The 66,543-nt window shown below is 34.1% G+C and overlaps 2 protein-coding genes and 1 non-coding gene across 9 annotated transcripts; 2 read left to right on the forward strand and 1 right to left on the reverse strand.

Annotated features, from left to right (window-relative positions):
- Nucleotides 1–11,125: 11,125 nt before the first annotated feature.
- Nucleotides 11,126–12,023, reverse strand: LOC122295142. The gene has a single exon (XM_043104207.1). The coding sequence runs from the start codon at nt 11,977–11,979 to the stop codon at nt 11,338–11,340; it is 642 nt and encodes a 213-aa protein (XP_042960141.1). The 5' UTR covers nt 11,980–12,023; the 3' UTR covers nt 11,126–11,337.
- A 20,079-nt stretch (nt 12,024–32,102) lies between these two features.
- LOC122294495 (homeobox-DDT domain protein RLT1-like) lies at nt 32,103–40,365 on the forward strand. 7 transcript variants are annotated; one of them, XR_006237656.1, is made up of 9 exons: nt 32,104–32,363; nt 33,478–33,585; nt 33,678–34,337; nt 35,737–35,825; nt 36,636–37,094; nt 37,206–37,292; nt 37,455–37,549; nt 38,675–38,832; nt 40,028–40,365. XR_006237656.1 is itself a non-coding variant. In XM_043103273.1 (9 exons), the coding sequence occupies exons 2-9, from the start codon at nt 32,357–32,359 to the stop codon at nt 38,739–38,741; spliced, it is 1,572 nt and encodes a 523-aa protein (XP_042959207.1). In that variant the 5' UTR covers nt 32,124–32,234; nt 32,307–32,356; the 3' UTR covers nt 38,742–39,106. The 7 variants fall into 7 exon arrangements, 4 of the variants coding, with proteins under 4 accessions (XP_042959209.1, XP_042959210.1, XP_042959208.1 ...); XM_043103273.1 differs by lacking the exon at nt 40,028–40,365 and having other exon boundaries at nt 32,124–32,234; nt 32,307–32,363; nt 38,675–39,106; XM_043103275.1 differs by lacking the exon at nt 40,028–40,365 and having other exon boundaries at nt 32,103–32,363; nt 37,455–37,553; nt 38,675–39,106.
- A 16,325-nt stretch (nt 40,366–56,690) lies between these two features.
- Nucleotides 56,691–56,829, forward strand: LOC122295268. The gene has a single exon (XR_006237929.1). It is a non-coding gene; the product is annotated as a small nucleolar RNA Z247 (small nucleolar RNA).
- The last annotated feature ends 9,714 nt before the right edge of the window (nt 56,830–66,543 follow it).

Genomic DNA, 66,543 nt, shown 5'->3' on the forward strand with positions numbered 1-66,543 from the left:
CAACTCCATACTCAATTTTGACCATTAGACAAATTGAAAAAAAATAAATGGGTATTACATATGAGTTGATCAATCGATATTGATCGGCTACGAGCTTGTAATTAGTTCTAGGACAATGCTAGGGTCATCGATACACTGTATTGAAATATTGTATCGATCAATTAGTGTTTTTTTTTTTTTTTAAATCAATTGTTTGTGTATGTTTTTTTAGTATTAAAAAAAACACACGGTTTATAAGAAAAAAATACACATACGATTTCTTTTTTCGGTGGGACTATCATTTTCCTTGGACCTTAGTTCTAATACACATCGTCGAAAGCTGAAAAAAATGCATTAATTAGTTTCCTCCATTTCTATAATCTGCCAATGCATTGGTCATTTCTATATATGATCGGATCGAGTTGGATGTTCTGAAAATTTGCTTATCTTTACTCATATATTTCAACCAAACAAGTATATAAGTATAATATATATATATATATATATATATATTTATATGCTTGACCTGCCAGGAACCAAACAGTACGTACGTGCTTATACCCAGCTCCCAATTCCCAAAACTCTGATCCAGCAATATCGCCAGAAAATTATGATGCCAACAAAAGAAAGGATACAAATTACTGGGATTCACTTCATGATTTCATGCATGAAAGAGACATGATCCCAAAAAAAAAAAAAAATTACAGACAGTAGAAAGTTTTCCCTAATCTAAGATCATGAGCTTAATTGTTTGCCAATTATAAATATCTAATAATATCTTTGAGTTTGGATTTGAGTATCAATCATGGGAGCAGCTTCAATTCTACTCTCTCAACTTGACCTAATTTCCAAATAAATTAATATAATTAAGCATATATATATATACGAATCAATTATTTTCTGAACTACTTATCCGAATTATTTACAAATCATTTTGTTAATTTGTTCACAACTCTTAACAATTACCAAAATTATATTACTAATAATATTACCAAAATTATTTATGACAAAAATAATTATTTACGATTTTATTTTCATTAAAAAACATTCATTTTTATTATCAATGATTCAATAGTCAAATTTTCTGTGCTAAATACTCTCGATGTTAAATCTAGCTGGAGGTCGAATATTGATGATCAGAGTACTTCTGTTTTAGTACGTACGTATATGATTCAGTACTAGTACTGAACCCGTAGCAGGAAAATGATCCTCACGTTGGATTCATTGGGCACTGAAATGAGCAAAATGGCTCATATCTTTCCCTTCTTTTCATTCCACTGACAGCCTTCTTTGACTAATTGGATATTGTGTTATATTAACATGTCTGTATATAGCAGTAAGTACGTACGTACTAGATCAGAGGGAATATATATGATCATTCTAATTATGACTGATCATCTATTTTTTTTATTTGATTTCTTTACTGAATTAATTAACTATTAATGTTCTTACTGTTATTATTACTGATCGATCTACTCCTGCATGCATGCATGCATGCACGCAATCAGCTGATCGATTTAAAAAACAGGTTTGGAATATATTGCAGTCGACAGATCAGTTCATGAAAAACAAGCTGCTAAAAACAAGACCTAGTTATATGACTAGGCTTCAATATGTCCAAGCTGCGATTATAGGTAAACATGATCATCATTACTTACTTTATTTTGATGTCTGAAATTTGAATAATATTAAATACAATCGTGAAGTATATACATACTATATAATTTTTAAAAAAATTACATAATGTTGATACATTTTACTATTTTAAATATCATTTTTCTTAAAAATTAAGTTATATATATAATTTTACAACAATATTATGCATCATTCTTTGAACTGAACTGAGTAATTTATTAGAGATTTTAGATTCACAAGACGACAATAATTACTTGATTTGAAATCAATACATAACATCAACAAGTTTTCTGGGTTAATTAGGTTACTCCTGATTCCTTTATAAGGTTAGCTCTATCGGCCGGGTGCATGTATTGTTTCAGTTTGCATTGCTCCACGTTTAGAATATAATATAAATAATTAAATATAAAAATTCTCATTAATTTGAGCTTTTGGAGTAATATTATAGTAAAATCATGAGTTTAAATTCTGACTTTATATTCAGTGTTATTTAATTAAATACTTCACATATTAGACCACCAATTGAGAAAGAGTCTGATCCATATGTGAGTGGAAGTGTTTAGAATATAATATAAATAATTAAATCTATATTTTTTTTATCAGTTTAAACTTTTAAGATAAATGGTAATTTCATAATAAATGACCAAATATATAAAAAAATTATAATACTATAGTTATATATAAAAAGATTTCATAAAAATAAATTAACGTAATTTTATGTGATATATTATATCTATTTTATAATTTATAATAAAAATATATTTTTAATATAATATATCACATAAAATTACCTTTGGTAATTTATAAATTTATTTTGCTAGAGTTTATATATTTACTTACGCGTTCTCTAGCTTCTTTCTCTAGGTTCTACGTACCTGTCAAGAAAAGTAAAAAAGCAAGCAAGCTAGTTCTCTCAGCTAGCTTTCATCCTCCATAAAGCTGGGACTTGAGTCTACGTATACCTCTATATATATAAATATCCAATCTGATCTTAGGATTCGGTTGGTAGATATATCGATCCTTACGTATGGCTTTCAAAAGTCACATAGTCGATCTCTCTTCTTCCAACAACTGATTAAAGGTTTGGTGGCCAGTTATCGAGAGGTGCATGCAGTCAGGAAGTCCATATTGCCAATATACATATTCATCAGCACTTCATTTCGGGTTGATTTGGCATTTAAAAAAATAGAAATGCTTTACGTAATTAATCTTATAATTTGATTTAATTTGCCTAAAATTATTTGTATTAAAAAATAAATATGACGAATTATATTAAGACATGTTAGTTTATAAAATTATTTCTGTATAATTACTTATACTCAATATTAATATTAACATTTCGTTAGTTGTTTATTTCATGCATATTTTAGCTTGTAATTAGCATGCTTCATTCCCTTTCCTGGCCCCCCATCTAGGGCATTAGGGGCAGGCAAGAGCTCGACCACTCTCGAGTAGTAGTACTGGTTTATACGTACTACATATATAATTTGTTGCATGCAATTAATCGATCAAGACTTGAAAAATGAGATCCCTAGAGCTAGCTGTCTGTAATTCATTGTCATCAGTGAGCTTTCAGAAGTCAAACTTGTACAATCTACAGTATTCTACCATGATTTCCTGGATTTTACAGCTGCAAATGCGTGATACAGGATTTCTTCGAGAATTATTGGACACAGAACTGCAAGATTTGGGTCTCCATGATTCGCTACCTTATTGCTTGGGTCACAAAATCGCAATAACTTTTCAAATTTTTTGAAACTCTTATACGAGAGTGAGGTACTGTTTGACTATTCGAATTTTTTATTTTAAATATAAAATTTTTATATTATTATTATAATTTTTTTAAATTTTTATATAAAATATAATAAACAATTTAATTTTTTTTTAATTTTTTTAAATCTTAAAATAATAATAATCTTAAAATATAATATTTTAATATTTAATCTTAAAACTCAAAATTTTTATCTGAAAATTCTCAATGATCAAGCAGAACCTTAAGAGTTTTTTATGAAGCATCCTCCTAAGTTCCTTTTTGGCCCCTCAAAGTTAATCTTGATGATCATGATCATTATTTTTCAATATAACTTCCAAATTGATCTCAAAATTTGTATACATGTGTGTATACATGACATACGAGAAATTAATGTTATACACCATCTTTTTTGCCATGATCTTCCTTTTATCAGTATTTAATGTGACATTAAATAATTACAAAACTATTTCTCATTCGTTACATATCAACCAATTATTGGTTGCCAAATAAAAGTATTCAGAGGGATGATAATTAAGAGAAAGGTAGATAGAGTTTTATATATATATATTAGAATATTATCATGAATATGTTCTATATATTTTATTTTTATTTTTCTATATGATATATGAGTCATTGGCTAACGTTAAACTCGATTTTGTTGACTATTTCTTTTAAAAGTCATCTGCTAGTTTTATCTCTCACAAAATTTTTTCAATTATATATTTTTATCAATATAGTTTTTCTCATATTAGACCACCAATCTATAAGAGTTGTGGTGAGCATTTTGGCATAAGATCCATCAATTTCCTATTGTTTCTTGCAACGTTTTTTTTATTCGTCATAAATCTCATATTCAACGTGTTATTTGGTACTCTGTCCTATTTATCACATCACATGTTCTCCAAATGCTTTATATGCACTTAATAGATCGCCATTCATAATAAATCTCATATTAAATGTGTTATTCTACGTTATTTTATATTCACCACATATTTTTTAGAAATTTTCTACGCACTTAACGAATCTTTGCTCGCGAGTCTCTTATTAAATGTGTTATTTGATATTTTTTTCATTCACCATTCAAAGACTTTTTATGTACTTAATGAATCGATGCTCTACTTTTCATCATCAATATTGTAAATCAGTTTGTTTCTGCCCACCATCCACCTGCACCAGGCACCACGTAGACACCTTTTGTTAGATTTTCATTTAGGTCCTCAAATCTCATCCACCTGGTCAGCAAAGTGATCTTATTAATTTACAAACTCAAAATGAGATCTTCATAATCATAATATTTTCAAGGGATGTTAGAATAAAGAAATGATATATATAAGCCATAAATACACAAGTCTCATGAAAGCCCTTTATAAAAAAAGTAGACTCCACCATAAAAATGTTTAAAAAATTCACTTTTCAAAATAGAAACCACATTTTTACACAAAGTTAATGCAAATACTATATACGTACAAATTAGTTAACCCCCTCTACCCCATGCACCGACTCTCTCTAATTTAAGAAATGATATTTACAGTCGTAGTTGTGTAAGCGTTGTGCAGCCTATTTGAAAAAAAAAAATTAATACAAAAATTACATAAAAAAAACTTTTTAATCATTGATCTCATTCTTTTTCAAAATGATTACGCGACGTCTACTATCTATATATATATATATATATAGTATTACTTCTCTAATTTAACTCTTTGTTTAATTAGGGTCTGTCGGTGTTATACAAGCATAAAAGTTTAAAACCGAAAGCTTGTGTGCAAGTAAAGGGCTTTTCCCCATAATTATTTAAAGCAATAAAGAAAATTATGGTGGAAAAAAGGTGGAGGATTGATTGGGGCATTAGTGTGGGGAAAATTATTGGAGGACCCTACTCTTAATAGTCTTATGTACCCACTCTTTCAGACAACACGCCACCTCCGTTAATTTAGCTTTGCTTGTCGTCCTCCCCCTCTTCTACCCCCCCTCCCCATCATTTATTCTTCCTATTTATTTAACTTATTATTTTTATTATACTCTTTCCTATACTTACTTTATTATCATTGCCGTACATGGTCCTTCCACACTTTCTCAACCTTTTTAATTTTTTTTTAGTTTTTAATTAATGTGTTTATTTGTTTCTGGAACGCAGAAAGTTCATGAATCAGTACTACTCTCTCGGCGTCACGTGCAAAGAGGTTCTTTGTATGTTTTTTCCCATTAAATTATCGCCGACCAACGGCGATGTTGTCGACATGTCGCTCTCATGGCAAATCGTGTGATCATTTCCAATTTCTTTTATATTTCTCTGTATTTTAAAATATATATATATATATATATATATATTATGTTTAGGTCTCGTTTGATTAAATAAAAGAGATGACATCATTAGATAAGATGTTTTAAATAGTAATTAATAAAATATTATTATAATATAATTTTTTAATATTAATTTTATATTAAAATTTGAAAAAGTTAAATTATTTATTATATTTTGTATGGAGATTTAAAAAAATTATAATGATAAGTTGAAATGAAATGAGATAAGATTTTTTGTTTTGATTAACTATGCAAGACTATGACTCATGCGTTTTTGGTAGCTGTTGCTAGGCCTATGTACATTGAATTCTTAATTTCTTGCTCTATATATAGAGATCGATCGATATTCTTCCTTTCAATAGAAATTTTAATTAATTTGTGGAAAAAAATGAGTATTTGGTAAAAGAAGAAAAAACATTGGGCTTGATTCATGTTTTAAATTCTCAAATATAATTAATAAAAAATTTTATGTGCAGTCACTTTTACGTATTCCTATTAATATAATTAACTATATTAATTTTTTTGATATAAAATAACTATTTTGACTAATCATATCAGTGAAGCACGTAAAATATACGTCAAAATTACTATACGTAATAAAACTCTTAATTAATTAAAAAAAATAGGCATATATACTTTCTTATTCACTCATGCGAGACTGGTGGATCGGATTCTCTCCCACGATGCCTGCAGACTATATTATCTTTTGGTTTAGAGGGGAATTAAGTAGAAGTGGGAGAATATATTATAATGTTACAGGGAAAAAAGGGTCAATTTATAAAGTTGATCAACAATCTATTTTTTATTCTTCGTAAAATATTATGCTAAAAATAATATTTTATATTTTTTTTTGTAACACCAGCGAGAATATTTCCAAAATGAACGAATATAATATATAATAAACATTGAATGCATCGACGTGGCTGATCTCCCAACTCAAAGAGAAGCATTGCCATTAGTCCATGCATACATTTATATTATCTGATATTCTGATGATCACCCGTACGTAGATTGTTGGAAAACCCATGCATGCATGATTAATTCATCTACGAATGCATTCACGAATCATGTACATATATATATATATATATATATGCATGTCGATCTGATCATTCAGTACTACATCATTGTTGTATATACTGATGATCACTACGATGGAGAATCTGATCTGTGCATGCATGACATGAACTAAACCAAGAATCAAACCCTAGCTGTGGCTTATGTTGTCAGTTCAAACATTAATTATATGATCAAGACCCTACTTGAGTACAAACTTGATCTTCTTCGAGTTCTAGATCGATCTCAGATGATCTCTCTGCATGCTAATCATGTTGTCTCGATCTGTAACATAGTAATCAATAAATTATTTTCTGAAATCTAAACGAACAAGGTCAGTGGAATCTGTATAAGAAAAATATTATCTGTGACGAATTATTTTCTATAAAAGTAACTATTTGGGGTGAGAAAAGACTCGTTTTAATAAAAACTGGCAACGAAGAAATAATTTTTTTGTAATGATTATTATTTATAAAAAGAGTGAAATACTGTGAGAGAGTCATGAATGCACGCAACATAGAAACGATAGACTCACTTTGCTTGATGTAGTAGATTAGATTGTAAAACTGTTCTTATTATGAGGTAAATCTAGCATATTATAGAATTTATGTCAGTTTTTGAGTTTTACTTTTATAAGATTACGTTATGACTATAACAATTCTCTTTCTATAATTTTGTGGGATTTTATAAGAGGAATAATTGCTCATGTTCCATATATAAGAATATTAAAGATTCCTCAAAATCAAGAATATATGAGAATAATAACTATTCATGAGGTGGAGGAATAAATCTTTTTTTATTATTAATATCACATATTTAGTTAGATATATTATATATATAGTGTGTTTTATATAGAGTTAATTAAATATATTTTTAAAACTTAATTAAAAAAATTAAAAAATCATATCCTAATATTTTACTGAGTTCAAGGCTGATTTATCTTTCTGCTAACTTTTTTTTATCCCAGATTTGAAAATTTAGATTTGTTATAAAAGTTTAATTTAATAGAAATATAGATTTTATTTTATTTATTTTTATTAATAAAAAATGAATCTACTTATAAAAATCGAATAGAAATAGATTAGTTAAACTGAATTAAAAAATTAGAAAAATAAATAAATTGATGATTTAAGGATCGAAGGCCACCGACTCAATGAGAGAAAAATAAAAATCTAGATTTTAAGGGAGGTCACCCTTAAGCAAGAGTTATGTCCCTTTTTGTACAAGACTCTGGATCTCTTTCTGTGGATACTTCAAATCTTTAGGCTTTGCCTCTACCATTAGGCTCTAGCCTTCCTTTAGTGCTGATAAGAGAGGCAGGACAAGGCCACATGAGCAGTTTGATATTTGTGTTTGTGGTAGAGTTATATATTGATCAATTAGCCAAGAAGAAATTAAAGCGTTGACCAGATTAGGTGTTTTTTTAAAATTTGATTTTCACATCAACTGAAATTTTAAGAATATAATTATAAAAATGTTACAACTATAAAAAAGTAAAAAATAAATAAATTTATAAATTAATATAGATTTATGTGATTAAAAATAATTTTATAATTTAATACATTATATCAAATTATATTTAGATTAAAAATTTATTTTTATAGAATTTTTTTATTATAATAATTCTCTCTAAATTAATTTTAGATGAAAATAATTAAAGAGTTTTCAACTTGAACATTCATTAATTAATTTCCATTAAAAATAGAAGGAAAGTTGCAGCATCAATAGCAGTAATTAGTTAAGACCTGCAAGCACTGATGTGAATAGATATAGGGATTTGGGGACAGATAAATGTTCCTTATAGGGATGGAGGTACTGGAGGGCCTGAGGCAGGCAGCTGGCCTAGCTGTACGTACTTAAAATCGTGTCAACACAGACAAAGACTGCCCCTTTGCTTTGCTTGCTTGCTTTGTTCGATGTGATCAGAGGCCAAAGTCGAAAAACAAAGCAATAAAAACAATTCAGAAGTAAAAACCAGCAAGTAATTACATTTAGAGCAGGAGAAGAGGAACTGAGGTCCCCTTCTATAAAGCAACGTGTATAGATATAGATACATAGGCCGGCCTCCCTAAGTACTTAAAAGCTTAAGCTTTTTGTCTATCTCTATGCAATCTAAGAGCAGGAGCTAGACAGCTACATCCAGCTTTTATAGCTGAAAGCTATTGTGTTTGTGGGTGACGTTCTCTAGGAAGCTGGAAGAAAGCCCATGCTCATGAGTCATGCAAGCTGCCTTCTCCTCCTTGCCTTCGTCTCCTCCCCGATAGCTCTCTAGCATTTAAAGACCTCATAAACTTCTTTATCTTTTTCTTTGAAATTTTTTTATATATATAATAAAGGCAAGCCGTACGATCATAAAGCTCTAAATTATTGACACAACGAACGTGTGTAGCCGCCTGTTTGTTTCCAAAAATCCCAACAGTCCAACACCCATTATCATTTACCAGCTGAATCCCATAAAACAAATTTAAACACCTTTTCCTTTTGATCAGAACAAAGCTATTTTACTATTCTCTGTAATATTGTTGTACAGTACATGGCATGTTTGTACTGTACTCAAGTTTATTAAATACGTTACAGCTTTGCTTTTATTTAATGCATTGCTCTTAATTAGGGTGGAAAAAAAAATACAATTAAATGCCTAGCTCCTTTACTTTTTGTTGGAAAAGTCTATGCTTGAATTTGTACAACTTCTTGGACATTATTGCTTACAACAAGCCCAGAAGTAGAAACATAAATTTTTAGTCTAGGCTAAGCCATGAAAGATGTGAGTGTGCTTTGTACTTCAAGCCCAAGCCATGGCATGCATGGACTCCAAATCTTGTGGCCCATAATCTCATGACCTTAATCAAGTGAAAGATACGTATATGCGCATTGGCAACTTCAGACTATAACTAGCATATATATATATATGTATGGCTGATCCTTGATTTGGAGCTTGAGGTTGGTGAAGACAAAGGTTCGCGCATGGCTTCTTTAGGTTTTGGATTGATGTCCATGTGACGAAATTAATTTCCCTTCTTAGGCATTAATTATAGATATTTTTCATGGACTAATCTCTAATATATAAATTCTTGATCATCTTATGTTGAAAGGAGCTATTAATACGGGTAAGAGTACTCGAGAGTATTGAGACCATTGATATAAAGAGAGAAATACTTTAACCACGAAAGGATTAAACAAAATTAAACCCATAAAATGATGTGGCTTGATATATATATTGTTAGATATATAAGTATATTGGTCCAATTAAGAATTGGTTTCCTTGGCTATATATGTTATAATTAAGAGTGTATAATTAATATATATATATATATATATATATTAAAATGAGAGAGGGGATTTAGTACTATAATCTGCATGCTCATCTAATTAATGTCTTGCAAATTAAACTACAAAATGATCTTATTTGTGGCCTGGGAGGGAGAAAAAGAGTAAATATTTATGTGTTGATTATCATATATATATATATATATATAGATACATTATATATGATTCCAAATTCCAAGTATGGCTCTGTATAGCATCAGAAATATTAGGGTGAAGAATTAATTGAGGATACCATATATATAAAGATTTTATTGTACATAAGAATCCAGTACGTACTTATAAATATATATTTCCAATGAAAACATATATGCATGCGAGATATGAATATTAAATCTACACATTGAGATCTAGAAAACGTGATTTCATAGAAAACAATTAAGCACATTAAAACCGGGATTAATTAGCATTAATTCGCTGACGAGCTGCTATATCAAGGCAAATCTCTTTATTTGATTTGTCCATATGATCATCATTTCCATGAGTCATGAATTATTGGCCGGAAGTAATGCTATGTACAATCATAGAATACGCAAATGTTATGTAGTCGCTTTAAAAAAGAATAGAATTTACTATTAAAAATTAATTTTTTTTAAAGTAAATCGTGTATTTATTCACTTTTTTCAAAATCATGATATTTTTACGGCGCTTATACAATCATGACTGTAACTCTCATTTATATTTCTGTGTAGGAATTAGTATGCATCATCCTGTATGCAGCTAGCTAGCTAGTGCGTACTTGTCGACTGATTAATTTGTTAATTAAGACATTATCAAAATAAAAATGAAGGGAATTTGGTGCATGCAGCATGCCTTTGCCTTGTCATTTCCATATATTTAATACTCTACCCACTGAATCTAGCTGAAAGGTTCAAGTTTGGATGAAACCGCAACTTTTATGGAAAATTTTCGTGCAGATGTCAATAATTGTCGTCCTTGCCGATATGATAAAGAATGAAATTTATGTATTAATCCAATCCCAAGTGAAATTCATAGCTATACTCGCGAGAAATGATTCAGGCTTCACGTTGTAAAGATGAAGCAATGAAAACATACAACAATTGACTGAATGAATGAATGTATCTGTATGAAACCATTTGCATGCTGCAACCATGATCAGGGGAATCTTTCGACAATGAACCTGATATCACTATTACAACAAAGAGTACTTAGAAAATTAATCGTAAAATAAAAAAATCTATGATCATTATATATGTTTTACACATGCTTGCTAGCTGTATCTTCTTCCACCATTGACACAAACTCTAGATATATAGAAATTACTTTTACTAGTTTTCATTGATCTCTTTCTGTTTCCACTCCAACCCTATAAATCTGCAAGGTGAGAACCTAATATTCTTGTGCTCTGCAATGGTTTCAAGCTTTGGTGACCATACTTGTTCCTTGGACGTCCCAACAAGCTGTTCATAGTGCTTCTGCAACTCTGGCGTGCTACAAAGAATATAATTATTACTAGGACTAGTACTAATATTCGATGATCCAACATCCTTACCTCTTGTTATAAGCCTTGTTATGAACTCCGGTACGACCTTAATCAAAACTCTTCCATCCGCACCCTTTAAGTACTCGAAAGGCCGCTGGCAGTCCCCAAAATTGATGGGAGAATTTTTAGGGCTTGACCCTAAGGCTGCAAGAGAAGAAGCTGAGATGACATGATCGCATGCAAAGGTATCAATGGGAAGTACCAAATAGGTTTGGCCACTCTGAAGCTCATCGTCTATGGCTAAGGCAGGGACCCGGTGTCCGATAAAGAATGAGTCCGAATGACAGACCATTTTGTCTGGGAACTCGAACATGATCTCCCCTGCTATATGTTTTCCCCTGAGGATTCTTGTTGTTCCCTCCCAGAAGATTAGCTTCACGGGGGAGCTAGGGTTTCCTCTGAAACATTGAGACACTGCATTTCCCATTATAGATCAGAGAGAGAGAGAGAGAGAGAGAGGAGTTAGGATGATTGTCGTTGGCTGTTGGGTAGGGAAGATGGAAGAAAGGTTGGTTTTATATATATCTATAGATGTACAACAGGCCGGCAAGTTACGTATTGACTTGGAAAAAGTCTTGTTGTTAGTCGAGTTTAAGCATCGGTGGGTCTGGTCAGCCATACCGGCTTCATGATTAGGTTGCCCTTTCTACATGCGCATTGCCGATATGTACTGATCAGCAAGTACAGCTAGCTCAGAGACAAAATCATGTTCATTTTGACTTAATTTTTTCTTTTTTTTGATCTGTCATTGGCCTTAAAATTGAATTGCTTCAGTTAGCTAGTATTTCATTATCAATGGTTTCGTGGAAAATATGAAAACGTTTTAAGGTTAAAATTAAGATATATAGAGCCAATATTTCTAAGAGTCAACACGTATATGACTTGTTTATTCACGCAGCGAATTATTGCATCCGTTATATCTATTTTACAATCTGAGATTTCATATCAAACTATATTAATTTATGAATTTATTTTTATATAATTCTTTAAGAACTAAAATATTCTTGACCATTTGATATTTACAGTTCTAATTATTCGTAATTATCAAGAGATTATGATAACTTAGTTTTTGTACACGCGTATTTTTGTAAATTATATATATAAGAACATTATCCAATTATTGACCTCAAATAATATATATGTACATACACACACGTATGTGATTGCGGACACGTGATGAAAATAGAAGGATTATCGATCGGTACTGCGATCATGTCATGTTTGTACAATGTTAAACAATTAATTATAACTTGAAAACGAAACTCATGTTCTTTTTGACAACTTATAAATTAAGTGACAACCTTTCTTTTCATAATAAATGTAAAACTATCAAATCAATTAATCATATATATGCGATTTTCATTTCCATATGTAACGTATAAGAAATGTGCGGCCGCCTTCATAATTAATTAAATACTATTTTAATTAGTTCCATTAAAATTAAGTGTATATATATAAATTTTTGCAGCCATTGATCTCCAATTAGGTTTTGTTTGGTCATTCAGTTCAGATGAGATGAGATATTTTATAAAAAGTAAAATAAAATATTATGATAATATAATTTTTTAATATAATTTTTATTTTAAAATCTAAAAAAATTAAATTATTTATTATATTTTATATAAGAGTTTAAAAAAATTTTAATAATAAAATGAGATGACAAAATTTAATTTTATATAACAAAACCAGACTGATTAGTCACCGTACTCATCTTTCTTAGCATTAATTTCGATCCCACGTTAGTGTAACAAAGATTTGTCACCACTACTACTACTCAAAATGATATGGTTATAATTTTGATCCCCATTTTACGATCATTGTGATTAACAATATTATAACGAAAACTCATTCTACATTAATAAAAAAGTAAAAGAAAGAAAGAAAAGAAGTTAGAAAGTATCAACAAAATGTGAAAATTATAAAGTTTAGGGGAATCGGTTTTGACCAGTTGTTTAAAATAACTGGAAAAAAAAAAGCTCACTTTTTGATCCTGCATGTCTCACATGCATGCATCACGAGCTTAATCAAACGATCGAGAACGTCTGAGATTTTGAATTTGTCAAAGACCGATACGCGTTTAAATAATCACTTCAAGTGTCTCATATGAATGCATATTATATATATGCCTATAAAAAAAAAGTGTCTCACATGCATGAATATATATCAACGTACAGCACCAACAATTTGAAATAGTCATGCATGCATGCCGCACTGTACATATCGCCACCACGACAATTAACTTAGTTCACATGAATTATTTTGCAGCTTGACGATATAGACCAATATTATAATGAGAAATAATCCAGTTCCTTAATTTTAAGGTACTAGAGATCATGTTTTGAGAAATAATCCAGTTCATGTTTTGTGTTATAAGGTTTTACTATTTATATTATATGAAGTTGTTTGAGAAATTAGCTTTCGAGCTTAAGATCATATGTTGTTTGAGAAGTTGTTCTACAATGATGGCAGTATATATATAGTATCGGAAATATTTTACATATTATGCATCCCTTATACCATATATCAACATGTGATTTATTATTTTATCATTCTATTTAAACACACATATATTAATGTGTAAATATTTATATTTGGATTGAAAACAATTTTAAGTTATGTATGTTTTTATATCAATGGTGTTTATGAGATGTTTTCATATACATGTTGGAATCAATCTGCTTCATCAATCACATAATGAAGATACTATACTAGGCGGCTTATACACAGGAAGCCAAAGGCTATACACAGTAGAGTACTCAAAACCAACTTGAGTTTGTTAACGCGATCAAGAAGTGTTAGTATTAGAATCTCATATTACTTGAGAATGTATTTTAGTCTTTGGTCTCCTATATATAGGTCACGCCTTGAGAATGTTATACAAGCTGGTGACCTATATAAGCTATTCTATTATCAAGTCAGTATAAAACATACTATTCACATAATTTAAATGGTAAAATTTGATTTATAAAGTTTAAATTTTAAAATTTATCTTTTAAATTAAATTATGATTCGCAAACAATATATGGTGTAAAGATCTTAGAAGAACAGTACTCGGCCCATATATAGCTAGCAAACACAAAAGGATAGAGTGAATCTAGAACTTCAGTTTTTTTCTTTTTATATTTTCGAACCCCATCCCTAGGGATAAAGGCTTTTTGGTTTTTATTTTTTATTTTTATATATATATGTATACAGTTTTCTTAAAAAGCTACGTGGTGGTGTCGTAGGTGTCAAGAAAGTCATCTGAGATATAAGTTTAAGATGACCCAATAACAGTATTAGTCTTTTTAAAATATTTGATCAAAAGGTGGTACATATGGTAATGATAAATTAAAGTAGTGATGCATGATCAAAATATATGCAGTACTGCATGCATACATATGCCGGCCTGCGCGCAAGTATTAATTAATTTGCTGATCATCTAATTTATTAATATCATGATCGATCAATTTGCTGCATGCATGCTCATAAGTGATCTCAATGACTACTTTTGAAAGCCAAGCCAAGCCAAGCCTGACATCAATTTGCTGATGAAGGTGATGACGAAAAACTTGCTAGCATGCAATTACTGATTGACTGCACCTCCTAATTAAACCCATTCAAATACGAAGAGACGTGTGCTGTGTGCACATGATCACCACTTCGTTCTCTGCGGCCATATCATGATCACATTGCTCTCTTCTGCATCCTCCCATATATATATATATATATAATAGATGATGGATGTTGTTAAAGAATCTGATCAATTAATTAGAAGCAATGTGAATGAACCGGCCGGCCGCCGGTGGAATCGACAACTAATTTCTTCCATACGCGTGATTTACCTTTATTATATATATTCTTTGGTGTTTTTCACGTGTTCTTAAGTTCATTATAATCAGTTCAACTTATCCTCTTAATATTCACACACACACACATCTTTTGTATATATCTATATATATATATATGCAGGTTTCACACCTTGTCTTTTTAATTATATATAATTCTTACTTTGTTATTTTATGAGTAGTACTGAGAGATTGCCTACATCATTGATACTGAAATGAGCTAATCTGTGGTACTTATTTTGGCTTTAATTTATTCTTCAAAATGTTGATTGATCAGAAAACAAGGATTATAAGAAAAACTGCATGTACGTATACGTAGCCAGTTATTTGCAATAAAAATAACTATTTAATTTTTTTTATGAAGATAAATCCATTTTCGTCCCAAATAAGATTTTTTAACGTATAATTTTATATAGAGAAATGTTTTAGCCATAAATAAGTTCTACAAAAATAAACTGGCCTACAAAATAATTTGACTTGATATGATATGTTAGATTATAAAATTACTTTTATCATAAAGTAGATTTAAGGTATCATATAAAACTATGCCAATTAATTTATGATTTATTTTTGTGGAGTTTCTTTATTACTGTAGCAGTACTTCTTTTTTATACATCCATATGTGTGTGTACATGTAGTAATTAATTATATATGACAAATTAAGACAATATATAAACATGTTATATGCTATATTCATCAAGTTAAATTAGGCATTTGGTAATCAAGAATATTTAGACATTAATTTGTGTATTAATAGTCAAAGTTGATTCTCAACTCGATCGGCCTACAAAGGCGCGCGCTACGTACTCTTCATGTCTTGGCATCCTTTTTCTTCCTTAAATATTATAGTCCCTTGCTTGATGGAAGCTCAATGCAGGCATATTCCCAATTCCATGCATGGTTTATGATGGCCTAATTTGTGCGAAATTGTTCAAAATCTTTGTGTTACCTGAGAACATCAACATATATATATACTAATAGAATGAAAACGTTCAAGGGACGTTTGCCTAGTGGAGGCAAACTATAAATTTAAAACTTTTCTATGAAAACAAATAATAGTATAAAAGAAAAATACAACAATTGTATTAAAACAACTGTATATCTGAGAAATTTGGAAATAACAAGTTGTCTCCTACAACAATAATAAATTGTGGCACCCAAAGACGTGGACTATGATCGAAAGCCTGATGTACAACCTTCACTGCTAAATCAATACAAAATGATAAAAAAAAATGTATTCATTACAATGCAACATAAAGGTTTTGGTATTAAAGTTGTAATAACTTAAAACATAGGAAATTACTTTATTTTATGCAGATCTCCATGCATGCTATGCAAACAGTTATCAATCATAGTCAATTATGTTTTTACTTATTACTTTAAAAATACAATCATGGGAAGTTCTATTTTGTTGGTGATTTTGTGCCTGGATATATGGAAGATCTGCAAAACCTAGTTACAAATGTGGGAGGTATTGTTTTGAAAAATAAAGAAGAGCTATCTCAATTGATTCAAGAGGTCAGAGCAACATGCAAAACTTGTTTGTCTAGTTGGGTGAGACAAGATTTTTAATAAAAAATAATATGATTTTTCAAAAAATTAATTAATACACCAAGTTAAATCACCTCTTTGTGAAGTTTGTGTTGCAATATTTTTCAAATATGGCAAATGCTCCAACATGATATGAATTTAATGCTTGTATATGATCAATAGAAAAGTAAATAATATAAATGTAAAAAATTCAAAATATGGTAAATTAATACAAGTTATGAATAGTGTGGGATTTATTTCTCTTACTTACCAGACCATTTCAATTATTCCAAGCTAATATATTTTTAAGAGATCACAATTGTACACCATATTACGGACATAAAAAATGTGATTAATTCTTTAATAAGTTTTTTATTCAAATTAATTCTTTAATTAGTGGAAGTGTTTGCTTAATTATGAGATAACTTGTTTTAAATTTATCATATTTCTTGTTGAATTTATTTTATGATTTTTAAGTTGTGAAATTTATTTTTATGTGCTTTCTTGGTATTAATTATTGTTTAGCATTTAAATTTCTATTTACTTTAAATTATTTTAATGTTGGACTTTAATTATTTTATTTTAGAAAAATGTTGTTTGCACACGTCGAAGGGGACACGCCGCGTACACGGGTCCAGGTGGCATTAATGAAACGGTGCGCAGCACCAGTTCTCTGAAATCGATCAATAGACCTTCGTTGCCTTTTCCCCCTTTAGAATTGCTTCTTCATTCTTTCCCCCTTCAGATGAGATTAGGGCACAGCTGCGGATTGAACACAACAGGTAATCCATTTCATCTCCTCTTCTCTCTTCTAAAACCAGCTTCATGTTCTTCTAATATTTCTGGGTCAAACCTGCAGCACTCACTTTCGGTAGCCACGGAACAGATTAGGGTTCGGCATCAAGCTTCCCCATAGACGACCACGAAGACAGGTTACTCTTCCCTTGAGTTTTTCTCATATTCGAACTCTTGGAAAATAGTTCTCTTATTTTTGTAATGAATCAATTACAATAGATTTGGAAATATCGAATGCCCAAAAATTGTAACCGATTTTGAAAATTGGAAACCCTAACCCGAAATCTCTTATATTAGAGATGTTTCTTGAACAATAGATTTGGAAATGCCCAAATTGTTGATAATATACAAGCATACAAATCGGAAGCGATTTTGAAATTTGAAAACCCTAACCCTAAATGTCTTATATTTGTAGTGTTTGTAGAACAAAAGGGGACACAGGTAGCACTTATGCCGTAGAACCCTTTCTCAACTTTCACTGTCTATTTTTAACCCCATCATCCATTTTATGATCTCAATCTTCATCCCCCATATCTATTTGAATTCTGCAATTAAGTAAGTTTTAATTTAGATTTTATAGACCACACATGAAGTTTTAATTTAGATTTTATAGACTACATGAAGTTTCAAAACCGAGATGTGCATCTACCAATAATTTATCTCCCAAGTAAATCACCATTCTGGCAATTCCATTTATGCTCGTGTACACATCTGTTTGATACCTGCAATGACTTGACTTCTTAGCCATCAACTAAACAGCTTCCCTTCTTCTCTGCCTGAAAAATCAAGAGCCACCTTCAATAGAACAAAATGTGTTCACTGTGTAAATAATTGAACATCAATAAACATATGACATCATTTACTTTATATACATTATTTTAAATGCTTGACTGAACTACCTCATTGATTTTGGGTTCATCCAATCACTTATTGCCAACAGAATGCTTATTTGCAAAATTGGATTTGCTTGGCTTTTACAATACCAGAGTGCTTTTTCGAGATGGTTTGGGTTGGGTATTAGGCAGTATTCCCTTGTGTAGGAAATGACATCAGGAGTTAACCCCCTTTCGACAAGAATATTGAAAAACCACCGGGCCCTTTTCATATCTCCAACCCGACAAAGTGCAGCTATGACTTTACTGTACATTATTTTGCTAGGTTCTACATTCAACGACAACATTGTCTCAAGCAATGCAATAGCTTCATCATTATCACCTTCGAAACAAAGGTTACTGAGTAGTTTAAAGCAAGAGCCTTTTCTAATCAGAACTCCTCGCTTTGTCACCTTAACAAAAAGTTTATAGGCCTCGCTTGTACAGTTTAAAATCTCTGACCTCATGCACTGTAATTTGTCATGCTTTGAAGACTCTTTTTATTTTTGGATGTATGAGTACTATAATACAAGTTATTGCTTGATCATCTAACTTCTTCTTTCCTTCCTTTTCGAAAGTTAAACAATTACTTAGAAATATCTACAGAATTTCATTATTTTAACAATTAATCAGTGTTCTATTTTTCTACCCATATTTTTCGTGGCATTGGATTAATATAAGAATGTGTTATCATCCACAATGACGTCCTCTACCTCTTTTGCCAAACGAACTCTAGGCTATCCATTATGCTTTTGTGAGATTGAAGCCCAAATGAGATACTCAAATACAAAAAAAAATCTAGGCCGAGCCTTCTTAAGTTGTCCAAAGTACAACAAAGAGGTAACTATAGTCATTTTTAGTTAAATTATTAATATTACATGCATCTAACTTTTTTGCAAAAAATCTGTATTCATTCACAGGGATTTCCATATTGTAAGTATTTCAAGTGGGTAGAGGGTGGTGAATACGTGGCATTGGATCGTTGAGAAACTCACAATGAAGTATTAAGAAAGGAGAAAGAGCTGAAAAAACTAATCAACGACTTTGAAAACATCATTATTGAGTTGCGTAGAAGAGCAGATGAGATAAATTTAGTACTATCCAATAGAAATGAGGAGTTACTGAAGGAGTTGGTGGTTGTTGTACGTGAAGCTGAAATAAGACGTTCACGCACATTACTCCGTGTGTTTTGAACTTTTGCTTTTGTTGTAGCATATTACTTGATAGTACATAGGTAATTTCATATTAGTGTTAGAGACCCGTGGCTGCTGTGGTTATGTAATGTTATTTACTAGTTAGTTTTAATTGTCAACCATGTAGATTACAGCTACCTAACAGGATTGGAACCATCCTAATTTTGTATTGTATTTCCCGTTGTACATGGAAATGACGTAACTGTTATGGAGAATTTTGTTATGAAGTAGCTGTTTCATTATGGCTCTGACGGGCCTAACTTTGACTTGAGGCTATCTTGACGTGGGGGCAGAGGCACAAAATAAATTTCATATAACTTTGAGTTTTCTTGGCTAATTTAAGTAACTCACCAAGCATGGCTTCACTAAGCCTTTAATTGATCCGAAACTCATAAAACTCCAGGTGCATATCCAGGTGAAACTAGAACCCGTGCACCATCAAGGCACTCGAGGAGCAGAAGTTTTAACAACATAATGTCTAGAAATGTGGTCTGTCAATCAATATACACCAATAAATTCCTGCTATTTTGACTTGACCTTCTAAGACCAGCGAAAACATCAATATATATAGGCATTTTTCCTGATTTCTTGGAACGTGACTGTATTTCTCAATTTGAATAATTTCTACAAAGGTCCATTTTGTGAACCCGATCCTGCTTATAATCACTATGTGTAAATTTCCATCATTTACGTAATATCAAAAACATACAAAAATACAGTCATCTGAAATATAACTCCATCATTTATACTTGGTATAAGACTAATTTGTTCGATCAATATAATTTACTTGCATTTCCATCACTACTTTTGGAGAAATGTTTCACATACAAATTATTCTTCATTCTTCGGCCATTTTTAATGTCATTACATACACCTCATGCCACAAACTAAATCATTGCTTCGGCCCTACATGGGCAAGCTGACCAACAAAGATAGATGAAATAGAACAGATGAACCGTACCTACAAAAGAAAATCCGTGGTTTTGGTAATTATTCTTAAGAGAAATAATGTGTTATTTAATTACTTTCTCACCCCAATCCAACATGTCACTGAGGTTGCACCGGTTGTGATTCATCCACCGCAATCGGTTATGATCCATCCAACCCAAAGTACATCTGCAAGGACTAGAATGAAAATCTTAGTGTAATGTCAATATTAGACTAAGAATAAAATTCTGAAATAGTACGCTTTCTTGACTCCCGATCAATGATTCTTGGCGTTGGGTTCCACTAATGTCAACAATTGGACTGTCTTTAATAGGCTGGTGATAACATCACAAACATAATAATTCTTCTCGATTAGTTACAATCCAACAATAACCACACATAACAATGGTGAGGCTTATGAAATTTTGTTACCTACATCAATCCAACATTGGATATATCTTCCTTTGATAGGCCAAATAAATTCCTGCACGTGTTCGGCATAGGTGTATCTCCTCCATCTCTCTAACATACAAATGTAACATAACACATTGAATCAAGTATGCATTAATAACATATAAAACCGCATAATATACATGCCTTTTTTGTTAACTAGCTTATAGAATTACCTGTTTACGTTTTTTCTTGACTGTTGCATTCTTCGCCTTCGTTTTAACTTTCTTGATCTCTTTTTCCATTATCGATGCTCTCCTCAGAGATGGTGGTCTGCCTTTCCCTCTTACTACTAGCGGTCTGAGTACTTTCTGTGAACCTGCACATGTATGTCTCCAGTATCGAAGGAATAACATTGGAACCCGTGCATGTTCTAGATGGAGATTCTTGGTTCTCCCTATATAACTCAATCATTGCATGCAACTTCTATAATGCATCCTCAGTATGTTTTTTTGAACCAGCTTCGTGAGTAATCATCTTATAACAGATATTCAATAGAGTAGAATATTTGTTAGCAATCGCTCGCTGACCTCCTGCGTTATAGCTGCTGTCGATTAACGTATACCTCCTCTTAATGTTCTTCCTCCATCTATCCAAAATATACTGATTCGGCAAAACTTTTATACCATTACATTTAAATACAGCCAATATATGCCTGCACAATATACCCTTCATCTGAAATAACCCACACGAACACTTTGCAGCTGTATCCACATCACTAAAGTCCACTGAATATGTAACTAGCTTAGTGAATTCTTCCACATGAACTTCATCCTCTACAAGGTACGTCTTTATACCACAATCTCTCTTAAGTAACTCTGGAGCCAAATCTATAAGACATTGCAGTTCTCGCTGAAATTTCCTGAATTTTGCATTCGTGTAACATTCTTGAAACTTCTTTTCAATCGGAGATCTAGATATGTAGGGAATAGTGACGTTAAAGGAGTGAAAGTCAGAGCTATTTTCATTTTCAATTTTTTTCTTCAATGCGTTGTCAAACTGATCGACAAACTCTTTCAAGTTTGTCTTAGCGTGAACATAACCATCAAAAAAAGCATTCATGCTCTCGCTCCGCTGCATTGTACTCATCCCCGCCCAAAATGAATCTTTCAAGAATGCCAGTACCCAATGCTCACGCTCAGTGTATAAAGTTTGCAGCCAAGCATTCTCCTCCAAGTTGTAAGTGGTGATTAACTGCTCTCAAGAGCTTTCAAATTCTTCAACATTTTGGGAATCATACACACATTTCATCAAGGCACTCTTCATCCCACTTTTATAGATAGAATAGGAGGAAAGTTTCTCAGGGACTTTTTTCAGTATATGCCACAAACAAAATCAATGTCGACTTTTTGGGAAGACAATAGCAATAGCATTCTTCATTGCTCTGTCATAATCTGTGATAATAGCTCTAGGAGCTATACCATCCATACACTGTAACCAAGTCTTGAATAACCACACAAACGTTGTCGTATCCTCACTGGATATCAATCCTGCTCCCAAAAGAATTGACTGGCCGTGGTGGTTTACACCAACAAATGGCGCAAATGGCATCCCATATCTATTCGTCAGATATGTGGTGTCGAATGTAACCACGTCACCGAAATCTTCATAGGCTGCCCTACTACGAGGGTCTGCCCATAAGACATTCTTCAACCTCCCGTCGTCATCTAGATCCATCGACGCAAAGAACCCAGGATTCTTGTATTGCATCCGTAAAAAATATTCCTGAAGCGCTCCAGCACCACCAGCGCCAAGCCTTAGATGTCTTGCCTTATCGATGTAATTCTGACAATCCTTTTCCAAAAACGGGAGGTTTTCGAAACCTCCCGCGCCAATGACAAGAGATCCGAAGCTCTTATTCATTTGGATACCAGCCAGATCATTTGTATCTAAGACTCTTTTTATGGAATCACTAACTTCTCGATTACATCGAAAGAAACGGGATTTTTTTGGACTGAGGCCGTGGTTATGAATGTTATTAACCGTTGTCAACTGAAACTTTCCGTCAACTTTTAAGACATTAATCTTCATCTTACACTCCGTCTTTCCTATCGGACGTGACCTGGCAACATTCAACGTCCTATTACGGGCCTTCCCACCCCGGGCACAACCGAGGCTGGCATATCTGACAGTCCCATCATCTCCCTTCTCAGTCCTTCTTGTCATCACCCCAAATCCAATACTCTTAACATACTGCTTATAATAAGTCATTACTTCTTCAAAGAAATTAAACTCCATCTTCGACTTGGGCTCTAAAATCGTGTCACTACCTTCTTCATCATCTAACTGAAATGTCTCGCCAATTCCATCCTCAGTTCCCATAGAATCTGGTCTATCTTTGTTGCATTCTTCAACTCTAGCGTAGGTAGATGGGAACTCAATTTCCCTACAATTGGGTGTTTCTGCTACATCACCTCTTTCGCTCGCGGCAGATCCAGTAGTCATAACAGGAGTTGGGTAACCATCATTGTGCTAGAAGAAGAAGAAAAATATTTAAAAAACATATGACATTAATCTTAAAAGGATGACCAAAAATTTACAAAAATTCAGAATACAATTGTATCACCTCTTGAATATTGCATGCATATTGGTAGCCATCTGGCTGTTGCATTAGAGCCAGTGACCACGTAGGAAATTCTCCATAGAAACCGTGCATGTGCATGTAATTTCTGAAGCTTAGAGAAGTTGATGGTATGCCCTGCACATGTTATTACAATGTGTTATTCATGTGGAAATCCATGGATATCAAGCCAACATAGTCCAACAAACTTTTATAAAATATAACATACCGTGGTTGGGCGATTTGGGCTAGATGGTATTAGCCGAGATGAGTGTTCTTCCCCTTTTTCCATGATGAGAAGATATGAACTGTATAATTTAACAAAAGTATATAAAAATTGTCTTACAAGTACTACATCTTGAAGGAAAACTCTAAAATAAACACAACTGAACTATAGAAGGGCAAATTAGTCATACTTAAAAGAACACAAATAATACCAATTAATTGATCTACTCCCACAAAAGTAATTAAATTTTGCAAATAAATGGTGTCACGTTGGCCACGTAAATCTTGGAAAGAAATAGAGAAATAATTTTATTACTTATTATTTTTATACATTATACTTGTTCTTATTTCATTATTTTTAAAACCATCAAAAAAAATTTTATTCATCATTTATATACTATATTCATTTTTAAAAAATAAAAAAAAAATATGTATAATTTGTAGTATAAAAGTAACTACTAGAATTTGTATGTGAAGAAAAAAAAAAAAAAAAAACTACTAGAATTTGTATAGAGAAAAACTAAAAAACAAAACAAAAAAGTTCACTCTGGTATAACAATTTTGCATATACTGGACTAGACTCATCAAGAAAGAAAACCCCAACATCATTAAAGGCCAAATCTAAAATTACAAAGGAGTCTCTTGAAGCAAAACTTCTTGAACTCCAGAAAAGATAAAGCTGGTCAACAGGCTCAGTGGAGACAAAGAAAGAAGAATAAGGGCATGCTGAAGGGCAACACACAGAGCAGCAATAATAGAGAAGATTTAAGGCTAAAGTCTCGAGAAGAAGGCAAAGAGCATAATATCATAGATGAAGAGCATAAAAATAAGAGCAATTAACCTAAAAGGAACCAAAAGCCAATCATTGATTTGGGAAAGCACAAACAAAGAAGGATAAATAGAGGAAAACAGGGCAAACCAACAATACCAAGATTAGCCAAAACATACACCAGAAAAAATAACAAGAAAGAACCTCTAAGAGGTTAACTACATTTGTCTAATCCCACGCACTAAACAACCCCTTTTTTCAAATAAATTACATCCTAAGTAGCGAATTTTTCACAATAGAAATTTCAACTTTATACTATGTTTGGCTGTCAAAAAAAAAATTAAAACATCCATTATTCGTCAGTTTTAACAAATACACGGAACAGATTTCCAATGTCAAGAAACTCACAAGAAAGTGAGATGCATTTCGATGTAAGATATACATTGGTATGAAAACTATCATCAATAAACCAAAAGACCAACAGGAAAAAAAAGGAAATCTAAAATAAGAAGATAATAGACCAAATGTTTTCACGCAGTAGCTGAATACGCAGCAGATGAATTCTTTTCAACATTATAAAAAAAATTAAAAGTTGAATATTTGGAATGTTGGGTTAGAGAAGCATGTGGTAGAGGCGGATGGGGAAAGGAAATGCCGATCTTGAGGGGAGGAGGAACAAATCTGATAGAAGACCCAACATTCAAAAGCGTTTATACGAAAATCTACTGGGATTTAAAGAAATTCAAAAGAAGAGGAAGAATAAACACTACCTGCACAATGTAGTGGCTTCGGATTCGACGACGACAGGAGTGTGGTTGCTGGGCAGGAGAACTGGTTTGTGCGGTCGCCTTCGTTTTCTACCAATTCTGGGAGCTGAAATGGGTTTCTACCGATTCTGGGTTTGAAATGGGTTTCCCACGGCGTAATCGATTTCTGTTTTTTTTTTTTTAATAATATATCGGCTTAAGCCACGTTAGCGATTCCGCAACGAGTACCTATAGCAGTTCTGTTTATTTTATTAATATTGAGTTGTAGTATTTTTATTTGGCTCTTATTTTTTTATTGTACATTTTTCTTTTGTTGAACTCTTTCTTTTCGGACTGGGCCTGTTTGAGTGTATTTTATTTTTCTTTTGGGCCCAGCCCAACCCATGAGCCTTCAACCCAGCCCACTAAATCCTCCCAAATGACGTCGTTTGGTCCAGCCCTTAGGCCTCTTCATCTCTTCTTTTCTTTCTCCTGCACGCCGTCTTCTACGTTCCTTCTTCCTCTCCATTTTATTTTCGATTCCTCCCCCTTTGCAAGTTAGCAATAGTTGTTGGGAGTTCAAACTCAGTTCTTCCCCGCACTCTCAACCCTACCATTGGTGAGCAGAAACTCCCCCATCCCTAAGTTAGCGATGGTTGTTGGAACTGTTGGTGGTTCCATCATGACTTCACCGAAGGATCCTCTCACATCAAGGACTTCACGCCATGCACTACAACTTCCACCTAGCCGCGAAGCCATGATGGAACCACCGTGAGTCTCCATCCCACAGTTTTAATGCATGGCGTCAACTTTGTTTTCTCATTTAAAAACAGAGCAAAAGTTTTACTTTCCCACCATGGATCTCCATCAAGCCAGCCCACATCGGTTTCCTTAGCCATCCAAAACTGAAAAGCACATAGCACCACTCAAATTTGAAGTGAAGAACCAATGCAAGGAAGCTGATGCCATGGACAACCTCTCATCTAAGGTTTGGTCTCTCCCGCTGCCCAGCCGCCATGTGTAACCATTGTCACTCTAAGGACCCAATGTTTCCACCATCGTGTGCACCACCCTCAATGTCACATCTCTCTTTTCCTCAGCGTCGTTGTGTTTTGTATAGACTATAAACAGAGTAGTGTAAAAAATAATACACAGAAATGAAAACGGAATGAGAATTTACTGTTCATTCTTGTAGCAATGGGATAGATGCTTATTATTATAGAAAGATATATATATATCTATTATATATTAATAAGTGTCTATCCTATATGAATAGTAATGAATAGTAATTTTTTTTTTTTTATTGTGTAGTTACTTTTTTTCCCCTGAATTGTTTTGCTTTTAAACCAATGAAAACTCTACTCTAACATCTCTCTCTCTCTCTCTCTCTCTCTCTCTCTCTCTCTCTCTCTCTCTCTCTCTCTCTCTCTCTCTCTCTCTCTCTCTATTAGCTGGAAACCTTCTCTCTATTTCTTTTGGGCCATCAGGTTTCACGATTTTCTTATTTAGCTTGTCAAAAAATTGTGCCATGCAAGAGTACAACAACTTCTAAACTCAAGAAAAAGCTTTGCTAGCTAATGATATTACTACAAAAGTTCCCATATTCTAAAAGAAAATTATAAAAAGAAAAAAAGGAAAAAACAAAATTACTTACATGTTAGTAAACAATTTTTCTACTTTGTAACCTTTTATCTCTACATAGTATCCATTTATATTTGTTAAAAAAAAAACAAAAACAAAAAGAAAAACAAACAGACTAGATTAAGAAGACGGGAAAAATACAAGTATATATATAATGTTGTATATTTGATTTTAAACTAAAATATAATTTAATTACATGCATAGATTAGCCATTGTGACATCTGGCTAGAATATACAAATTAAAAAATATTATACTTCACTAACTTATCATTATCTAAAGATATTTCCTAAAATTTACTTTTTTTATGCATTAAATTATGCATTAATTATTTTTTTAAATCATATTTTTTTTATTAAAAATCTTGTCTCACCCAACTAAGCAAATATACTTTACATGTTACTCCGACATAGTGTGTTTATATATATATATATGTATATATATTTATATAATGCTGATGCAAAAAGGGAAGAACATCAACATTCAAGAGTTCAAAATCTGTCCGCCTAATAAAGCCATTTCAAACAAAAGCCCAATTAATGATGTGATCTTATGGCCCAACAACATAATTGCACAACCACTCTTAGCCCATCTTTCTAGATTGGGTGGCCTTGCAGTCCTGCCAAAGCTTTGCTTCCTTGTTAATGGACGACAATTCCAGGCTGTTGCCGCTCTCTGATCTGAAAAAAAGTGGAGAGGACTCGGCAATAATCACGACTTTTCATCTTGTCTTGAATACTCATGATCATATATCTTCAGGAGCTGATTCCAAACCAGGAGTGGCTGAGGAGGGCTTGCAACAGATAATATTCAAACGACTACTGCATGCAAAACTCCTTTTTCGGAAACATGGATATGAATTTCATAGTGTCTACACAGAGGCAAAAGGCTGAGAACCTTCCCGTTTGAAGTTGGCATTGTGCAGAAGAGATGAAACCAAAAGTAGAGAGTTAATTTCCTAAACAAATACAGCAGTGAAAATTGGGAAGTTCAAACCAAGAGCGTGTACAAACCATAACCATGCATGTGAATGCCACTTTTAAGCCTAAAAACATTGGATATATAGTACTGATCATGCAGGATGTGGCCTGCAAAGGAAAAGGTGGATGAAAGAACACCTATATCAGATAGTCTATGGCTTTTGAAGGGCCAAAATCAGTGCAATCTAATATATGGCAACAGCTGCTATATTTTAGATTGCAAAACAAAGTGGTTAAACTCTTGAAATCCTTGATTCAAAACTCTCTGCAGGACAAACACATGGATGTATATAAACTTCATTAGTTCAAAGTCCTCACCTCTGAAAACAATCATGAACAGGGCTTATCCATTAGTTAATTCAAATAAAGAACCTGATCTTAATCATAAGAGCATTCACATTGGTCTATGCATATGCATATGCAAAGTCATATTTGCATAACATGAGCCTAAAATCATCTACATTGGATTATGCATCTTCAAATATTTGCATAGCTATGAACAGTACCTTTACATGTTTAAAGATCTACTATTCACTCTCCAAAACATATTTTATTAATTCTTTTTCTCTCCTCCCACTCTCTTTCTACATATTTTACCTTTAAATATTTTACTACATATTTTACTCATTCACTCCCCAAAAAATATTTTACTTAAATATTTTACATATTTGAAGATCAAACCCTATTAAAAAAAAAGCAAAAAAATAAAATAAAATGATAATATTTTATTATTATTTTGTCTCAAATTTGCATAAGCCAATGTGGAAGTTTTGCTTGTATGGCAAATTGGATCTTCAAAAGATATGATTTTGCATATGCATATGCCTAAACCAATGTGAATGCTCTAAGAAGTTAAATTTTGTCCATTTCCATGAATTCCAATCTCTGCTTTTTTATTTTCACTGGACTGTTCTTTCACCATTACTTAAAAAGAAGAGTAAAATAATCACAAGATTTTCAATTATATAGATCAAAGTACCATGCATTTTGTAGTAAAGAATTAAAAGTAGAACATATCCCATCTTCACTATATCTCTGGCAAGAAGCCAAAAGAACACAGTTTGTCACAATGCCACTAAAAACACACAGAGTTAGAATTCATCATATGGAACAAACCCCCTTTGCAGCTTTTCATCATGGAACTGAAGCGTCGCCTTCAAGTTGTCCGGGCTCGAAGGTGTATGTGGTTGGATCTATGAGAATTACGCCTTTCTCAATCATCTTTCTCAATATCAGTTCAGCTTCTTTCATTCTATATTCTTCGTGAAACAAAAGCTTTGTCCATATATATTCTCTTCTTTTACTTTACCATTTATCAGAGTGTTGTGTCTAATGCTGGCAGGAACAACTCCTTTTGACATCATCGATCTTGCTCAAGAAGTCATCTGCCTTCAATGCATCCTGCTCAACAAGTCATCATCTTGCTCAATGAGTTTTTTTTCCACGGTTTTCTAGCTTATACAAGAGAAATGCAAGTAATTCTAGAAATGAATACAAGTCACTTTTTTTTTTTTTTTTTTTTAATGTTTATCATTTATCTATTTTTATAAAGAAAAACTCGTGATTTATCAAAATATATATGTTGTTCGATACAACCTTTATGTACGTGATCAACTACTCAACATAGAAAATAGGGTAGAGTTGAAATCAATATATAATCATGTTCAAATCAATTAAGGTGAACCTGAATTTGACACGATTATATACACAATCTAGTTTACTAGTTTGACTATCTAGTTGCATTTCAAATTAAAAGAAACTACACCACAAAAGGTGAGACTTTGCAAATTCATATGTGATAGTACAACCTCCAATTGAGCCTTAATCAAAATCTTAATTGTTCAATTTATATTTTTATTCCAAGATTTTATTTTAGTTTGACCTTTTTTATCAAACAGGTCTTGTGTGTAGAGCCAACCCATCCGATTCATAACTAAATAGGTGTGTAGGGTCAACCTACAAAATTATTATGTCAATTTTGGATTGAAAGGACGTACTTGAACCCAAACGACTTGATGATGTGACACAATTCATTTAAAAAATAGTAATAATTTATACAAATTCTAAATAAAAAAGTTCCACGCAATTTAATTTAATAAAAAATACATTCTTTTTTTTAGCGTGACTCACTTTTGTACAAAAGACTTGTACCTTATAACTTATCTATTTAAAACTGTACCTAACAATATATATTTAATACTCTCAAACTATCAAACTTTATACACCTTAGAGTTATATTTTAATTGATATGTCCTATTTTGATAGCAAAAGAGAGGGCAGAATCGTAATTTCCAATTCATAACAATTACATCCTTAACTCATACAAATAAAAGAAGGGGAAGAAATCATGAATTAATTATCATAGTTGAAACGTTTATCATTGACAAAGAAATAATATGCTACAAATGTGCTAAATAAGAAAGTTACTGATTTTGCAATAAATTAAAAAGGAAATTACATTAATATATACTTTCTATCCTTTAAAATCCGACTATTAATATAGTGCCAAATAGATCTATTCATACATTTTGGTAATTTAAAAAGGAAAACTAATTCAATCAAATAAAGTAGCAATCCATTCTCTTTTCATTAGTGTTGTAAATGAATAACTCTCCTCGAAATCGACATCGATTATATCAAACTTGAATTTACTTGATCAAAAAATTTACTTGCAATTACTTTTCTATATTTTTTATATATTTAATTAATGTGATTGATTACGTTATTTTTTAATATAAAATAAATATTTTAGTCAATCACATCAGTGAAATATATAAAAAATATGTAAAAATAATTAGATGTAACAAAATTCTTAGTTGATTCATTCATCAAATGATTTGTTATTAAATACAAAATGATTATTAATTGGCAATTACGAAACAACTCGAATAAAATTCAACTCGATTTATGAGTTTAAATAATTTTGTATTTATTATGTTTTTTAGTATTATCTTTACTTTTATAATAATAACATATTAAATATAAATAAAAAAAATATTGATATATGAATATAGAAATTATATGAAGATATTTACCAAAAAAATTATCAAATGTTTATTACTCAAATGAAAAGCACATAATAATTTATCGAGGTGCGCGGGAGTGTGAAACTCTCCCTCTCAAACCCTAGTGCTATCTCTCTCTTTCAATTATTTTTTTAGAAATCTTTCAAATCCTTGGAGGACTCATCTCTCATTCCCCCTCTCATTCCATCCATTCTCTATCTCTCTTTTTTTGTCATTTCCCCCTCTCATTCCCTCCATCTTTTCTCCCTCTCCTTCCTTCATTTCTCTTTTTTTTTCTTAATTTATTTTATTTCTTTCAAGGTCGAAAAAATAGATTTACAATCCTCCAATATTTCTTGTGAAGCATGAGTAGCACAATATGCTTTATAGGCCGATCACTAGGAAGATAATGGCATATCATCGGATCACCCATTCCAGCAGCTACTCTCATCATCAGATCGTTTAGATTTGATTTTTATGGCTGATTTCGAAGTTTACCGAAGTAGATTTAGACTGTAATTCGTCTTTTTCATATCCATCTTTATACTTTCATTGTTATTTCTTTTTATTTAGTTAAGTAATAAAGTCACATCCTCATTTGGAAGGTGGGGTATGAATCTCTATTTTAAATTGAGTATTGTTTCTTAGTCATTTTGTTTGTAAAGAGTTACAACAGTAGTTAAGACCATACCAATCATAAAAGAATTTTGTGTAATGATAAAGCTCCAAACATAACAATTGACTTGTGATTTGAGAATTTCTTTTATATCCATTCGTGGTTATAATTTTTATCTGATGAATAAATGGAGTAAAGTTTCCTAGGACAAAAAATAATAATAATAAAGAAAGAAAGAAAGAAAGAGAAAAGCACATGACCATTTTCTATTTAACTTCAACTCACCTAAATTACGCCCTTATTTTTCTACGCTCCTTTTCTCGTTTATTCGTTTTTTTTTTTTTTTAATCTAAAGAAAAAGGGGACAAGGAAAAATAATGAAATGGGAAGGAAAACATCGTTTAAAGAGCCCAAACAAACTAAAAACAGTAATACAGAGAACGTAAGCCCAAGAGAACTTGATTGGAACCAGCAAATGAAATCATAGAATTCCCTCTCCCTTCCCACTTTCAGAAAAACGCTCTCCCTCTCATCAGCATGGATTACATGTAAACAAAAGTTTGCATTTTTCTTGGCTTCGAGCTTCTTGGCCTAATGGGTTTCTCTTTTTGAATTTACAGAATCTAGAACTCCTAGAGAGATAGAAGGAATCGCTAGGATTTCATTCGACATGGAAGGTAGCTTGTTCTATTTTCTCAATCTCAACTCATACAAGCTTTTTGGGTTCTTTGGGATCTCATTTTCTGTTTAATTCTTGTGAATTGCTCCGGATTTCTTGCTTTAGAATATGTAATTGAATTCTGGGATATTGAACTCTTTGCATGAACAGAAAAGCTGTTGTAATGGTGGAGATAGTTCCCAGAATGTCCTTTTTTTCTTTCTGTCCTCTTTGGTCCTATTGACAGCGAGTTTTGATCTTCAGGATTTTCGTGTCTTTCATTTCCTATATTTTCTTGGAATCAAATTGGGCTTTATTTTTTTTCTCGTCCTTTACATGAGATATTAATGGAGCTTGCATGATTATTTTAAGATGGGTATTTATCTTTCCACTTAAGTTAGTAAAGTTCACGCAATTGAATTATCTCATGAAGGCAGTAGATACAGTCCTGTCGAATGTTTGATTTTAATTGTCAAATTGTTTCACGATGACAATCATAAAAAGAATTTTATGGAATGATCCTATTGAAGATTTGTATGGAGTTAGGAAGCCTTGTACAGAAATGAGGAACCTGGTTTCCTGCTTGAGTTATGGAAGAGTGAGCTAAGTGTGGCCGGTATAACCTACAGTTCTGGAAGCAGACATAATTGTGCAAGCGCAAGAAATGTAAGCATAATGCAATATAACAAATGATAAGATGGAAAATAAATTAATGTAACCACAATGGTAAGCACTGTGAAAGACAATTCTACAAATATCACCAAATGTGCTGTCTATTCTTACATTTTGGTATACATATTAAACATTTTTTGGCATTAGGATCAAGAGTTTTTGATAAAACATTTAATTTGTTGTTCTTCCAGTTCCATAGGTAAACTTCACTATGTTATTGGTGAGCAGAGGGGAAAAGATTGGATGCTGTTTTCTTGTTCTGAAATCATTTTATATGTCATTGTAGAAAGTGATGAAGTTTCCTGGAATAACTTGTATGTTTAATTAAGACTAAGGGCCTATGTCCCATGGAAAGCACTTAAGTTGCTGCAATCTTTTTTGCACCCATCAAATACTCTTTAGATATAATGGTAATTTCCTCATTACTAAGGTTTCTTTATTACTCTTCCATTCATGGTTAGAATCAAGTGGAGTGCACTCTGAAGAGTATAAAGTTTCTTCGGAGAAAGATAAGAAAAGAAGGCTCAAGACACCTGCCCAGGTTATGGCTCTGGAAAAATTTTATAATGGTACGCCACTTCTCTTGTCATATCTTATCTCATTCTGGCTTAGTGTCTAGACATTTATTTTTCTAAAAGGAGATTTCTTTAATTTCTCTTAGAGCACAAGTATCCTACAGAAGAAATGAAGTCCCAGCTTTCAGAGCAGATAGGATTGACAGAAAAGCAAATATCTGGATGGTTTTGTCACAGGAGGTTAAAAGACAAAAAATCTTTGAGAGATGAAGCTTGTCCTAGTGGACGACAAGATCATTCGAGTGGTGTTGTTCAGGATCGCGGCAGCGGGCTTGGACAGGATTCATGCGGTAGCACAAAACATGGTGATTACAGGAACGTTGATCCTAGGGAAGTTGAAAGTCGAAGGCTCTATCGCAATGATTATCGGGCTGCAGGTTTCACCTATGACAATAGGAGTCATTATACAGGAACTGAAAGTTGCACAGACAATACATCTTCAGAAAGTAGCTCATCTTCACAAGACAGGTTGTTTTCCCTCGCTGAGGATCCAGATGATAGGGAAAATTCTAGATGCCTAACACACAATGGCATCATTACACCTATAAATACAAATAGTGCAAAAATCAAGGGATATAAGCCATCGGGATACTTAAAAGTGAAGGGTGAAATTGAAAATGCTTCTATCACTGCTGTTAAGATGCAACTGGGGGGTCGTTATCGAGAGGATGGTCCACCACTTGGTGTGGAATTTCACCCAGTTCCTCCTGGTGCATTTGAGTCTCCAATTCGGAATCCAATTTGTGGTAAGTTGTGATGCATGTATTTCTGTATGAGAAAAAAGCTCCTAATGAAGTTTTTAGGCAACTGATCCTGTAAGAGTAGAATTTCTTAATGTTGTTAGATCTTGCTTCTTAATTTTTTAGTTCTTTTGCAGTTTTCATAATTTCTTTCGTGTGCCTGGGAAAAGATTATTGGTATTTTTTTCTAATTTCAATTCAATGTAGTTTTTGTCTGTAGGCAAATGATAATTAGGCAAGCATAACTAGCTCAAGCCAAGTCCAACAAATATTTTTTTTCTTTTGTGAACAGGATATAGATAATTTATAAAATAAATATATAATGGGTTTGTATACATTTGCATTAAAATGTAGATGGTGCGATGGTTTTGGACTTGGGTGATTTAGATACTCTGTGGTTTCCATAAGATTGAAATGAATCTCTTGCATGTGGATGGAATTTCAAATTTTTCCAGGAGAGAGAGGTTAAAGGAAAACAACATATATAGAAGCTGTAATATGGATTTCTAAGTATCCGAATTATTTTCTTGGACTGAAGTTGTCACAGCTTTGTTTTATTTATTTTCTTCCCCCAAAATGCATAGACACATGGTTGAAAAACATTCTGGTAGGTATGTGTCTCGCTGGACTATTTAATGCAATCTTGCAAAACGTTTCTGTTATTTATTTCATTGATGGGGATGGAGTTATCAATGGTTTGATATTTGTGTAGATGGTCATTATGTACTTGGGAGATGTACGTACTAGTGTACTACTGTTTGAGTTGCTGCTATTGGTGATAAGTTGCATATATTTGACTTTGATTGTTAAAGTTTATCTGGTGGTTTCCATTCTGACAGTTTCTTGCTTGCTTCTTTTTAAAGCATTTGGAGACATTGTCTAGCACGTACCTGTGGCATGTTCAGCTTGACATTAGTGTGTGGGAGAATTTATAATTGAAATTTCAAACTTAAAATAAAGAGGAAAAACCCAACCTTCTCTTTTATTCTTAAGAAATACCCATTACAAATATTCGCCTTTTCATTGGTACTGCCATGATGCATTATTTTACGAGGTTGCTGTTTCTTCTCTCCCTTGATTTTTTCCCTTTTAAAATTTTTATATTAAGGTTCATTCCCATCCCACACATACGCACACACACACAGATTATGAAGGTGGAAGAGGTTGTGGAGTGAGGTTGTTTTTGATAATCTGAAGTTGTTAAATTATCAAATTATGGTTGCAATTTTATTGGTGATAAAAATGTACATAGATATATATATATATTTATCTATCTATCTACATGCATTACTTTGCGTTTGGTTTGGTTTAAATTGCAGAGATGGCTTGTTTTTGCAATTTTCCCAGTAAAACTTCTATCTACAATGGGTTTGAGTCTTTTGTCTCATTTTATGTGTTTTTGCAGAACCATCCTATGTTGGGAATTCTGCTCTTTCCCATCTTTCCCATTCTCCTGATATTTCTGGACTGGAAAGGCAGCCTAGTCTCAGCAATGTAAGTATACTTTTTTATTATTTTTTGTTAAGTTCTGCCTCAATCTAGTAAGTTGAAATCTGTTTTTTCACATTATACTTTTTGTATGATGAGCGTGATGGAAGGGTTGAAAGGATGGGACTGGAAGAGCTTGTAGGTTTGTAAACCAATCACATAAACTCATTATGACAAGGAACGGATTAGATGAAATTAATGTAAAGTTGGAAATTTTGGGTTATGCTTTTAGAAAATTAAGAAATCGGGTTACTTGTACTTTATTCTTTTTGACTTTGAGATTTGAGTTTTTAATTTGATAAATAAGTGACAGAAATGCAGATGTGGACAGATGTGCCATCTGATGTATTCACTTGGAAACAACTTCAAAAAATAAGGAAAGAGCATGGGGAGGGATTCCTCTGCCACCTCCTGGCACCACAGGAGGTGCCAGGGTGCCTCCCTCCTCTTGCGCAGTGGAGGTGATGAGTGGCCTCATGTGCACCCCCAGCCTTGTGGTAGAGGTGTTAGTGGAAGCTCATGGGAGGCTACTCCGGACTGCACCACGACACCTCCCGTGCACAGGAACAGAGCAATTGCTGTATTTATTAAAAGTTTGGATGTTTAAAAGCTCGACACCAGAGCTCACACCTGCACATTTGCTTTACTGGAGAAATTTCTTTTATACTCAGAATCATGGAAGCTCAATAAATTCTCTTGTGAAGGCTTTGCATCAATGTTGGCAGGACTTGCACTCCATGCCGTTCGTATTAGTGTTTTCTTCTATAAAAGTTTTAGTGACTTTTGTGTAATTGTTCTCTTTTCCTGCCCTTTCAGAGATATGAGGTGTATAATTCCAAGTTGAGTTCACAGGATTTATGTGTGGAAGGGGCATATTGTAGTAGTGTGCATGGCTCTGATTATCAGGATAAGATATCTCAGCACCAATTAAAACAGAATTTAACTGTTCTCAACCATACCAAACCTTTCTCTAAGCGGAACTCTTTTTTGGATTTCTATGAAGATTCTCCCAGAGAAAAAATTGCTTACAATAGCAAGAGGAAACAAAGAATGAGTGGCAACTGTGGTGCTGAAGGGTCGGGGATTGACTCTGTCACTAACGGCCATGGTCACTATGATGGGAAAATTGGAAGCAAGTTGCATGATTATGATGATGTCAGCCCCAACGTCATCAAAAGGAGTGAAAATTTTGAATTGAAGCCTTCAATTCTAATACACAACCTCTGCAAGTCTGCAGATAAAGAAGAGAGAAGGCCATCCACGAGGATGAAAAAGGTCAACCTTTTAGTTTAGACTTTACAACTGATTTGCTATATTATCTAAAAACTCTTTTATTGATTGAAAGTTCTTTGCTTGAGATTCTATTGTTTTCGTGAATATGTGCAGAAGAAGAAAGACAATGAAAAATGGAAGGGTATAGAAGAATATGGCAACCAAGTTAAATTAATAAAGCATCCATCAAATGAAATGACAGTGAGTTTGACCTTAGGCCAGTTTTTAATGACATTATGATACATTAATAAATACATGCATCGTGGAAATAATATTTTTGTGCACATCAGTATGTATGTACATGCAGGGGTGTGTGACTTGCAGTGTTTTGCCTTGCTATTGATGCCCCCTTTAATATTGAAGGTTGAAAAACGAGTCAGACCTGATCTTCCTAAGCCGGACTATGTGAAAAGAGCATCATTAACTGGAATGCCGACATGGAAATATCAGGGCAAAGGGTTGGTATAAATTTTTTCTTATGATTGCTCTCTTTCTCTCTCTTTCTCTCTCTCTAAGACTTGAACCAGTAACCCATTGCATTCTATCCCTTGCTTCTTGAGCCAAAGCCAAGTGGCATGTGACTTGCACATTCCTCTTCCTCTATATCAACTCATGCCCTAGCTTTTACCAAAAAAAATCAGTGCCTTGATTTGAAAAATTTTGGTTTTTTCTTTGGCTATTGATATAATGTATCAATGTCTTGGAATAATTTCTATACCCCATTTTAAAGAAATTAAAAAACTCCAATCTCTTATTCTATTTACAATAGTGATTTAGTTTTGAATTCAACGTGTAGATAGGTTGATGGGAAGGTATTCTTTTTTGACAATCCTATATCACTGAATCAGATGGGGTATTTATAATGGTTTTTTGGTTTACTTTCTTGGTGCAATTACATCAGTGCCTTATCTACTGTACCGGTAAAGATATCATAATTTATACAAATCAAAGATCCTTTTTTTTTTTTTTTTTTTTTTTGTGGTTTGGAAAGGTGGGGGCGGAGCTGCATGAGGTAGAGAATGGTATTGCCTTTAAATGACAGGACTTAACTGCAACCATAATATTTGTAATTTAAAGTCCTAAACCTGTCACGTTGGGGCAAGTTTGAATGTGGAATCTTACCCTACTATTTGAAGTCTCTCTAAATTGCCAATGTTCTTGTAATATCTGTCTAAATAGTCTACTAGCTAGGCTTTGACTTGGAAATTTTGTACATCTTGGGAGGCATATCCTAGTATTTTATCACATTATGCTTGTCCGTTTCAGTAGAGAACGGAATTCTGAAAATGAAAGGTGATTAGGATGCTGACTTGCCACTTAATTTAAGCTTTTGCCCGGCTACATGACTGAAAATTGAACGCCGACAGAAATTCTAGAAAATTGACCTCCCAATCAAAGATTAGTTGTGGGTTTTTTTTTTTTTTTCAAGTGAATTTCTTTTCTTCCTTATTCATTATCTGTTGTCTTTCTAGGGAATTGAAGTGCTCATTGTATATAATCTTTACACGCTTCTTTCCTTTTAATTTTTAATTTTGGGGCTCCATAGCTAATTATTTTTGGACTGCATTGCAAATATCAACTAGATCTGTCATGGGGATTCCAACTAGCTTCAGCGCGGATGAAACTGAAGAAACCAGCTCTTATTTGTAAGGTTTAATGTTCTCAAAGCAATGGCACGTACAGTCCTATGGAGAGTCACTTCTCTGGAGCATTATCTTCGGGTGCAACAAAGTTTCCACTGGTTAGCAATATCTTCTGCACTTGCAGTGCTCACCAGTTTTTGTGTAGAAAGAAATTCTTTATTTTCTATTAGATTTTACTGCTTTATGGAGGAAAACGTTGCAAACCATCACGCTTGACTGTAAGAATCATCTGCCTGGATCTGCAAACTATCAAAGCGTGGAAAACAATGTTCACAATTTATCACTGTTTCAGGTCGAGCAAACAATGGCAGTTCTTCTGCCTTTGGATTTTCCATGCTTTGATTTATTAATCAGAGGAATTAGTTTATCTCATTCTGTTTTTTTTTTTTTTTCCCCTTTTCCCCATTGAACTTCTTGGATATATCACATTAATTACTGTCAGTTCCATTGCGCATATATATTGGAACAGAGACGTACGCCATCATAGGTTTCTTCTGAGAGAGAGATATTTTTTAGCATTTTAGTGCTTTTGGTTATCTTGTTTTGTTTTATGTTGTCTTTGCTTTATTTTCTTTGACATTCTTTAGCACATGACAACAAAAGGATGAGAGGTCTTCAATGCCAGCTTATAGTGTGGATCAAAATCAATTCATTGTTGGACTTTCTGGAAACTCTCACCTTTCATGCCTAAAGATTTAAAAGCATCATTGATTCTGAACCTTTGAGCAATGCATTAGTATAATTACGTGTCAGATCATGACCGACTGTATATTGATATTTTGATTAAGGGCAAAGGTTTCAGCAACATGCATACAAATATTAAGTAGAAAGTGACTACTTTCCCCGGAGCATTGTACAAGGTTTCAATGAAGTCTGCTATTCGTATTAAACGCACCGCCCTTACTGTTCCTGTTTTGAGTGATCATGCATACTCTTCTTGTTACAAGTATTTCTGAATGAATACCTCCATTATGGGAGGTGACTCAATGGTTTTTGGATAACTTTAAAGTCCCAAGTAGTTTGGTATGTATATACTAGGTCTCAGGTTCAGATCGAAGTATAAATTTACCTTAGATTGTTAAACTTTCACAATTTACTAGGTTACAAAAGAGTTCAAACTATTTTCAGTGTCACGAAGCTAACCCAAGCTGCATTATTATATGTAAAGAACAAATTACAAAAGAAAAGAAAACAGAAAGGAAACTTTGCACCTTTCATCATTCATGAGTTTGATCTGATCATCATATCTTCTTCTTCTTCTTCATCTTCTTCTTCTTTTTTCTTTTTGGATAGGAACATGTCATGTATCAGCCTTTTGGTATTCCACTGCTGTACTGTCACGATGGGGTTTTCAAATAATGCCTGCTTTTGTTAACTGGCATTGAAGACCTTTACTAATGGCCGGCTTCAATTGAGCTCAGACAGAGAAGGTAGAAAAGTTATCCCTGTTTTTGTACTGCTTGTAGTTCGTATCATTAAATAACAGATATGTACTTCACGGTTAGTGCTTTATTGGAGAGAGAAAAAAATGAAAAGGAAATTCAAGACTCCATGGAAGTTTTCTTTATTGTCCATCCTGTTCTTGTTTGCATATGTATACAAAATGCCAGGTCACTCGTGGGCTTTTTTGACGCTTTGCATCTTTTTCCCCCTGTAAGATTGACTTATTTGCCACCCATAGATGACCATTGACTGTTAGCTATAGCTAGCTAGCTCAAGTAGGGTACTAAAAGAGAGAGAGCCGGGGGGGCCTTGTTTGTAACACCCTGCCATCCATAGTTAAAAATGACGTCATTATTAGAATTTATTAGGAGCCAGAGTGCTATTATTAACTTTGACTTAAAAAAATATATTTTTCTTTTATTCTAAAGGAAACGTTTGTTACATGACAAATCCCACAAACCGCCCCATCTTTCTCTACCTGGTCCTTAATCACCTCCTCTGGCCCTATAAACACCGGATCCAAGGTCTTGGACAAGATCCTCCCCAGGCATCTCGCCACCTCGAGCTCAACCTCCATCGTCATAGTGTTGAAGTCACGTTTCGTTTCGCATGCTCGAGACAATGCCAACTCCACCGTCGTGGCGTCCATCCATATGCACTGTAGTTTCAACATTCCCAAAAGCGTCTGGGGGTCATATGAGCCATCGAACATCGAGTATTGAACCTAGTTTCTCAAAGTGTCGAGCAGTTCAGCCCTCAAGATGGCTATTTGAAGCATTTCAGCCATGGCGGAAGAAAATCAAAGAGGAACAAGGAGGGTTTGGCCTAGCTATATATAGTAGTTGTAGAGATCAAATAATGGGGTTTGTGGGATCTCTGAGTTGAATTAAATACATCTTTTCATTTTGTTTCCTAATTAAAAGGCAAAGAGAACATTATAACCGACAAAGACAGTTTAAGGTGGTTTAAGGATATAAAAGTTGTCATATCTGCGAACACTACAAGAAATCAAGTTTTTTTCAACGCTCAAAATCGTAACCAAAATATCTCAAAATCGCTAGATATGACTATTTCCAGAAATTTTAACTTCGTTGCATGTTCACTGCAATTATCGCGACTTTGTTGCTCAAAGTAGCGATAAAAAAATAATCATTGCTAAAAATACTTTTACCAACGATTTTTTTCCTTGCTAATAGTCCAAACATTGCTGTAAATATCCTCATGCCTTTAAAGATAAATAGTTGAGAAATCTCAATTGCAACATTTTATATGGTCACAAATACTATAGAAATCGCTGCAATAGTTCGGAGGTTATTCTAGCGAAAATTAAAAAGTTATTGCAAAAGACTTTTCCAGCATAATTGTGATACTGAAAATAGCACCAAAATTGCTGCAAATAATCAAAAACTGCTGCAAATGGGGTAATCCGTTTAAGGAAAAATCATTGCTAAAATTTAATTGCAGCATTTTTTATCGTCGCAATAACTACAAAATCGTTACAAAAAAGTTCCAGTCATTTCCAGCAAATATTAAATAATTGTTGCAAAAGAAATTTTTCCAACGTAACTGTGACGCTGCAAATAGAACAAAAATCGTTGCAAATAATTAGAAACTGCTACAAATGGGGTAATCCATTTAAGGAAAAATCATTACTAAAATTTAATTGCAGCATTTTTTATCATTGCAATAACTATAAAATTGCTGCAAAAAAAGGTTCGGTCATTACCAACGAAGATGAAATAATTGTTGCAAAAGAATTTTTCCAATGTAACTGTGAAGCTGCAAATATAACCAAAAGCGCTGCAAATAATTACAAACTGCTGTAGATGGGGTCATCCATTTAAGGAAAAATCGTTACTAAAATTTAATTGTAGCATTTTTTATCGTCATAATAACCACAAAATCGCTACAAAAAAGTCCATGTCATTTTCAGCAAATATGAAATAATTGTTGCAAAAGAACTTTTCTAACGTCACTATGACCTTGCAAATATAACCAAAAGCGCTGCAAATAATCATAAACTGCTGCAAATGCGGTCATCCATTCAAGAAAAAATCGTTGCTAAAATTTAATTGCAGCATTTTGTATTGTTGCAAAAATTGTAAAAATCGCTGCAATTGCCTTTTTGGTGCATTTTTTCCCCTGCTCTCGCTAGAGACATTGGTTATATATCTAAGTGTGTCATTTTCACACTTGATCTAAAATATATTATTTATCTTATTAATACTTTTTTTATCATGTTCATGTCAGTCACTAAATAATTATTTAATCAATTTAATGACTAGCCTGAAATAATAAATTAACTTTTTTTAATATCTTAAACTGCACTTAATTTAAGTCATTTAAAATAAGATTAATTCATCATTCATTGTGAAACACTTTTTAATCATAATCCACATTATAATAATCACCACAAGTTTTTCACCTACATGAAACGATCACACATAAACTTATGATTCTTTCTATTCCATTGTTATGTAACACTTATAGTGTTTATCCAACACCCAATTTAGAAATAGGAAACATAAAGAAAAATCTTGGAACTTTTATTATAAATCAAATCTTTGAGCACCTTTTTCATCTAATATAATAAATCAAACACATTCATTCATTCAAACCCAGTGGAAAATTCACATTAATGTAGTTATGGGCTATACACATTGGGGTGGAGCAATTTGAATCCAAAACCTACAACTTACAAACTACTAAATATATAGAATGCATTTGGGAATAACTTAAAACCGGACAATCCTACAACTCGCATTTAATGGAGGCCAATAGGTGATAGACACGTCAATGAGACAGAAACTGAGTCGGTTTGCCGCGATTCAGGGAAACAATGCCCCCTTCTCTATTCACATGATTCAGCTGCCCATCAGTCTGCTCAGTCTGCTCTGCCATCAGTCTTCAGATTTAGCTTGCTTCCCTTCCGGACCCTTCTCTCTTCCGAAAAAGTCCCCCTTCTCTCTTCCGAACCCAGGCTTCCCTTCCAACCCAGTCTTCTCTGTTTCAATTTAGCTTCTATGTTTGATCGAAGACGAGTTCCGGTTTTAGCTTTGCATGCAACTTCAATTTTTCTTTGTTTTTTCTAAGTAGCAGTACACGTCTCTTTGGCCACCGAACAAAACCCATCCATGAAATCATTTCCCATACTTCCGAATCAAGTCCCCCTTCTCTCTTCCGAACCCAGGCTTCCCTTCCAACCCAGTCTTCTCTGTTTCGATTGAGCTTCTATGTTTGATCGAAGACGAGGTCCGGTTTCAGCTTTGCATGCAACTTCGATTTTTCTTTGCTTTTTCTACTTTGCAGGACACGTCTCTCTGGCCACCGAAACCCATCCATGAAATCATTTTCCATAAAAGTAGTTTTACCCTAATCCCTAACCCTCCCCTCCCTCACGATCTGTATAAAAACGAAACCCAAAAAAAGCACTCCCTCCCGATCGTGCTTGAACTCGAAACCTAGAAACCCCCTCCCTCTCGATCTCAATAAAACCGAAGAAGAAATCACGAAAAACACTATGAAGGTAAGTTTACTATTTTTCAGCTGTTTGTGGGTTATTTCCTGGATTGTTTGCGTTGGAGTTGGTCATTGAATTATTTTTTTCTAACTGCTTGTGGAATATGGTTAACTTAAGATCGGATGGAATACATAAGGGGCATACTAGCTTCCTGTCCAACACTTATTTACTTTTAGAATTTATTTTTAATTTTTATTTGTAATTATTATACTTCCTTCTTTGAATCTCAACTAAAAGGATTAAATATTGCACGTAGTAATGTACATAGTGATGTACTCCATCCGAAACAAATTCTTATATTGCACGACTTGTATGTTGCATTTAAATCAATATTGTCTAGAAATTTTGATGAGTATTTTGTCTCGTTTTGACTAGCTTCCTATCTCACCCAGAAAATATTGCATGCCCCTTATCAATTTTGCAGACCTTAAGATAGTAAAGATATTGAGAGTTAGCACTCGCTAGCAAGGTTACAACAAATAATTTTGAGTAGAGGAAACATACAAGGTTAAAATGATGACACCAATAAGCAAGTTTCCTATCAAAATACATATTAGCATTATTAGCTTAAGTTAGCACTAAAAATACATAATCAGTCCTTGCTGTTTACTGATTCAGTCCTTGTCAAATGCAGTATGACTATGACAACAATGTTAGTTCAAGTTCTTGTACTTCAAGAGCAAAAGATGAAGCTATTATTTTGAAGAGACCATTTTGCCATTGTGGAATTCCTTCAAAGTTAAGAATTTCTGCCAAACATACTAGTTTTGGCAGACGGTTTTTTAATTGTCCGAACTATAAGATGAAGAAACAATGCTCATTTTTTCAATGGGTTGATTTTGAAATGGAACAAAACACTTGTTGCAAAATGACATTGGAGTTAGCTCAAAGAAGAAATGACAAGATCAATCAAGAACGTTGGCTGGCTGAAGAAGCAAAGTTTAAAGCTATGGAAAAGAAGTATAAGAGGACATTATTCTTGTTATGGTTCTGTATTGTTGTACTTTTTTCTGTAATTGTGTTGAAGTTTGAATGATAAATAGCTCAATTAATGTAATTCTTGGAAATGAGCTTGATGTATATTGGTTGATGGTTGTTGGTTGTGGTCTGTATTTTGGTTAACTTGGAGATGTTTGTCAAACGTGGATGCTGTGAATATTGAACTGAAGTTGTGAATATGAAAACAGGGGGTGTGAATATTGAAACTGAAGTTCTGCTGTGAATATTGAATATGAAGTTGTGGATGCTGTGAATATGCTGTGATCAAAACAAGGGGTGTGAATATTGAAACTGAAGTTCGGCTGTGAATATTGAATATGAAGTTGTGGATGCTGTGATCAAAACAGGGGGTTCTTGAAAATGGAAAAAAAAAAAAAATCAGTTTCATTGTGTAGGGGGGACATCACGTCTTAATCGCTTTTGTAAAACTAGAAACAAAGAAAAAGTAATCAATTCTTGGAGACCAATGTGATTAAAAGTAATCAATTCTTGGACACAATCTAGTTTGTTTTCACTGTCTCAAACAAAATAACAAATATTTCTGCAAGCCATAAACTATTAAACAAGAAGTGTCTACAACTGAGTGGGTCGGCAAGCACAATCATGATACATATTGCCTTTCCGAAACTCTAATGCAACAAACATAATAAACACCCACCAATACTCGGATGCACAGAAAGGAATATTGGCAAGTTTCACTCCTTGAATTTTTGTTTCAGCATGTTCGAGAATTTTTCTTTCTTTTTGTTTTAGACTTTCACGCCTAAACCCTTCCCTTGTACAAACATAGTGTACTCCTTATAATTTTCTGTCCTCTCTCGATAATACCGTATGGTTGGTCCTCATTGCAAAACCTTTTCGTCTTGCATACGCTTTATAAAATGCTTGTGCATCCTCAACCTCATCAAATTCTTTCCCAACAAATGGTTCAAAATTTCCACTACTAGAACTGGAAATCAAATTGACTCTATCTCCTACATTCACTCCATCTCCATCACCATCTCCCAAATTCACGACGTCTTCCATGTCCAATCCATCTCCCGTGCTAACATCACATTGCTCTTCCACGGTTTCATCCTCAAATATTTCATTTACAATGCCTTGTGGACAGTTTCTACTCGTTATTATGTCAACGTCATCACTATCCGAACTCCATCCAAAATCCTTCATCCAACATAAAACAATGTTATATATATTACATATTGAATATTATATGTATAATATTGAATCCAAATAATATTACCAAACAGATTTAATACCATAATTTTAATTGTAGGTGCGTCGGTGTTCGAACCGTGGGAAATTGAAGCCAAAACCCTATAACAAAAACAAAGTGACTATTCTTCATCCATGGTATTGGTGAAAAAAACAATAGCCTGTTTCATAAGGTCCTATCAATTTACTAGCAACTTTTCAAGTAATAATAGTGTCTCTAAGTATCATACATTGAAATTAAGAAAGGATGATAGGAGCCTTTTTAATGATACATACAGGTTTAATCTTTAGATAACAATAAATAGACATTTACAATGTAATGGATAACTGAAGCTGGATCTAAGGTAGTTCTTCGTGAACTAATAAAAATATCCCATAATTATTACTATAGAAGAATTGGGTCCAGTTCTTTGTGAACTAATAAAAATATCCCATAATTACTAATATAGAAGAATTGGGTCCAGCTTCAGTTATCCATTAATTTTAATATATTATACAAAATAATAATATATTTGCATTAGTCTATTAAAAAAGTCCTGTCATGTTATCAAAAAAAAAAAAAGTCCTGTCCTTCTCACTTCTTCCCGCCCTGCAGCTTCCTATTTCACGTACAATCTTGTGTGTTATACAGAACCTCTTCACCATATAAATTCCATACAGCCTACAGTTAACCCACTTTGAAAGCATAGACACCTCCACCACATTATCATCCACAAAAACCTAGCTGCCCTATTGTTATTTTGTAACCCATTATTCACATCAATCATACAAATCTTCTCTGATATGGGCATTGACAATTGGTCTGTGTTAACTCGCCTGAGGAGGGCAGTGAAGAAGGTCAGGTTTTTGTTGGATTTTAATGTCAACCGGTGGCGTCTAGCTCCGATGATCAACCGTACTTCTTCGAGCAATCACCACCGGCTAAGTTTCAATGATTGGCCAGGCTTGAGAGCTTGCACTGATGATAATTTCGATACAGAGTCTGAAGAATCAGGCGCCTCTGCAAGGAGTTTACAGAGAACAATAAGCTATCCATCCGAAGACAATAAAAGAAAGTAATTTGTGCATGTTTCTACATAAATTTTAACAGAAACACTTTTGCAAACACCGGATCTTGTAAAACTTGGCTCGAGAATAGTAAAAACAGAAACGCATCAATGAAGAAAGTAACGCATAAATTAACAGCAACTGGAAAATGATAGACGGGCGCGAAAATATATAGTAAAAATAGAAACCTTGATGAACTTGGGATAAACTGATTTTTCTGATTTGCTTGCTTCCGATTGAGCTTCAGATTTAGCTTCAGATTCAGATTTAATGTTAGGGTTTCTAAGAGGGAGAGAGAGAGAGAGAGAGAGAGAGAGAGAGAGAGAGAGAGAGAGAGAGAGAGAGAGAGAGAGAGAGAGAGAGAGAAGAGAGAGAGGTATCCGGTTTCAGCTCACGAATTTACGAAAATGAGTCGGTTTATTCCCTACATCGCGCAGTACAAAGTTTAAAATGTACCTCTTACGTGGCAAACTGTGATTGGCCTCCGTTATTCTCAGTTTATAGGACCCTCCAGTCCGAAGCGTTTCTGAATACATTTCTTGCTTCTAAACATTAATTGAAAATGTCTACATTCATTCAAATTGATCAACTGTCCTGCTCCTCTATATTTAAAAATTATATCATGTCATTTATAACAATATGCACCTGGGCATTGTGGCTTGGGTAGAACATCTTCAACACGTCTGCATCATGTGGGGGGGATTCATTGTTCAGCATTTTTGATATTTTGATATCTCAAACTCCAATCTGCCAATGATAAATAAAGAGGGTCGTTACGTAAACCGATTAATTTAATAGAGCATACATTGGCATGAACAAGAAAATAATACTCAAATTTGAAAACTAACTTTAATGTTCCTTCATCATCGCCAATTGCCAAAATGGCAAACATAAAGTCAGGTTAAAAAAGGAATTATCTTACAGTCATGTAAGCAAAACACTCCTCACAAGGAAACTAGCACTTTTAGCGAAGCTGCTTGTAAAGAAATAGACTGTAAAAGTATTTGAAAGAATTCTTTTATTCTGTATATTTTACTTGTGGTATACATGCAGTATATATATATATATATATATATATAAGTGCATCTGAAACTAATTGATGTACAAGAAATTACATGCAGTATATATTTTACTTGTATAGTTGTACATATTTAAATTAAAATTTAAATGTTGCTGATCTTCAGTAGTGATTTCATTTGAAATTAGTTGATCTTCTACACTGCTGAACCCAAAACAATGTCTAAAATACATCAAGCTGAGATCATAAAGGAACGCATGTGAAGACAATAAGATCACATGGAAACAAACTATATTAGTTTTAGCATTATGCATGGTTTTGTTTTCTGGTTAATGTATGTGTTTTCAACCCCAACTTGGCTGTGATTTAGACAATGTGTATTTGTAATGATCAACATGTTTTGTCAGTTTTTCTTATTATATTGTTTTCCATAAAAAACCGTAAATATTCCAGCAAATAATTAAACCATTTATAATGAGTTTTGAATTTCTGTATCTTTCACCGCTTGCATTGAGTACTTATAGTTTTAGTTCTTTAAGTTTTAGCAAACTTTGACAAGCAAGAAGACAATGAAATAAAGTGTCATGTGTCAATCCACATGACATGCCTACCTGAAAAGCACAAATTGCTATAAAGTACCCTCAGGGCCTTAACCAAATCACATGCTTGCATGTAAGTATAGACATAGAAATATAGCTAAACAATCCTTTATAGGGAAAATTTCTAAGTTTTCGTTTAAAAAAAAAAAAAACAGCTAGCAATTTCATTTGAAATTATCTCTATTATAAGAAACATAATCCAAACTTCCAGATCATTCTACCAGTCCATCAAATAGTGCTAGACATGGCTAATGCAGTCATCCATTTTTCTATGGATCACCATATTTTTGGACGATTGGACTAACTGATATAATTAAACAGTTGAATGTAAAGTGCATTCAGGGACCAAAAACAGTATTGGGATTATTCTTGTTGTTTTAAGTAAAATCAACACAACCTTCTTTTTGTTATTAGACTCATTGAATAATATTTTATGACATTATGAGCATCAACCAAAATTAAACTTGTATGACTAAACTTGTTCCATTCCACATAACAAACAACATCATTTAGATTTTTCAACCAATACCCAAAATCTCAATCATACAATCAACCAAAGCATAAAATAAAATTAAACCAGAATTTTGACAATCAATTACTGTCCAAACCCAGCGCAATCATGCAAGTAGAATCACTTTACTAAGTACTAGCAACCAAACAAGAATCTCAAACAATCATAGTCTTGTATCATCTGGGAAACTCATAAAAATTAAACAAGATCTACTTGAAAGCAGTAGACCAAAATAATCTGAACCAAAGAGAGAGATTGTGTATACCTCAACAGTCCATAATGAAGAAATTCCAGCAAATTAGATGGGTGTTCTTTGCTCATTTCCCGAATCAATCCCCCAAAAATACTTAAATCATTTGAAACAAAGCAGAGAGCTAAGACTTCAAAATACAATTGAATTTGCGCTTAGTACCAAAACAAGAATAATAAGTTGCATTTTCTTTAACATGGGCTCTACTAAATTCTCTATGAAACACAAGAAGAGAAAATAAAATTGAAAATTTTGTAATAATCCAAACAGTCAAAAAGGAATGAGAGGTAGTGATAAGATCCCTATTACTCTGTTTTTCTTACTTTAGTCTCACCAAATCAAATGTAATTATTCAAATGAATGCAATACTTATTCACTCTCACCCACTATTATCCACTATTAGTTGTGCTTAATTCTCCCATATTATATATATAGTCACATGATCCATCCTACAATATCACATAAAACAATTGGACCTCAATAACTTTGAGAGAAATATTACCAAAAAGTAGCCAATAATAAACTCCAAGGAAATCATCATCAACATCAAATTGTAGTATGCTTAATGGAATGAAGAAGCACTAATCATAACCATAGAAGAAGTGAAGAACTTGAATCAAGGATCCAAACTCTAGTTAATGCAAAGAGACAGCTATACTAATATGCAATGGACATGTATAGCTGCCATCAATATTTAGGCAATTGCAAGTAGTAAGCTGTAGAAGTGGGGGTTAATTGTGCATATTTTACAGAGTTATGGGACGAGTTATGGATAAATATTATCTTTGTTTAAAAAGAATAATATGTCTTATGTGATGCACATGTAAAAATTTCATTAGTTGTAAGGTGCATGAGAGAAAATGTCTTAAAGCTAGCAAAACAAATTATATCAGCCACCCGTTTATATAAATTAAACAAGAATAATAAAACTTACAAAGAACTCTCTTTTGTTCATTAAATCATATAACATCAACTATTCAAGCCTTTAGAGTTTCATATTGAACTTGATTTCTATTTATTTAATGTGTGATTCTATCTTCTTCTTCTCTTTATTTTATTATTTTTTTTGGGGGGGGGGGGGGGGGGGAGGGGGAGGGGCTGAGCTTTGGGGGATGGGTGTGAATCTCTCTCTCTTTTCATAATTTGTTAGCCAAGATATTCAGTAAGGGTTGTTGGTGTTTCTTGCACTAATTTGTGATCTTGTATTTGGAGAATAAAACGGATCAAAATTGAAACTTTGGAAGCTATGAGGAGATTTTCTTGGGATTTATAGAACCATATATGATCAATAAATAAATTGAAGAGTTGGCATCATGAAGTTTTTTTGTCTTGGGTGTTGGAAAAATCTGCAATAACTGGTAAATTAACTAAGAAGGTAGGGGAGTAATAGATGAAAATAAACTACTAAGTTTTCAAGCCTTAAGGTAAAACCAAAATCCAAACTCTAGGCAAACCATAAAACAGATTTCTTCATAAAAAAATCATCACATGGATAGATTTGGTCTTTAGAAAAACTAGTACTATATATCATGGGGAACAAGACAATTTATTATTGCAACGCAAACTATGATATCTTAACAATTACTAGCACATATCCAACAGAAGATGGTATAATCACCAATTTGATATAGATATTTGCCAAGATTGTAATTAAATATGGCACTAGTCCTTATGATGGTATGTAGCTTAGTAATTCAATATATTCAATATGTTCACAATAAATTTAGATTGGTAGATACTGGTATAATATTAAACTTGTGATGAATACTTTCTTTTCCCTCTCCCCTTTATTTTTCATGAAACATTCATGAAAAATTTGAATTAATGGGTTGAGCTAGCTTTAGAATAATATGTTTACATTCTTCCTTAAAATGTCTTATTATTATTATTATTATTATTATTATTTTGTTATATATATATATATATTGTGTATGTCTTAGTATTTTTTGTTACTTGGATGGAACACACCAAAGGAGAGACTTAGAAAATCATTCACACTAAGGGAGAAATATGGGTTTCAAATAAAGGAATCTGAAACTCATTCCAAATAAATCTAGCTAGATTTTCTCTAGGTGTAATCATCTTTCAAACCAAGTTAAATTTTTTCTTGTCTTGTCTTGATCTTCTAGGTAGCTAGCACTCGATAATGTAGAGGTTCACAGCCATGTGGTAGACATTACCTATTTGTTTAACAGAAAAAATAAACCTCAACCACCAACTCTGCAATAACCAAAAATCATCACCCAAATCTAGGACTAAATCATTGCTAGCATATTGAAAATAAATTGTGTAAATTAGGTTTAATCCAAGTCATTTACAGGTTTAAAGGGATCTAGTGTAGCTCTTTTTTCTTTTTCTTTTTTCTCCAAAGAAAACTAGCAAGTTCAGTGACTGAACAAATGAACTTTCAGGCATATGCTCTATATCATTTATGCACTTTGCCCATGTGACATTCAGAACCAAAACTAAGATGATGAGTCATCAAAATCATATCAACCATTGTGAAGAGCATCAACAAGTTTCACATAGATCCACTTTTTGAAAGAGAAGGAAATGGAAAGTGTGTACCTCAAAAAATAGACATGCTCAGCAGCAATCCCAATGATCTTTTCACAACAAGAAAACCATTCCACCAGAGTCTTCCTGTCCTTCCCACTAACAATGAAGAAAACATTTTTAGGGTCTCTGCACAAGCTTGTTAAGGTTCCAACAGCTTCAGAATTGGGAGTGTTACTAATTGAACCAGGCAGAACCATAGCTTCATCATAATCTAGAAGAATTGCTTGGCTCGTAGTCCTCTTATAGGTTAAAACAATATGATCAACTGAGAGCTTTATAAAATTTGGATCCAAAGCAATTACTCGAAACCCTAAACCAAAATTGATTCCCCAGCACCTCCTCCTCACATGATCCGTACATGCCCGTTCAAGATTTTGTAAAAATAGTCCATTAATAGCACAACCATAGTCTTAAACTGGCTAAGAAAAATAAATAAAAACAATCAAAATTAAGAGCAATTGGGCTCAATGGAGAGGTTCATAACCATGTATTTTTATCATTAAATTAGGAAATGATGCCTAAATCCACTTCTGACCATGTCAAATAAACACATGATATGTGTAATCACTATTGACTCTCCAACTAGCTTGTACAGAATCATATGTACATGGCTCAATCTTATAGTACTGATAAAGCTCCCCAAAACTTCTCAACCAGCTTAGCTGTGAAATGATTTGAAAGGAATGACATAATAATACTTATGGTCAGAAACCCTCTGCCTACACACATGCTATGTGATCCAAGCAGAATTACTATTGGAGAGCATACTTACACACATGCTATGTGACATAAGAAGTACTATTGAAAAATAAAGCAAGGAAAATTATAATTCTTACAATTAGTACTCAGAAACACCATCTCCCATAAAATTACAGGCAATCAAAATTACCTCATTTCCATTCTAATTACATGCAAAAGTAGTTTATGCGTCAATGCATTCAGAAGATATAATGCTCAAAATTCAAATAGATTGCCCCATTAATAGTAATGGGTGATTAGCTGTATTTTTTCTTTCTTTCTTTACTTTTCTTTAAATTTGAAAAATGAGTTTTTTCTGGGAGACTTAAATTTTTCATAAACATAAACTGTCCAAACTATAAATTAAAGTAACATAGGCATCATTGTTCAGCATATCATTCAACAGAACAGCACACCAACCTTTAATTAGCATTAGAATTGCTAATTATTGATGAAAGAAAATGGTCACACACATATGTAGAATAGCATCCTAGATGGCGGTCCAGCTGTTCCATCAATAATTGCTCCTGAATTAAATGAACGGTTTGTTAATGCATGTTAGTTTATCAGAAAATTAAATATTAATATAACCACAAAAAATGAGGGGGGAATAGTCACAACTTAATGTGTAAAATAAAATCTATTAGAAGGGATCAAGCAATTACATAACTTTTATAGAGTCTTCATCTCCTGCATGGACAATAATCCTTCACTTAATGGCTATTCAAGGTGCTGCAATTCTTTTAAGTCCACATTTCCAGAAAAATTCTTACCCAAAAAACCCCCCAACTGCCCAGTGCCTCCCACAATACAATAGGTGAAAAACCTTTGTCTTTATATATATATATATATATATATATATGTTTTCATTTATAGTTTGGCCACCCACCATCTCCCACTACCAAAAAATGTCCAAAATACTCAAAAAAGTGATTCTCATGATTTCTTGTTGACGCTCACTAAGTCTCTCCACGAGACTGGAGAGACTTAGTGTAAGACAGGAAATTCTAAAAAAATATTTTCAACATCTTGTCAGTTTTATTTTGCCTCTCACGAAGAACTCACATGTCACACAACACTCCATTAAGCTTTGTCTTGTAATGGTCAGCATCTTTCTTGTAATTCTCAGCATCTGTCTTTTGTTTTTCAATTAAGGCAAGGTACACTTTTTTCCTTTTGGTTGTTCCATTGTCTTGTCAACTCTGGGATGACCATCTCTCCTAGCCCCATCACGTATCCTGGTCTATGCCCAAGCACCTCTCTAAATACACTTGTTGTAGCCTCATCGTTGCGTTACTCAAGCTCTAGACCATCCATCTTGCTGACCATCTCATTCTGCACATGTAATATTTAAAATGGTTCCACTACAACATATAGCACTTTCGCCGGCGCTTTTAAATCACCGGAAAATCGCAAAAACTCGCTGCTATATCTATATACCAGCGATTACATAATCGCCGTGGAATCGCCGGTACTATTCAGCCATTTCTTGTATACCGCAACGAAACTCAAAAATCGCCGTCTAATATAAACTTTTTACCGGCGATTCACTAATCGCCGGTATATAATTTGTAAATCTAAAAATAGATAGCGGCGATTACAAAATCGCTGTGAAATAATTAAGCGGCGATATATAAATCGCCGGTATATAAAAGAGAAAACGGGAATTTATTAACCGGCGTTTAGGAAATCGCTGGAAAATTATTAACCGCCGGTATATTTTTAACCGGCGTTTCATAAATCGCCTGTATATTTTTAACCGGCGATTTATGAAACGCCGGTTAATCAATTTAAAGACGGATAAATATTTACCGACGTTTATAAAATCGCCGGCTTATTAATTGCCAGCGATTAAATAAACGCCAGAATACATGTTACAGTCTAGAATTTGTATTCCGGCGTTTAATAAATCGCTGGCAATTAATAAGCTGGCGATTTTATAAACGTCGGAATTAACCAACACTGCCAGTAAATTACTTTCCAGCATTTTTTCCATCGCCGTCATTTAATATAGCAGCGATTAAGAAAGCGCCGGAACAATTATTACGGCCATTTCATTATATTCCAGTGATTTTCAAATCGCTGGAATATAATTTTTTGTGCATTATAATTTTTTTGCCGTTGTTTTGTAAGTTTTTAGCGGCGATTGAAAAATCGCTGGAAAATCCTAAGAATTCCAAATTTTAATAACCCAGTATTCCTACATAGGTCTCATTTAAATGAGACCTGCAATGAGTTCTCATTTAAATGAAACCCAGTAAGAATACTGGGTCTCATCTTTCACCCATGCATTAATCATGAAAACCAAATATTTACCCGTCATTTATGTATAAAATGTACCTGATTGACATGAGTAGCTAATTAATTATCCATACATCAACAAATCACATAATATATCAATATTCAAGTAAATATATGATTAGACCAAAGTCATATATATTTTTACACTGGGTGGTGCATTATACTGTCATATCAAGTACAAGCTGAGCTACAAAAGATGTGAAGAGAAATATAATCACTAATATTTGAAACATGTTCAATCCTCTACTACATCCAAAATCAAAGAGCTACCCAGTTGTGCTTGTTGGTACCTTCAGTGCACGCCAATGAACAACACTAGTACTGAAGCTTTGAAGAATGTTCCCATCTGTTTAAAATTACCAAAACAGAAACAAACTCATGAGCACCCTATATGACATAAATAGTTCTTTCTTAATCATAAATGTAACATGTACAAATTATTTAAATATCGATAAGTTGGAATGTGACTGTACAATATATCCATATATCGAAAAATAAACTAGAAAGTCCGTCATAAAACCAGATTGGGATGGAAGTACCTCAGGCACCTCAGAACTCTTATGATCCATTTAGTTCACACCACAACAAAAGCCTCATTCAAAATGTCATTAGGGGCCTTGATACCTAAAATTTATTGTTTGCTCGATTTGAAAAATGAGACTTACACTGTGCTAGTGTTGCCTATATATAGAATGGTGTTTTCCTGAATTAGAATTTTGAATGGTATAGTGCTCAGCTCATATGAATAAATAAATTTATTCCACTCCCCACCCTTCAAAGTTTGTACAGAAGAGAAAAGTTTGCATGAACCTACAGTTCATGGTAACCTTGGCACAAGCTCACACTTTGAGAAAAAGTGGCAGTACAATAACTTGGGGGCATTTACACAGCCATCTCCACCAAAGAGAGATGCAATTTAGAAAATCTCTCCTTATTGAAGAACTCTTACCAGACTCGAGCCCTGCTAAAGTCATTCCTATCACGTAGGAGTCGGATATGCGATCTTGTGATCAAGTAGTTACGTTGAAGTAGTTAAGCTTCAGCTATTTTATCTCATGCAAACAAATGTTTAATTTTTGAATACTTGATGAAGAGCCTAACCGCATGCTTTCTGTTATCAGCTATGTATATATATACACCTCGGTGTACGTTTAACAGAAATACGAAAAACACTTTTCATTTACTGTCTTCATCTCAGATTTCTACATGGTATCAGCTTCAGCCGTTTGACCAACGTCCTTCCATATCCTCTCCTTCTTCCACTATGTCCAACCACTCTTCCTCTGTTACTCCTTCTCTTATCACCCCACCAACCATTAATGTCACCAAACTGTCCCGTGAGAATTACCATATCTGGAAAGCTCAACTCATTCCTTTCTTCCGTGGCCAGGGTCTCTTTGGTTATCTTGATGGCACCACCCTCATTCCCTCTCCAACCGTTACTGTTACTAACCCAGACTCCACTGCCAATTCTCTTATTTCTAATCCCCTCCATGACCACTGGCTCTGGCAAGATGCCATTGTTCTTGCCGTTCTTTTCTCCACCATTACCGAAACCATTCTGGTTCAAATTGTTTCCCACACCACATCTGCCAGTGTTTGGCAAGCCCTTGAAACTTCCTTCTCATCTCAATCACGAGCACGTACCATTCAATTACGTACTGACCTTTCCAATGCACGTAAAGGTGCTCTTTCTGCTAGTGATTATTTCATGCAAATTAAACGCTACGCTGATGAATTGGCCATTGCTAGGTACTCCCTTACATGTGACGAAATCGTCACCTATCTCCTTGCTGGTCTCGGTCATGATTATGACCCTTTCGTTACTACCATTTCAGCTCGCAAAGACCCTGTTACGCTAGAGGAAGTTTATTCTCTTCTTCTCACTACCGAGTCTCGTCTCTCTCATCATAATCAACCGTTGCAACACGCATCTGTCAATGTTGCTACTCGACAGTCTCCACAAAATTTTTCCCGTGGTCGTAATGGCTCACGCGGCAGGGGGCAAGGCTTCCGTGGAAATTTTCAACACTATCCTTCTTCTGGTCGTGGTTCCTCCCCTCGTGATGCTGTGATTTGTCAAGTATGTGGTAAATCGGGACACTTAGACAAAAAGTGCTTTCACAGGTTTGACATTACATACTCTGCCGATTCTGATCAGCGCAATCCCCTGGCTTTGGTTGCCTCTAACTCCTTCCCATTTGAACTTGCTTGGCACCCTGACACCGGTGCCACCCATCACCTTACCAACGACATCACCAACCTCCATCTAAGGAGTGAAGATTATGATGGTCCTGATCAAATTCATGTAGGCAATGGTGCAGGTTTGCAAATTTCGAAAATTGGTTCTTCTTCCATTTCTACTTCTGCCAAACCTTTCATATTAAATCAAGTTCTCCTTGTTCCTGACATTCAAAAAAATCTTGTTTCTGTCCAACAGTTCTGTAGAGACAATAGCGTTTATTTTGAGTTTCATCATAATTTTTTTGATATCAAGGATTACTCGGGGAGCCTCCTTCATCGCGGGTTGTTTAAAGACGGCTTATATTCTTTTTCCAGCTCTACGCAATCCATCCATCCTCGTTGTTTCTTGGCAGTTCGTGCTCCATATACCTTGTGGCATCAACGTCTCGGTCACGCGTCTACTCCCGTCGTCAAACAAGATGTCTCCACTTTCACTCTTCCATTCTCCAATAAAGAAATTCCAATCTGCTCGGATTGTCAACATGCTAAAAGCAGTGCTCTTCCTTTTCGTTCGCGTCATCATTCCTCACAGTTTCCTCTTGATTTAATATATAGTGATGTATGGGGGCCAGCCTCAGTTATTTCTAACTCTGGTTGCCGTTATTATGTGTCCTTTTTAGATGATTGCACTAAATTTCTGTGGCTCTTTCCACTCAAGTTAAAATCTGATGTAGAGACTATTTTCCTCCAATTTCAATCTTATGTTGAACGCCTTTTTGAGCGTAAAATAAAAATGTTTCAATCAGATTAGGGCGGTGAGTTTCGCAAATTAACAACTCATTTCAAAACCGCTGGTATTCAACATCGCATGGCTTGTCCGCATACTCATCAACAAATGGGTGCGATTGAACGCCGCCATCGACAAATTGTTGAGGTTGGTTTATCACTCCTCTCCCATTCCAGTTTACCACAACATTTCTGGGAAGATGCTTTTCTCACGGCCGTTTATTTGATAAATCGGCTCCCTACGCCTATCTTACAGAAGAAATCTCCCTATCAACTTGTTTATCACACTCCACCTGACTATCACTTTCTTAAAGTCTTCGGTTGTGCGTGTTGGCCGTACTTACGTCCTTTTAACAAACACAAAATCGATTTCCGTTCAAAAACTTGTGTGTTCATCGGTTATAGTCTCAACCATCATGGTTACAAATGTCTTGATCTTGCAAGTGGAAAAATATATGTCTCCCGTCACGTTATTTTTGATGAACACTCCTTTCCTTTTGTCAAACCACCCATCATCGAGTCCATGCCCCCTTCTAATACGGTTGCCTTGCCAACCTTCATTACTACTCCCTCCCCTGTTTTGCCTCCTGCAGGTACTTTGCAAAATGCACCAATGCCTATTACAAATTCTACAGCACCATCCACATTGGATCCTCCCCATGATGAGGTGCCTCTCGTTCCTCCTCCTGCCAACCAGCAAATAACCAGCCAGTCTCCAAGTGCCGTCCCAACCAGATCCACCAATATACATGTTATGACTACCAGATCCAAAAACAACATTTGGAAGCCTAAACATCTACCAGATGGCGGTGTCGTTCACCCACTTCCACGAGGGCTTCTTGCTGCGATCACACACGACAGTACCGAACCATCTTGCTACACTGAAGCTGCCAAACATAGCCATTGGCGTGATGCTATGAACTCCGAGTTTGATGCCTTGCTTAAAAATCAAACGTGGGAGTTAGTTCCTCCTAATCTGCATGCAAATGTCGTGGGTTGCCGGTGGATTTTTAAAATCAAAAGGCGAGCTGATGGAGCTGTTGAACGCTATAAAGCACGACTCGTGGCCAAGGGCAATCATCAGCAACACGGGGTTGATTTTCATGAGACATACAGTCCCATAATTAAACCTGCAACTGTTCGCCTTGTCCTATCCATTGCTGTTTCTAGAGGCTGGTGTCTTCGGTAGATCGACATCCAAAATGCATTTTTACATGGTTGCATTCACGAAGAGGTTTTTATGATTCAACCTCCAGGTTTTCAACACCCTCAGTACCCTAATTATTTGTGTCGGCTTAAAAAAATCCTTGTATGGTCTACGTCAAGCTCCTCGGCAATGGTTTTCTCAACTAGCAGATGCTCTGTTCAAGCTTGGCTTTGTTGATAGTAAAGCTGATTCTTCATTATTCATCTATCGCTCTCAATGCCAAATTATCTTCTTTCTCATTTACGTAGATGACATAATTATTACAGGCTCCGATACTCAGTTAGTCAATCACGTAATCACTGCTTTACACAAGGAATTCGCAGTAAAAGATCTGGGTAATTTATCTTTCTTTCTGGGCGTCGAAGCTTTATCCTCTGCTGATGGTATTTACTTAACTCAGCGTAAATATATAGTCGAGCTACTGAAACGGTCAAGAATGGATAAATGTAAACCGTGTGTAACACCTATCTCAACTACTTCGCATCTCTCAATCAGTGATGAAGGTGATTTTGAAGATCCATTTTTGTATAGAAGCATCGTTGGAGGGTTACAGTATTTGTCATTCACGCGTCCTGATATTGCTTATTCAGTTCATCGGGTCAGCAAATTTATGCATCAACCGAAAATAACACATTGGCAGCATGTAAAAAGAATTCTCAGATTTTTAAAACACATGGTTTCACATGGCCTCCTTATTTCACGTAACTCTTCAACTCAGTTTCAAGCCTTTTCGGATGCCGACTGGGCAGGTGATCGTGATAATTGACGGTCTGTGGGATCTTACTGCATCTTTCTCGGCAACAATTTAGTCTCGTGGCGATGTAAGCAACAAAGTACAGTGGCCCGAAGTAGCACTGAGGCAGAGTACAAAGCCCTCGCCGATGCTGCTGCTAAACTCCAATGGCTATAATCTCTTATACACGAACTTGGTCTTCATTTGGACACTCCACCCGTGCTCTGGTGTGATAACATTGGCGCAACCTATCTGAGTGCCAACCCTGTGTTTCACGCACGAACCAAACACATTGAAATAGACTATCATTTCGTGCGTAATCTTGTCGCAACTAACAAGCTTCAAGTTCGTCTAATCTCCAGCCAAGATCATCTCGCTGACCTCCTCACCAAACCACTGGCAGCTTCTCGGTTTAAGTTGTTAAGTTCCAATCTCAGCGTCCGAGATCTTCCCCTGCGATTGAGGGGGCGTATTGAAGAACTCTTACCAGACTCGAGCCCTGCTAAAGTCATTCCTATCACGTAGGAGTCGGATATGCGATCCTGTGATCAAGTAGTTACGTTGAAGTAGTTAAGCTTCAGCTATTTTATCTCATGCAAACAAATGTTTAATTTTTGAATACTTGATGAAGAGCCTAACCGCATGCTTTCTGTTATCAGCTATGTATATATATACACCTCGGTGTACGTTTAACAGAAATACGAAAAACACTTTTCATTTACTGTCTTCATCTCAGATTTCTACACTCCTTTAGCATGTTGTTTAGAATCAGTTTATCAATTCCAACACGCCACTACGTGTACACAAAAGAAGAGTTGAAAGTACTGTGTAGTGCCTTAGTTAAATCGAAGATGGATAGCCAAGCAATCAAGCATAACTTAATGTTTCATAGAGATTTCTTTTTCTTTTAGAACATTTATTTTCTTACAAAAGTTAATTATGTCCAATTTCATACGTGTGTATTTCCACAATACCCCATGATTACACCATCATATTGAACACAAAAATCATCAAGATAGCCCAACATTTGATCATACCATTATAAAGCAAAAATTTACTGCATTACAATAAAGGAACAGAATTATACCAGGCCAGCAACAATAAGCCCATTATTACAAATGTAAAGAAATACACTCATTATTGTGGGGAACTATATTTCCCCTAGTATAATATCATATCAACAAGAAGCGCAGATGTATGTGACACAATAGAACATCTAAATATGCAAATAAAAATTGGGTCAGCACAAAGATGTTGGCCTTAAAATATGGTCTTCTTCCCCATAAAAAAAATCTAATATCTTTGATTTACCTGGTTTGTGCAAATGGCTTTTCCTTCTTAAGTTCCAATTCCTGCAGCTTAGCTTCAGCTTCCCGCTTTTGAGCCAAGCCCTTCCCCCATTCCAACTTCTTATCCTGGTTAAAATGCACAGGAAATGAAAGTTGACCTCTTCAACTTAAATCTACCAAGAGACAGCATTTACTTTTCAAAGAAAGAAGCTTCAAACTCAAGCTACAATATTAAAACTAAAAAGATGCTCGAGCCCATAACTATGATGAACTTACCATATTAAATGCGCAAGTTTTACATCCTCTACAACCTCATGGTTTAACGCCTTCCCTAATAGAATTGATCTGTGTCTGCCAACACTTAATAATAGTCATTTGTAAATAACCACCGAGTCTCTTTGACAACTAGCAGAATTACTATAACATTTTCACCAAAGCCTCATAAGAGATTAAAAGAACAAGAAAAAATCAAATTTTGAATAGTCACGAACATCATCAGACTGCAATTTGCACAACCTGAATCTATCCCTTCCACAATTAAGTTCTTGCAAGATTTGGGAAATGTAAAAGGGGAAAAAACAAAGAAAAAAGAAACGCCCATGTATATGCACATGCACTCTTTATCCTAATATATCTGTTAGAAACACCAATTTCCTTCATTCATGAGAATTGTAATTCTTGTAATAAAATGGAAATTTCTTTTATGTTGAAACATGAAAAATACTGAAGGGCCACAGTGGCACTTGTCAGCATAATTGAGTAACATGGGCTCAAGGGTAAAAGTTGACATTTACCAACAAAAGAAAACAGAAAGAAGGAAGAAGGGAGGGACAGATATGCAGTGGTAATGATCTCTAAAACTGTAAATCTCTCAACATGATCATCAGACGTCTCTTGCCATCAGCAGCTTGCACTGATATTCTACATTTCTTTTTAATTGTACGAAGATCTTTATTACCAACAGTTTGCACGGATATTCTACATATCCCCCACACCAGGAAGAAAACAGAGCAAGAAGAGAAGGGGGACATGATAATCCAAGAAAAGAAAAAAATTGAATGAACCTCATAAAACTAGCAAAATTAATGAATGTTGACCATTACAATGATGATGATGGTTGCCATAAATAATAATTATTATTATCAAATTAATGGTCAATTACTAAAACTTCCAGCAGAATCTGGATCAAGACATTATTCACTCGTCAAACACCCTCGACTCACAATACTCACTATACCACTCCTCACACATTTTTTTCTTTTTTGATCAATAAATAGGAATTTTATTAAAAATAGGCGAAGCCAAGTACACAAGACAGGTTTGAGGTATAAAATACTCACAAGAATTTTATAAACTCACTATACCGCTCCTCACACATGACAGGTTTATGATAATATTCCAAAGTACCTTGGGCTTCTCTTCTACTTTTACTTTCTGCCTTGACTTCAAAAAGTCTTCCTTCGATATACGTTCTCTTCTCCTACATCAAACGGCAGAAAATTTTCTTATTACCATAATAACAAAATTAATGAGATATGGAACAAGAAAAACAAGAAGCCAAAATGTAAATTCCTTTTACCAGCTGAATCATCATTGTTTTCCTCTTCAAGATTAACGGGTTTGTGACAAACTGGATCTTCATCCATGACTAGAATTACCAACATACATCTGGTTTACTTTGGACCACATTCTTCATCCTTTTTTTCTTTTCCTTTCCTTCCTTCCTCATCATTGCTCTCATATCTCTTTAGATATTCTATAACTGACTTGGACCCCGAAGTTGAAGCCGCCACCATCATTCAATATCAATGGCCTTGAACGTGGAGGAAAGACGATATTACTGCATTTGTACAATAAACCAACTAAAAAAATGTGATTTTAAACCCATTAGAATTACCAACATAGAAGCAACAAATAAACGTAAAATTATATTAGTGTGCATGCAAATTCACAGACTGAAAATCCTTAAAACTAGGGTTGTGGCCAACTCGGCCAAGTTTATTTGAAGATTATATGTGAGTACTTACCTGTTGGTTTTGAAGTCCTTCGAAATTACCATTGAAACGACGAATCGGAACCATCGAATAAATATCAAACGCTCATGAAGTGTTAACTACAAACTCAAAAACTTCTAACGATCCAGTCGTCGGGCCTAAACTTCCCCAATATCCCCTGTGTTGGCATATACCCCTTACTATATATATATATAGTAATATGTATATATATATAGATTATTGCCGAGCTGTCTTTTTGACTAACAAAAAAGCACGCAAAAGTCCAAAAAACACTCGACCACACCTTATGGGTCGGGGGAATCATTACACTGAGTCTGGCGATATGACTCAGTGAATGTGGGATGATCCTTAAAGAACGCTTGCAGCAGCCTGTCAGTTTGAATCGCATGCTCCCTAAGAGCCCGCACCTCTGATCTCACTTCATCCAGCTGACTCTTATAGTCTTCGGCATCTTTCTTATGTTGTTCAGCATCTTTCTTGTATCTTTCAATCTCTGACTGGTAGCATTGCATTTTAACTTGGTCACGTTGTCTACTTGACTCGGGGATGACCATCTCCCCAAGTCCTCGTGCATATCCAGGTCGATGTCCGAGGACCTCCCTAAAGACCGTCGCTGCTGCCTCACCACTTCGTTCCTCTGGTTCTAGGCCATCCAATCTACCTTGCATCTCCTTCTGCACAAATGCAAAACAACGATTATTAACAATCGTTAACAACCTTATGCTCTTATTTATTATTATTAAGTTGTGGGATGAAAAGTGAATAAATCACTTTCAAATATAAATTTGGAAACCATCCTTACGTGCAGCAAAAAACTTCAACAAATATCGTACTCACATAAGTGTTTTTAGTTGCTAAAGTGACAAATTTACCATTCTTTTTTGACCAGTGAGTCTTCTTATAAAACTCCACCAAATTCCTAAAAGTAGCCTGTTACAAATGTGTATAATTGTACAGGTAGATGTTCAATAAAAAAATATTGATTATTACATCATATTTATGCGAAAAGAATGACCAATCATATAAAAAAACCCATATGGTCAAACCACACAAACACATCGATATGAAACTAAAGACCTTCATACCTTATGATGCAAATGAGTCAACATGTACATTTTTGAACAATACATGACACAAATGCATTGTTCCCTAAGCAATAAAACCTTTACTATTAAAAGGTGTGCATTTATATTGTAATTGAAATGCATCATCCTTCTCGTCTGAATATTCTCTCATTCTATATAAGATGTCATTTTAACCAATTATTATGTCGTATACTAAATAAGTTGTCCCTATCTCTATTTGACAACATTCTAATTATTTATACGTTAACACAAATGTGTATACGGTTAGAGGGATTAATTGGAACAACTATATTTTTATTTTTTAGGAAACAACTTTTAATGTGTTATCAAACTAGAGATGACCTTCACCAACATGATTCTTCATTTATTGAGCACCCTTACAAACGTCATCAGAAATTAGTAAACTAATAGCCATGCAACAAATGGGTTGTGAGCAATGTTATAGGAGAATGGGTTATGACCATCAGGCTAGGCTGAAATCAATTGAAAGACTATACCTTCTCCTCCAGTAGCCTAACAAAGGATTTGCGGCTTGTTGTGTGGTTAATGGTTAGCGTCTTTCTATTCTTCCGATTTTGTCTTGCAATTTTCTGCCATTAAAACTCAATCTCAGCTTACGCAAATTGCATAATAAACACATTAAGGATAGACTCGTTAAATTCTGCTAGTGTTTTTTATTAATTTACCCAATATATACCTTGAATTCATCGCTTCCCCACCTCTCACACAACTTAATCCAGACATGCAAGTCGACCTTGGTACTCCCAGAAGCCAATGCTTCTTCGTGACTTCCATATGATTCATACTTTTTGTGTAATTCGTGGTGAAATGCATTAAACCGCTTATGCAACTACTTTATGACAGTCAGTCTATGATTCTTTTGATCCCAATTCAACACTAAGTCACCCTGCATGGATGAACATCACGTTAACATCATCTTGTAATTGTGTACACTCACAACATTTTCTCAAAATGAAAGGCAATATATCATACTCTTATACGGTCGATCAACTCATCCTTTTTGTGCTTGTGGTACATTAGTCCATCTCGCATAGTTCATGTCGCAATATTGTTTTATTATTTGCGTTACCCGTGCTGTGAACATTAATACATTGCACAGCACAGTGCTATTTCACCGACATTAATCTTCAAAAGCACGGGGCCGTACTTCCTCAACTTCTCGAACTCAATACACTTAGCTGGCCCACGTCTCCATTTGGACTGTTCTTGGTTCGCTGTGGGCATTATGGGGGCGGTCAAATCTGTATTTCAAGATAACAAAAATTGACTATCAATCTTCATATAACAACTTTTGTTATCTACACATATATGGGTAATGTATTGAGAACAGAATAGGAATAATGATTGTACCGGTATTGTCTGTTAGGTGGGGGTTCTCTTACGAGTAAAGGTTCTCTAATCGGCTTAGGTGGGGGCATTGGAATGGGACATGAAGGCCCCTATGGATGACTGAGAGGTTGCGTTGAGTCATCTGAGCCTGATTGATCTGCATCTAAGTGATTTTGGTATGAAGCAATGTGGGTTCCACGTGGTCCGCGCACTCTACTATAGTAATGTACAAATCGTCTGGCACGAATGCCTCGTCTAGCCCCTCTTCCTCGAGAATTTTCGCCCATTGTGTCACTTGCATTCATACGACATTCCATTTAAGTTTCAAGTATTTCCAATCAATTATAATAAATCATGTCATTCACCTTATGCAAAAACATGACTCAATACCCAATTATTATACGACTAATATCTACTATAGATGATTGATAGTTTTTTTTAGTGCAATCTCTTTAAAATTCTAACATTATCGAAAAATGATGCAAGAATGTTCATGGTTTTCTTTTTTTACCACAAAGGATGCAATGGAATAGCACGCATGAAAATTCTAGTACGAATACCTGATATAATAAAGTACTTAGTTGTCAAAACCATTTATCAATATGGTAACTCCTAAATTGTTGCATATTTCTCACAAGCTCACTGAGTTTTAACAAAACTTCAATCGACTAATTGTCAAAGGTTTCCAACCAATATGTGAGTTTATATGAATAAATAGATTGACCAATTTGGAACTATAATTAGCTATCATTACAACTATATTCATAATGGGGGCATTCAGGATCTATAACTTGAACAAAATATTGATTAAGAAAGGTTTCATTACTTGACCCAAATGCTCAATCAAAATTAAGTGTAGCATGATAACTTAGTTGAAATGAACATACGTGTATTTCTTTATTATATATATTGTCTACATACTCATTATAAAAAAAAAATAAACTATGGAATGGAAGTGCA

Source organism: Carya illinoinensis, chromosome 14, assembly GCF_018687715.1.
Source record: "Carya illinoinensis cultivar Pawnee chromosome 14, C.illinoinensisPawnee_v1, whole genome shotgun sequence".
In the NCBI taxonomy this organism is placed as follows: domain Eukaryota; kingdom Viridiplantae; phylum Streptophyta; class Magnoliopsida; order Fagales; family Juglandaceae; genus Carya; species Carya illinoinensis.

Bases quoted from the DNA above. Each gene is read 5' to 3' on its own strand.
- LOC122294495 (XM_043103273.1), top strand. The intron at 33,586-33,677 runs GTACGCCACTTC...AATTTCTCTTAG, and splicing joins TCTGGAAAAATTTTATAATG to AGCACAAGTATCCTACAGAA. The intron at 37,550-38,674 runs GTTGGTATAAAT...AATATCAACTAG, and splicing joins TGGAAATATCAGGGCAAAGG to ATCTGTCATGGGGATTCCAA.
- LOC122295142 (XM_043104207.1), bottom strand. From the start codon at position 11,979: ATGGGAAATGCAGTGTCTCAATGTTTCAGAGGAAACCCTAGCTCCCCC.